Source organism: Lactuca serriola, chromosome 3 (assembly GCF_051521515.1).
Source record: "Lactuca serriola cultivar US96UC23 chromosome 3, Lser_US96UC23_V15, whole genome shotgun sequence".
Classification (NCBI taxonomy): Eukaryota; Viridiplantae; Streptophyta; class Magnoliopsida; order Asterales; family Asteraceae; genus Lactuca; species Lactuca serriola.
The window spans coordinates 55,280,369-55,341,316 of record NC_136410.1 but is presented as its reverse complement, the minus strand read 5'-3'; the positions used below and the strand labels follow the sequence as shown (position 1 = coordinate 55,341,316).

At 39.0% G+C, this 60,948-nt stretch overlaps 1 long non-coding RNA gene and 5 other non-coding genes across 8 annotated transcripts; all 6 read left to right on the top strand.

Moving 5' to 3' along the window:
• The first annotated feature begins 21,105 nt into the window (after positions 1-21,105).
• On the top strand, positions 21,106-22,756 carry LOC145092307 (uncharacterized). Of its 3 annotated transcripts, none has more exons than XR_013702482.1 (2): positions 21,106-21,199; positions 21,929-22,756. It is a non-coding gene; the product is annotated as an uncharacterized LOC145092307 (long non-coding RNA). The 3 variants fall into 3 exon arrangements; XR_013702480.1 differs by having other exon boundaries at positions 21,106-21,541; positions 21,941-22,756; XR_013702481.1 differs by having other exon boundaries at positions 21,106-21,541.
• LOC145096525 (small nucleolar RNA snoR134) lies at positions 21,245-21,404 on the top strand. Its single transcript, XR_013703928.1, has one exon. It is a non-coding gene; the product is annotated as a small nucleolar RNA snoR134 (small nucleolar RNA).
• Positions 21,632-21,719, top strand: LOC145096516 (small nucleolar RNA U36a). The gene has a single exon (XR_013703920.1). It is a non-coding gene; the product is annotated as a small nucleolar RNA U36a (small nucleolar RNA).
• Positions 21,794-21,882, top strand: LOC145096488 (small nucleolar RNA Z223). Its single transcript, XR_013703894.1, has one exon. It is a non-coding gene; the product is annotated as a small nucleolar RNA Z223 (small nucleolar RNA).
• On the top strand, positions 21,952-22,067 carry LOC145096496 (small nucleolar RNA Z278). Its single transcript, XR_013703901.1, has one exon. It is a non-coding gene; the product is annotated as a small nucleolar RNA Z278 (small nucleolar RNA).
• LOC145096508 (small nucleolar RNA snoR97) lies at positions 22,158-22,266 on the top strand. The gene has a single exon (XR_013703913.1). It is a non-coding gene; the product is annotated as a small nucleolar RNA snoR97 (small nucleolar RNA).
• Positions 22,757-60,948: the final 38,192 nt, after the last annotated feature.

Genomic DNA, 60,948 nt, shown 5'->3' with positions numbered 1-60,948 from the left:
AGAAAAGTTAATTCTTTTATTAGTTTAAAGTCTTCCATAACTTGTCCTCAAGTTATGGAACTTGAAGAGTTTTTGGATTAAAACTACTTTAAACACATAAGTTATGGAATTAATTAGTTTTGTATAGTTTCAAAACTTGCCCTCAAGTTTTGGAATTTGTAAAGTTTTCCCCATGAATACTTTAATTCCAAGTTAGCCCTTAGAATTTTAAAGAGTTAAAATTCAACCCTTATACTTTATAATATTATAAGTTAATAATATATATATATATATATATATATATATATATATATATGTATGTATGTATAAGAGTAAAGTCAGTCTTACCGCTAGTACGCCTCATTCACGAAGTCGGTCTATAAGGTGGGTATAAGGTTGTTGCCTATAAAATGGAAACTTAATGGGTGTCCACTCTCACCCACCGCTTGCTTGACTGGTGGAGGGTCGTTAGTCGAACGGGTTTGACAGGACTATAATTCTCCCTTCATTAAAAGTATTAATGATAAATACTAAGTAACTAAACTCTTAATAATACCCAATCTTAGTTACTTAGGAAAATGTGAATAAGGTGCTAATCCATGAAATTACACTTTGCACTTTGTTTAAGTCAGTTAGTGGAGCGTGTGTGGTTAACCGGCACACTAACTCGTATTTAACAAGGTAGGCAAAGGGTAACTTAATGTTTATCTTTGTATAGATGGAGCGTGTGTGGTTAACCGGCACATCGATTGAGGGGTAAACACTTAAGGGTACCAAGTAATTTGTATGGTTACTTCACACCTTGTTTTGTGATCCTCGGCATCCCAGTCACAAAACCTGAAGGGCACACTCGAGATTGAAACATGTCATTGAACAGTTCAATGAATCTCAAAGATCTAGGAGTTTCAAATCCAATTAAAACCTAATAATACATTTCGTTTATCTTGGTGGAAATTGGTGAATCGTCATTCACCTACCTTCAAATATTTTATAGCTTGGATTACGGCATACCTCTTCTAAGTTATAAAATAGTTTTTTGGGTCCTAGCCTTAATATTTTATATTGGGTGTCATATTAAGGACTTAAGATCAACTATCTTGAATATCTCCCAAAAGATGTCTGGTTTAGACATTTATGATCTTCCCAAATCTCTTGAAACATTCTTTCCTAAATGAAGATGATGTCCCATGGAAATCATACTTCATTCACCTCCTCCAATTATTCTCCCTAACCCACAAGTTCTTGAAAAGTTTAAGGTCACTCAAGCTCTATTGGCAAGGCAAGGTCTAGGTGTGGTCACATCTTGGAGATGTAGTCACATATTGACAAGCCGGGAGAGTTGGGTGTCAAAGTCTTGAGAAAGTTGGTGGTTCAATCACTTTCTAAGTCACATAGTGAGTTCCTTTGGGACACCTATGAAACAGACTATGACAAGACCCTTAATGATCTTATCTATATATCAACTTCCTTAAAACTTGTGGACATTGACAATAGTGACACAGGAAATCCAGAAAAGCAGTCTCTTCCCAATGGAAAAGGATCGGCCATAGTCAACTCGGTTGACCAAATGGTAAAGAGAAAAAGCTAAGTCTGTGATAGTCATGTGTACCATTATCAAAGGGTCCATATGTTTATATTGCCAAAGGAAGGGACATTGGTTGCGAAGCTGCCAAATTTACCTAAGGATGTTAAAATCAATAGGTTTGACTCTACTTCAGGTAAAGTCCACTATCTAACTCTGTTAAGTTTCTATTATGAGATTCTTGATACATGATGTGACTGGGTCACATGGTGATGTTTTAAGAATCAAAGAAAAGTGAAGAAACTTAAAGAAAGAATATGTTGAATCTGATCGCATATATGGATTTTTATCGCGTAGTTTGAAGATCAGATTCTTGAGCTACTTCTTAGGAGTTATGAGATATTGCTTAGGAATAGATAACAACAAGGTTTTCATATGGATTATAAGGATAATTTGTCCGCAAAGTTTTAAAATAAAAAAAAGGTTTTGATTTTATTTATTTTAAGTATCCTTACAATGGCATTTGTGAAAAGTTGTTGCTTATAAGATTCCACTGATAGAAATATTGGAAAGTGAATTTGATTCTTTCATTTGTGGTAGTGTCTAAATTTACCAAATAAGGAAAGATTCTCATCACCCAAGTTTCAGTTGGATAGAAACTTGGAATCATGCAAGTTGTATAGCATGATGAATGAGAACTTTCAAGTATTGGAAAATTAAGACTAATCACTTGTTCACATGGATGTGTGAGTCAAGTGAAGGACTAAGGGATCGAGTACACATTCTTGTGCACTGATTAAGTCCACCACAAAAGATTGATAAGACTATTCGTCATAGTTTACTAAAGCTCAGTAAATATGATTATACTTACAAGCTTAAGTGTAACTCTGAGACATTAGAAAAGGTTCCAATGTATGGCAGAGCGAATAAGAAGAATCAAATTAGGCAGAAGGATAAAAGTTTCTCAAATCTGAAAAGATGGGAGAGTACTATAGTATCAGTTTTGTGATCATCTTAATGATTAAGAAACCATAGCACAATTAGTTCTCTAAGGAAATCTTAGTGCATTCTTATGACTAAGAAGAGGGATCTTGAATTGTTGAAATGGTTAAATCAAGAAGATGAGTCATACTTCGTTCCAATATAAGTCTTAGAGTCATACTCCAAGATTGTAACTTGAGTGACATGACTTAAAGAAGGTTTAAAACACTTGTCAAATGTAAGAGTAAAAGTTTTCTACTCTTGTACATTTGAAATTGGTAAGTTGTGATGTTTTGGATAAAACAAAACCAACTAAGGCCAATTGTGTGAAGTATTTTTCTTGATTAGAATCCACACTATCCTTTGAATATTTGACAAGGAAGTCTTATATGTCAAGAGGACAGTGGGAGTCTTAAAGGTCTTGAAAGTCTCAAGAACTAATCAAGAATAGAACCTGAAGTTCTTCACTAGCACACGACTTGAGGTTTATAACCTATCGTGTTGACATATTATGTACCCATTCCAGTTAAAGTTGGCTTTGCATATGAGTTCTTAGAGTTCTCAATGTGTTGCACAACAACTTGGAAGCAATGGAAGGCCCTTGAGCTGCCAGGTGGCAAGAAGTTAAGATTGAGTTCAATCCATATGAGTTTGGATTTGTCATTATCCCTGTCTTGTAACTATGGTTTTGACAATTCACATGGATAAGAACACATACACCATAAAAATCTAAGTGTCATAAGGTTTTTCTCCGATTCGTGAAAATGATGGTGAGGAAACACTTTCACTAAGTAGATTTTAGCTAGATAGCAATTGTGATATTTGCATTCTCAAAGTCGTTAGTGGAGCGTGTGTGGTTTACCGGCACACTAACTTGGACTTGTGAGAAGTGGCAAAAAGGTCTAACTCTGATGATTACGGCATCCCTCTTCATAATTGTTTAGACACACAAGTGTGCTATCTAAGGGAAGGTGTATGATTTTGATAAAGTCTTATCAAAAAAAATCTAGTATCAGAAATCTGAACTTTGGTAAGAAAGTCAGCTGATTTCTGAGTACATGTCAAAGCTAGTGGGAGCATAAGTGTTATGCTAATAATCATCATGTTAGTGGGAGCATGATAATTATGATAAGTATTGCAAGTTAGCAATGTTAATTATAGAAAAACAAAAGGTTTCAATTAGGAAAAGTTGTTTTGCTATAATTAAGGGAGAGGAGATTATACTTCATATCAAATCTATAAGCTTAGATTGTGAGGTTTTAATCATTTAGTCAAGGATATATATGAATTTCATGTTGGAATGGCTCAACATAAGGAAATTTTGAAATTATACTTCATCTCAAATCTATAAGCTTAGATTGTGAGGTTTTAATCATTTAGTCAAGGATATATATGAATTTCATGTTGGAATGGCTCAACATAAGGAAATTTTGTATATAAGTTCATTATTTGCGTTCTAAAATTCGATTATGATTACGACATCCCTTTTCATAATCTGAATTATGAGAACTTGGCAAATTGAAATGGAAATATTATAACAAAGGACTGGTTTAGTCTTTATGTGAGACATCATGAATCGTGTCCCATATGCTTCGGATATAGGATCGATTACATGTGCTATATTCACCATTTCTAAAATTTTCCAAATGCCTGGGGCATTAAGAAGGGAAAAGGTTTAGAAATGGATATGACTAAAGGGATTAAACAATTGTCGAGGACAATCTAAGGTTTACTAAAGATTGGGTGCTCAAGGACAGTTGGAAGTATAGTGATAATTTTGGAAGGACCATATTGACATAGTCTGTAAGGAGGCAACTCTTGTTCAGAAGTGATAGTCAAAATGGAATCTGGAAATGTTTCAAAGTTAGAATTTTCAATCTGTTTAAGATTAGGAAACTTAATGCAAGAAGGATGTTTCCAAGGAGCTGATCTCATTTGGAATACTCTGTAATGATTGTTGTCAAGTCTTTCTGACTTTGTGCATAATCATTACAAGAGGATCAATGCATATAAGTTTAGAATCCAACATATTTCAGTAAATGACATGAATTTGGAATTCTTGCATTTGCAGTAAGGATTTGGGACTGTGAAAAGAGGATCATTGAAGTTATGTTCAATTGATCTAGTTCACAAAGTGAAGATCATAGACAAACATAGTATGCATACTTGGTGTGTGGCATGACTAGTGTTTAGAAAACATAGTGTACATGATTGGAGCATGGGACAACTATTGTTTTAAATTCAAGAATAAAGTTGATAGCTGAAACAGTATACAATGAATAATGTGTAATCATATGGTGATAAATAAAAGGTGTTTTATTTATGTTCATAGGTTCTGATACCATATTGGATTCAATTATTATTGTGTTTCATTTTGCATGTTTTGACTTTCAGAATAAACTAGGTTGTTCTTCCGGAATGACTAAGTTATTCAAACCATCCACAGTCGGTCATATGTTGGAAGTAGATATGAATTAAGACTGTCATGGGTTGGCTTGTAGAGGTCTAAGGTGTTGGACAAAGGGCTACAACACTCATGAGTGCTCATAAGTTCTGAGTATTGGATTCAACCCGCGCTCATTGGAATCACTTCATGGATTTTATCACGAGTGATCATGAGACGATAATATCTTATATTCTCCAAACCTAGAGATATGAGTTGTTACTATGAGTTGGTTGTACATTGATTGCACGAAAACGCATTTGGTAACTCGGTGCTATAAAACGTGCCTTTGTGTATGATTCAACAAGTAGTAAAACAAGCCATATGAGTCGAAGTTTATCCATTCCTTTTACCTTCGGGATAAAAGCGATATCTGTGGGCCCCTCGATGATTTGATGATGACAAATGGAAGTGCTCGGCCGGGCCAAGACTGATTTGATTTGTTCAATTGGTCAATCATCATAAATCAGAAATCGGGAAACAATAAATGGATAGAGAGAATGATTATAATCCATGTCTCAGTCCATATTATATCTAGAATGGAGGAATATATGATCCTTTATCTAATGGACAAATTCGTTGACAAGATCAGAGTTCGACAGCGGCTTTAAGAGCTACGATTGCCAGTTAGGTTCGAAGTCATACACAATAATAGTTTTAGACTTATCCAAGTGGGAGACTATTGGATTAATGTCTAAGTCCATAACTATAATTGGTAAGACTTGACCCGACTCGGCATGGTCCATTTGGGTTGCACTTCACCGACACAATTTATATGGATAATCTTTTGAGAATAGTATGTTTATGATTAATATTAATATATTATAAGTTCTAATATATTAATATGGAATCATATTATTTAATTAGTATTGATCAAGAATTAATTTATAATTAATTAAGTGATCAAAAGGAACTAATTAAATATGGACTCTTATATATATGGAATGGGCCAAGTTCATTTAGGTTGGGCTAAGCTTTCATGGATAGTCCATGGAGTGTTTAACCCATGGATCCTAGGAAATGAAAGGTCATGGGTATTAGGGTTTAACCCTAATCCTCCATACTATATAAAGATGTCCTTGGTTGGTGAAATTGGCACTAGTGTGGTACACTAAGAAGGGCTAGTCAGTTTCACTAGAGAGAACCAAGTATCCATATTCTCTAAAGTCTTCCAAGGTGTTTTGGTGATTTGTGATTCCATTTGAGGCTTCCACACTATTGGGGCTAAGCTCTTAAAGCTTGAAGACATCAAGCTACATCAAAAGGTATGTCATATAACTAGTACTTTGTAGTATAAGAACTTCATAATATGCTAGTTAGGATTAAAGCCTTGGAAAGTTCTTATTTGCATGTATTATAGAGAAAACATAGATCCAAGGTTTATAGGGTTGCATGTACACCATAGGAGTGTTAGAATGCTCAAAACCCAACATAAAGGACAATCCAACATTCTCGAAGACTCAGAAAACCTCTTACTAAGTGTAAGAGAGACAAATGATCGGGTAGCCCTCGAGTCAAATAACACCTGTACTGGAATGCCGTTCACATGGAACGATCCTAAACAAAACACATAAACATAGTACATAAATATCACAAACGACATGTAATAAGAGTTAGGGAGGAAAAAACATATTCGTCACCACATCCGGTGCGGCACGCGCCTCCTTGGTGGTCAACTGGAAGGCTCGGCTCCTCACCACAGGAGCGTCCATCTTGCTCTGTCGACCATCCGTGATCCGCAGGGTCGCTGGAGCTGGCGCCGCCACTGGCGCTCCTGATGTCAACCTCGGATAGTTAGCCTTTTTATGACCCTTCTGATTGCAATGGAAGCAAATCAGGTCTGATGTCTAAATAGTGGGGGTAGGGGCACTACAATCCCTACCAAAATGCCCAAGCTTGCCGCACTTATAGCAGCCCGATGACCCTAGTCTACAAACCCCCTCATGTGTCTTGCCGCACTTCCCACAACGGCTCCGGCCCTGCTGGCCCTTCGACCTTATGTTGGATCCCTTGGGTTTCTTCCCCGAAACCCCAATCACCTGCCCAGCCTCCGCCTTCCTCTTCCGAATGTGCTCTATATCAATCTCCCTCTCTTTCGCACTAGCTACAATGTCCTCCAAAGTCGGGCATGCTGAGTACCTGACATGTTTCTAGATGTCAGGTCTCAACATGTCATAGTACCGTGTCTTCCTCATCTCCTCATCTCTCGCATACTGAGGCGCCAGTAAGGCCCTCTCCCTGAACTAGGTGGAAATCTCCGCCACCGACTGAGTCATCTATCTCATATCAAGAAACTCTGTGGCCAGCTGCTGAATCTCCACAGCTGGCGCAACCTCAGCCCTAAACCTAGTCACAAAGTCCAACCAAGTCATAGCCTCAATGGTTGGGGCTCCCAATGAATCACTGACTACCTCCCACCAATCCCTAGCTTTGTCCCTCAAACACCCTGCAACATATCGGACCTTTGACCCCTCAAGGCAGAAGCTCGTCAATTGTACACACTTGATTTCTGCAATCTACCTCCTGGCCACAATGGGGTCCTTCACCCCGTGGAAGTCTGGTGCACCACATCCCCTGAAACCCTTGAAGGAGAGTGTGCATGTCCCTGACTAGCCAGATGCCATGTCGCTCCTAAACGCCTCGAGACGCTCCTCCATCAACTCAATGATCCCTTCCTTGATCGACCTGAAAATCACCGAGGTCGCCTCAAGGATGCCTCTCGTAATCTCATACGTGATGAACTCGCGTAGTCCATCATCAACCGGCTCGGAACCTGCACCCGAACCTGAACCTGATCCTAACCTAGACCTGAACCTCCTACTCCGTGACATGTCACCACCATTCTGATACAAAACACATAATCGTCAGGGTCATATATAACCTCAAGAGGTCTCACACACCCTACAAGTTCCCTGGTTCTATCTTAGCCCTCCTTGACTTCAGTAGTACGGGCTCATACTTCTGGATTAGTGTCTAAGTCCATAACTGTATTTGGTATGTACTTGGCCCGGTTGAGCATGGTCCTTTTGGGTTGCCTTCACTATAACATACACGTTTTGAAATTATGTATTGTAAATGTTAAAAGTTAATAATATTATGAAATATTATGTGAATTGAATATTGAGTTCTAACAAATAGTTTTTTTATTAGAAATGAAGTAAAACTATGTTTAGAATCACTCGAAAAATATTGGAAGTCTTATGAGATTCCAATCAAAAAGGGAAAACAATAAAATTTAACGAAAATATAAAACTTGAAATGAGTATAATTTTATTATTGAAAGTTGTAAATAATTTCGCTAGAAACATTTAGGCGAAAACCTCATCGAAATTCGAGTTATAACGAAGAAGTTATGACCAATCGAAGATCCGCGACAAAACCGGCACGACGCCGAATGACGTAAAAAGTGATTTTTTGATAAACTATTTTTTAGCCTTGGTGATCTAAATGAAAGTCTTAGTGTTGGTTAAACCAAGAATTTTCATAAAAAGAACGTCCAAATCTTACTTTGTATGAGGAAGTTATGATTTTTCTAAGTTTCGGAATAGCAGTAGACAACTAAAAACTCGAAATAAAGATCGAACGATATTTAGCCGAAACAACCTAAAAGAGACTCAAAGGTCTTGCCAATAGTAGTACAACGGTAAAAAGACAGACAAAAACAGACGTCGGGTGAAGAAGTTATGAATTTTAAACGAATTTTGCTGTCCTGGTCTGTTAAAAATAATAATATTAAAAATAAAGTCAAAATTAGCCGACGAAGTCTAAACGAAAGTTGTAGAGTATATTCTCGCCTACGCGTGCATAAAAAGAACGTCAAAAACGGATCTCGTATGCAAAAGTTATGGATTTTAGAAGTTTGGGGCATAATTTTTGAGAAACCTCGCATGGATAAGGTCAAATCTCGGTGAGTCACCTGCCACGTTTCCGATCAGATGACGAGTCCGAAGTGTGGTCCGGTAGGAATTCGACGCGTTCCATCTCCGTGTCAAGTCCGAAGCACGCCAGCTGCCCCTCGTGTCCGAGCCTCGCTACTGTTGTCGCGTGTCCGAGCTTCGCTGCCACTTGCTCCCTTTCCTCTCGCTTCGGATCCGAGGCTCGCACCTATATAAAAGGTGCAAGACCTCCCGGCTAGATTTACAAAATTGCCACTTTTTCACCCCTAATTTCATATTTTAGCTATTTCCACTTCCCCCGAAGCCCCGGGATCATTTCCAACACCCGAAACACGCCCCGAAGTGCCCGAGAAACCCGAGAAATTTATCTTTTCGGTTTGAAGCCCAACCCTCGCAGGGCTCGTTTTCAATAAATCTACTGGTTTTCAACGAAGAAAGCTATTTATTATAACGAAGTGCTGCAAAAATTACTATTTTAACCCCCGATTAATTCACAGTGAGTTCAATATATAGGAACAATTGTATGTTATGTGTTATATGTGATATGTGCTTTTGAGTGTCATTTTTCCAGGTTATTTTCCCGTGTTGTTTTTGTTCGCTATTTTAATAGCAAAGTAATAACTTTGACGATGTGATCAGTGAAATGACTTAGATTCATATTGGTATTGGTATGTAGCCTCTGGCCATGTAGAGCATGTCTCCGTATGAGAATGACTTCTATTCTATGGCATTGGCAGAATGTTAGACAGGGCTATAAGCCTGAAATCTACCAAAATGTTAATCAGAAGTTGTATGTCTTCTGTGCCATTTGGGCCAAAGCTTTATTGATGTATATCAAGTATGGGAATTGTTATGTCTCATTGATTGTATATCTTTGAATCAAATCATTGATTGATATGGAAAGTTGTCACATGATTCACATATGCCTTTGTTGTTATTATTCTTCTTTGCTTTTTCCATATTGAAGTATATATATATGGTATAACGTTATACTGTATCTATTATTGAACTCATTAAGCGTCACCGCTTACCCCTCTCAATGTTTATCAAATTACAGGAGATAAGTAACCAGTATAGTTGTATACTGTTTGAAGGTTTAGAATAGTTATGAAACTATTGTATTTTGTACCTATGTATGTATAAATTATAGTATCCTGGAAAGTTATGTAATATATAACACTTTGTAATAGTCGGTTTGTATCCAGTAGTTTGTAATCACTTTATCAATATAAAATATTGTTTTTATGAATATGCATGTAGCATGTTTTGGAGTAACTATATTGTCAAGTATGAAAGTTTGGGTCTTTCAGAAATACGAAAGTAAGGGTCTTTCATTCACCAAAGCAACTTGACTGGAGGAGTAATATAGAAAGAGGTGATCATGGTTTATTAATATATTATAAGACTAATATATTAAAAGAGAAATCATATTTGTTTAATTAACATTGGTCAATAATTAATTAAGAATTAATTTTGTGATCAAAAGGAAGTTAATTGGACTAAGGGGACTTAACTGTAATTATGTGATAGTTGCAAAGTTGGACAAGGAAACCCTAATAGATAGGGTGGACGAATTCTAGGGCTAAAGCCTTAAGAATTCATCCATGATAGGGATTCTAGAATTATCTTATGGGCTGCTTGGTGGCTAAGTAACCAAATAAGGATAATGATTGAAACCCTAATTCCTACACCTATATAAAGGACCCTTGGGCATGAGAAATTTGGCCACTTAAACCCTAGAAGTCCTAGAGCTGAATTTCACCTCTCCCCTCTTTCTCTCTTGTTTCCTCCAATTGCTCTTGGTGTTTATGATTAATTAGAGACACAACATTTGTGGTGCTAAAGTTCTCAAGGCTTCAAGATCTTCAACCAACAACAAGGTAATCATCTAGATATGTTTATTATGTTAATTTCGAATATCATATGCTAGATCTAGGGTCTGGAAGTCTTGGATGAATTGCATGTACAATAGAGAAACCTAGATCCAAGCATTAGGGCTTGCATGAGCACATAGGATGTTCTTTTGGCTCAAACCCATCAACGGTATCAGAGCTTTGTTTGGTTTCTATTGTATTGATGCCTTGTATGTTCATTCATGCTTTAAAATCATTTTTTAGGCTTTCTGCCTGATGAACTCGACGAGTTCCATTGAGAACTCGATGAGTTCCAATGTGAACTCAACGATTTTAGTTGTCAGACGGAGAGATTTTCGGGATTTCTTGCTATTTTGCTTAAGGACAATTACCTAAATCATTTTTGACTAATAAAATCCGAATTTTATTACTGTTTTATGATTATCCTTACCAAATCAAAAGATAATTACCAATTGTTTGAATAATAAATTCCTTATTTGATAATGTTTGATTATTTAAATTAAATGTTGAATTATCTTGCAAATAAAATTGATTTGGTCAAATTTAGATAATCATCAAATTAATTGTTTAATTTAAATTATTTGCTATTTGATCATTTGTGTTTTGAAAAGTTCAAAACTTGTCCTCAAGTTTTGAAATTTAAATTTTTAATTTGAACTATTTAAATTTCAAACCCTAGAATTTTACTAGTTTAAAATTCAACCATATACTTTATAATATTATAAGATTAATATATATATATATATATATATATATATATATATATAACTTAAATGCTAGTCTTACCGTTAGTAGGCCTCATTCACGAAGCCGATCTATAGGGGGTATAAGGTTATGGCCTATAAAATGACCGTTTAATGGGTGTCCATTCTCACCCACCGCTTCCTTGATTGATGGAGGGTCGTTAGCCGAACGGGTAGGATAGGGCAAACCTTTCCTCATTAAAAGTATAACGAATCTATATAAAGTAACTAAATGTTTTTACAAAATTCTCAATCTTAGTTACTTTAGGCAAAAGTGAATTGATGCAATTCCATGAAATTACACTTTGTACCCTTGCTAAGACGTTAGTGGAGCGTATGTGGTTAACCGGCACTCTAATTGGGTTCTCAGCAAAGGTGGCAAGGGGTGACTCATTGTTTTTCATAGTTCGATGGAGCGTGTGTGGTTAACCGGCACATCGAATAGGTGACTGTAACAATAAGGACACCATGTATATTTGCATGGTTATTCACACCCGCTTTGTGATACTCGACATCCTAGTCATAAAATAGAGGGGCAGATCGAGATTTAAACATGCCATTGAAAAGCTCAATGAATCTCAAAAGATCTAGGAGTTTTCAATACATTTAAAACTTAATCACTTTTTCATTTTTCATGGTGGAGAATTAGTGAATCGTCATTCACTTACCTTCAAATTATTTGTTTGTTAGATTACGACATCCCTCTTCTAATTTGTAAATAATGTTGTTGGATACTAACCCTAATTTCTTATTTGGGTGTTTAATTGGGGATTCATTTCTAATCAAACTTTGTTCTTTTTCCTTTTCAGATGTCAAACGTCAACAACAATGCTTCCGGCTCGAATTCCTCCAGCTCGTTCTCACTCTTGAACTTGCATGGGAGAGTGATCTTTGACGGGTCCAATTTTAATGACTAGATCCGCAACATCCGAATGGTCACTCGTTACGAGGACAAAGAATATGTCCTCGATGAGAAACTAAAGGAAATCAACCTCAACATTGCCTCTGCTGAAGAGATCGCCACCTTTGAAGCCCATGAGCGTGATGCTACGAAAGTCCAATGCATCATGCTAGCGACCATGACTGCAGAACTCCAGAATTCCTATGAGGACATGTATCCCTATGAAATGCATCAAGACTTGCTGGACCAGTACCACCAAAGTGCGAGGCAAGAAAGGTATGAGATCATCACTTCGATGATCACTAATAGAATGGGTAATCGAGAGTCTCTTACTGCTCATCTGCAAAAGATGCAGAGATATGTTGATCACCTGCTAAAGTTAAATGTTAACTTCGATGAAGAGCTGGCAATTGACATCATCCTTCACTCCCTGCCTCCCTTCTACAACCAGTTCCGCTTGACCTACCACATGAATAAGGAAGAGGTCACTTTAAGCAAGCTTCAAGGCTTTTTAAGGACTGCTGAGAGCAATCTCAAAGATAAGTCTGTTGCATCAACTCCAACTCTCGTTGCTTCCCCAGTCTTGGCAATTGGGCAAGGGAAGGGTAAGAAGAGGAAGGCTCCCTCAAAGAGCCACCACAAGGGAAAGTCCCAAGATGGTACTTCTTCTAGTGGAACCAAAGTTGGTTCTGCTAAGCCCAATTCTAACCCCAAGGAGGCAGAGTACCACCACTGCCACAAGATAGGGCATTGGAAAAGAAGCTTCCCAGAATATTTGCAAGCTATCAAGGATGGGAAGAACAAGTCGTCCTTCGCAGATATTTACACTATTAAATCTAATGATTCATTGCATTCTATTTCTTTGGTTCTTGATACATGATGTGGTTTTCACATATGTTCTTATTTGCAGGGACTAAGAAGAAATAGGGATGTAGAGCGTGGGAAGATAAATCTAATCATGGGAAACAGAAGATCGTCTCCTGTAACCAAGATTGGAGTTTATTCCCTAGTGCTTAGTAATGGATTAGGTTTAGATTTAGATAATTGTTGCTATTTACCAGATATGGCAAGAAACATCATTTCCTTTCATGGTTTATATAGACAAGGATTTAGATATTCATTTGATAATGAAAAGAGTTCTATTTATGCTTATCTTAATAGTGTTTTATATTTTGAAGCATTTCCTTGTAATGGAACATATGAGACTGTGATGGTTGTAGATAACTTAGGAAATGATGTGTTGTATGTTGATTCTTCCAATAGTATGGATAAAACATGCTTGTGGCATTGCCGTCTTGGACATGTCAACAAGAAACGCATAGCCCAACTCCAAAAGGATGGAGTGTTGGAGTCATTCGACCTTAGGGACGATGACGTGTGCGAGTCTTGTTTACTTGGAAAGATGACCAAGTCACCCTTTACTGGAACTTGTGAAAGGGGTGAGTGTTTATTGGATCTCATACACACACATTGATCCGATCGAGGTGTGTGTGGACCCTTTAGATCCACCACAAGGGATGCGAGCCGCTTCTATGTGACTTTTACCAATGATTATAGCAGATATGGGTATATATACTTAATCAGGAACAAGTCATAAACCTTTGAAAACTTCAAAGAGTTTAAACAAGAAGTGGAGAATCAGTTGGGCAAGAAAATCAAGATGCTTTGATCCGATCAAGGTGGAGAGTTACTAAGTCTTGAATTCCACGACTACCTCAGGGAATACGGAATCATTTCGCAATTGACACCACCTAGGACTCCACAGTTGAACGGCGTGGCTAAGAGGCATAATCGAACCTTGCTAGACATGGTTCGTTCCATGATGAGTCGTGCTTCACTACATATCTCATTCCGGGGGTATGCCTTAGAGACTACTGCCCATATCCTTAACTTAGTCCCTATGAAAAAGGGTACCAAAACACCTCACGAGATGTGGACAGGGAAGGCTCCCTTGTTAGCACATATCAAGGTTTGGGGTTGCAAGACTTTCCTAAGACGAGAGACTCACGACAAGCTCGAGCCTCGTAGTGATCGGTGTATTTTCATCGGCTACCTGCAGAAGTCCTTTGGATATCTCTTCTATAGACCGAGCGACAATGTTGTCTTCTTTGCGAGGAAAGGGGTTTTCCGAGAGCGAGAACTCATAAGCCAAGGAGAAAGTGGTAGGCAAATCGATCTTGAAGAGATTCAAGAGTCGAGCGATGAAGGAACCTCTAACGCTGGCGCTCAACCCGAGGAGGAAACTCCGGTTGAACCGATTGACAAGTCCTTACCTTTTAGACGTTCCGAAAGAGTTAGGGTTCAACCACAGTTTTATGGTTTTTATATTACTATCGAAGGGGATACGTTCATTAGCTATAGTACACTAGTGAATTTGGATGAACCTAACAGCTATAAGGAAGCCATGGCAGGCTCGGAGTCTGCAAAGTGGAAAGAGGCGATGGACAGTGAGATTCAGTCTATGTATGACAACCAAGTTTGGAATTTGGTAAACAATGTACCAGGTCGTAAGACAGTCGAGTGCAAATGGATCTTCAAGAAGAAGACCGACATGGATGGGAATGTGCACACCTATAAGGCGCAATTGGTTGCAAAGGGTTTCACTCAAACTCCCGGAGTTGACTATGATGAAACCTTCTCACCGGTTGCGAAGATAAAATCTATTAGGGTAATGTTGGCCATTGTTGCATTTCATGACTATGAAATATGACAGATGGATGTCAAAACTGCTTTCCTTAATGGAAAGTTGGTTGAGGATGTTTACATGGCTCAGCCAAAGGGTTTCGTCAATGCGAAGCATCCCGATAGAGTGTGCAAGCTTGAGAAGTCCATTTATGGAATGAAACAAGTGTCTCGCAGATGGAATCTTTGTTTCGATGAGAAAGTCAAAGAGTTTGGTTTTCTACGAAGCAAGGATGAATCATGTGTATATGTCAAAGCCAGTGGGAGTATAGTAAGCTTCCTCATATTGTATGTCGATGACATACTACTCATAGGAAACGACATCCCGACACTGCAGGAGGTTAAGTCCTGGATCGGGAAGTGCTTCGCTATGAAAGACCTCAGAGAGGCTGCCTATATTCTGGGAATAAGGATGGTGAGAAATAGAAGTAAGTGACTAATAGGACTTAGTCAGAATACTTACTTGGACAAGGTACTAAAGTGTTTTAGTATGGAGAATTCAAAGAAGGGAGAGTTACCAATCCATGTCTTACCGATGACCCAAGTCTACAAACCCCCTCATGTGTCTTGCCGCACTTCCCAAAACGGCTCCGGCCCTGCTGGCCCTTCGACCTAGTGTTGGATCCCTTGGGTTTCTTCCCCGAAACCCCAGTCACCTGCCTAGCCTCCGCCTTCCTCTTCCGAATGTGCTCTATATCAATCCCCTTCTCTTTCGCACTAGATATAATGTCCTCCAAAGTCAGGCATGCTGAGTAGTCAGCTCTCAACATGTCATAGTACCGTGTCTTCCTCATCTCCTCATCTCTCGCATACTGAGGCGCCAGTAAGGCCCTCTCCCTGAACTTGGCGGTAATCTCCGCCACCGATTGAGTCGTCTGTCTCATATCAAGAAACTCAATGGCCAGCCGTTGAATCTCCATAGCTAGTGTAAACTCATCCCTAAACCTAGTCATAAAGTCTGACCAAGTCATAGCCTCAATGGCTGGGGCTCCCAATGAATCATTGACTGCCTCCCACCAATCTCTAGCTCTGTCCCTTAAACACCCTGCAACATACTGGACCTTCGACCCCACTAGGCAGAAGCTCGTCAACTGTACAGAATCGATGTCTGCAATCTACCTCCTGGCCACAATGGGGTCCTTCACCCCGTGGAAGTCTGGCGCACCACATCCCCTGAAACCCTTGAAGGAGAGTGTGTGTGTCCCTGACTGGCCAGATGTCATGTCGCTCCTGAATGCCTCGACACGCTCCTACATCAGCTCAATGATCCCTTCCTTGATTGACCCGAAAATCACCGAGGTCATCTCAAGGATACCTCTCGTAATCTCAGACGCGATAAACTCGTGTAGTCCGTCATCAATCGGCTCGGAACCTGCACCCGAACCTGAACCTGATCCTAACCCAGACCTGAACCTCCTGCTCCATGACATGTCACCACCATTCTGATACAAAACATATAATCGTCAGGGTCATATATAACCTCGAGAGGTCTCATACACTCTACAAGTTCCCTAGTTCTATCTTAGCCCTCCTTGACTTGAGTACGAATCCTCTGCTTTCAGTAGTACGAGCTCATACTGTTGGATTAGTGTCTAAGTCCATAACTGTATTTGGTATGTACTTGGCCCGGTTGTGCATGGTCCTTTTGGGTTGCCTTCACCAAAGCAACTTGACTGGAGGAATAATATAGAAAGAGGTGATCATGGTTTATTAATATATTATAAGACTAATATATTAAAAGAGAAATCATATTTGTTTAATTAACATTGGTCAAGAATTAATTAAGAATTAATTTTGTGATCAACATGAAGTTAATTGAACTGAGGGGACTAAACTGTAGTTATGTGATAGTTGCAAAGTTGGGCAAGGAAACCTTAATACATAGGGTGGACGAATTCTAGGGATAAAGCCTTAAGAATCCACCCGTGATAGGGATTCTAGAATTATCTTATGGGTTGTTTGGTGGCTAAGTAACTAGATAAGGATAATGACTGAAATCCTAATTCCTACACCTATATAAAGGACCCTTGGGCATGAGAAATTCGGCCACTTAAACAGAAGTCTTAGAGCCGAATTTCACCTCTTCTCTCTTTCTCTCTTATTTCCTCCAATTGTTCTTGGTGTTTGTGATTCATTATAGGCACAACATTTGAGGTGCTAAAGTTCTCAAGGCTTCAAGATATTCAATCAACAACAAGGTAATCATCTAGATCTGTTTATTATGTTAATTTTGAATATCATATGCTAGATCTAGGGTTTGAAAGTCTTGGATGAATTGCATGTACAATAGAGAAATCTAGATCCAAGTATTAGTGTTTTCATGAGCACATAGGATGTTCTTTTGGCTCAAACCCATTAGATACTATCTTCCATATCTATCCATACTTTCCTCAAGGATTGCCTTGACTTCACCAAGTCCCTTTCACCACTTATGCTCGTTGCACTAATCTCATCCTAGGCTTACCCTAGGGTAACTCTCCGGCCTACTCTCCGCTATCAGTTGCATAAGGAATCCCTGCTACCTTTACCTAACTCGCTCGCGAATACCATTACATATCACTAAGACCAGATAATTCTTCTAATGAGAGGTCCTACCCTACAATGGTTGGACTTAGACAAGAGCTGCGAAAATAGGGCTAGACCTAACCTTCTGAAATTATTTAGTCCTCGTAATATGTAACTTAACGTATTCGTTTACTACTTAGTTAAAGATAACTAGAACTCCTAAAAGCACACAACAATCATCATTCGGGCATTGAGTAACCTAAACCAAGCATATCCGATTCGGGCCATCATATCACTGACTAATCAGTTCTAGCATGAAATTCAATAAGCACATATAGCAGGCACATAAGGCATCTTCCTAGATCCTTAGTCCTAATCTAGTATGCAGTTCTCATACATATAGCAGGCATATCAGACATCCTTCCTAGATTCTCAGCCCTAATCTAGCATGTAGTTCTCATAATCATATCATATATCATAGCAAACATGTATGGATATCTTGGGGAAAACTTACTTGAGCTCGGCTGATTGCAAGCATCACACACCTTGTTCTTTCTCGAAGCTCTTTATTTTAATTTTTAGAAAAATTATTTTATTGTAAAAATCTTTCAAACCCTCGATTTGAGTCCAGTCCCGAAGGAGTGTCCGAATCCCTCAAACCAAGGCTCTGATACCAACTTGTAACATCCCGAAATTCTAGACCAAAATTTTCATTTTTTTATATAACGATTCATAAAACAATTTATAGAAAACATCATCAAGTTATTTAATTTCATAAAAACCATAGATCATATGTCTCAAAAGCATGTCATACGGTAGTAACAATGTCAAAGTACAAATCCCAAGAATCTCATATGCAGAAAATCATGTGTGTGATGCGCTGTTATCGTGCCAGCTCCTTTCCCTTCGAAGAAGAAGGACCTGAAACAAAAACTGAAAACCGTAAGCACAAAGCTTAGTGAGTTCCCCCATCATACCACATACCAAACAACATACATATTGTCTAACATATCCGGGTACTGGACTACCCTTCGGTCTCTTTCAACCGGTAACTGCCTAGCATATCAGGGTTCTGGCCTACCACTTCGGTCTTGTCGACTGGTACCCAGCCTAGCATATCAGGGTGATGGCCTACCCCTTCGGTCCTTTCAATTGGTACCTTGCCTAGCATATCAGGATGCTGACCTACCCCTTCGGTCCTTTTCGACCAGTACCGGGGACCATTTTACCCCTTACTTCTATCACATAACATCTTAGTGCATAAACATATAAGTCATATACTTCCTAGCTTATCCGGGTGCTGGCATACCCCTTCGTCCCTATCGACCGGTACTGAGGTCTATCATACTCCTCCTACCACTATCATATAACATCATAGCATACTAGCACATAAAGCATACCAGATAGTGACATACCAGATAACCAGATAGTGACATACCGGATAACTATTAAAAATACAATCATCTCTACCATATCTTTTACTAGTGGGCCGACATTGGTGCCTTCGACCCACTTCTACTGGAAGGTAACTCACCACAATGTCGTGGAGTAGCTGAACTGTCCTTGGTTCTGGGATCAACTCCTCTCAAACTCCTACACATAACAATTTCCTTTAATTACTCTTTCATACTCATAACCCCTTTAAGGGTCAACTCTGGTCAATAGTCAAAGTCAAAGTCAACATCCTGGTCAAAGTCAACATCCTGGTTGACTAAACTTGTCGAGCGTGTCCATCAACTCGTCGAGCTCCATAATCCATAAAACCCGGAAATCTCGATCCTACTCGTCGGGTTCTCTCATGAAATCGTCGAGTTCCATGATCCATACAACCCTGGAATCTTGATCCTACTCATCGAGTCATTTCATGAACTTGTCGAGTTTTTCCTCATAACATAGTCGGGACCTTTCACTCACAACTCGCCGAGTCCCTCCTTGAACTCGTTGAGTTCCTCAATCTTCATAACCCAAAACCATTGCCAACTCGCCGAGTCATCTCCTAGACCCAAAACCATTTCCAGTCGGATTCAAAGCTTCCAAAACATAGATCTGGTCCCCTAGGACTAAGTTACCACGTAAAGTTGCTAACTTTACGTTCATGCATGGTGCCATGAAGCTAATAACACCAAAACTCAACTTCTAAAGAGATCTAAGGCGTGGAGAAGGTCCAAGACTCAATAAAGCTGGCAACTTTGAGTCTCATAAGGCCATGGACATCTAGATCTGAAGTCATAACTCTAGAACATGCTTACATCCATGAATGGTTCCAAAATAGGCTCCTTAAGGCCCTAAACTACTCCATGAAGAGATCTAGTAAATGAATTGTCGAGGTATAGACTTTATACCTCAATAAGGCTGCTTTGACAAAAAAAAATCTCTGGATCCAAGGCTTCTTTTTTCAGCCAAGCACTTCTAGCTTCCACTCCTTCAAGGAAATACCAAAGAATCACTCTCTTTTCACTCACACACACTCAAAAGGCTCAAGATCATGAATTAGGGTTTTGCTGGACCGAGGGAGGCGATGAAGGAGGCCACAATAAAGTGGTAAGGTGCTTAAATATGGTGCAAACCCTGAAATAAGGTTAATATCTAATGATGTCTTTGACTTCATTTTCTTACATGGAGTAAATAAGGTTAATGTCTAATTTAATGTAATGCCACGTTAGGAATATAACCGGTTGTTACGTTTACTCAGTGTGTAATGGTTCAATTAGAAAGTCAATCTTAACATTAAAGACTAATTGCGCAAAAAAAATTGAATGACTAAAAGTGTAAATTCGCCAAACCTTTTTTAGGCTACAATATCAATTAAGGAACAAATAAAGTGCATATGTATATCATGACATTTTATGGCATTAACGAAAAAGTATGTTAATTTTAAATATTATTTACTTGCAAACCATGTCACTATAACTTATGTAGATATCTCATATATAAGGAAATATGATATGTATTAGGTAACATGACATATGGGTTTTTGACGGGTATGCTTACCCCAAAAGAACTATCTCAAATACGCATAATGTTAAAAGTAAATATCAAATGTTTTGGTCATTTTTCATCCCAAAACATCACCAATCACATAGTTAATCATTTATGTGATTATATATATTAAGATTCACTTAAAACACTATAATTTGTGTTCTAACATTCTTAGATCTAAATTCCATTAAACATTAAAACCAATTTTTCTCACATTTTTTTTGTCAAAAGCCTTGAAACCAAATAGAGACCCTTTAACCTTTTGTGGTTTTAACAAAGTCTTAAACAACATCTATTGATCTTATCCTCTTGACTTCACACACTCTTTTGATTTTAATTTTTCTTTCATTGAAAATAAAAAGGAGCTTAAAGTCTTAAATCCTAACAAAAATTTATTCTCCTGACAAACTTTCATTTTAACTTGGCCACTTAACCTTGTAGAATTTAAAAGTGAGCCCAACTCCTGATTGACAATCAAGCCGTTTTGTAAACCTGAAGGCGATAAATCGTCATTGTAATGGCCCGGCCCAAGACAGCAACCAGCCCATTAAAAAAACGAACGTTATACTTCCAGCCAGTTCCAGGGTTTCAGTGTTCAAAATACATCAGTTTTATCTATATATAATCAAATCATATGCTCGACTTTTGGAATCACAGCCTCACAGAATACAGATACATCTTCTACACTTGGATCGTAAGTTTTTCATATTAGAGTTTTTGTTTGATTTTAGAGATTAATCTGCATGTAGCACCCCGGGCTTCTCTGAAAATACAAATTGGATGAAGAAGAAAGCCCCAATGCTCGTGCTAAATCAGATATACAGCCGTCAAGTGTTGCAGTTCAGCCTGTTTGTACCTTTTTCCATGGCCGTTTCTGTGTCAAATCGACCGCTACAGATAATCAAATCAAGCTTATAGCTCTATCAATTTCATATGTTCTGCCTCACCACACCTTAAGCCTTTTTCCTTAATTTCTATTGGAAAGAGGTCTAGTCATGGAGGCATATAGTGAACCCTAGGCGGCGTTAACGTGGAGGTTTAAATTATATTACTGTTTTTTCCTCTAAAAATTTCCGCTATATTTATTCATTCGTTTCTTGCGCTTTATGTTGATTAATCTGTTTCTCGGCAATGACTTGATGATTTATCCGCGCTTCTGAGAGTGATCAATGAAGTAAAGGATATAAAATGGTTGAATTTCTTAATATGAGCCGATTCTGTATAAATCTAAATTTAATTTGATTTTTTGATGGTTGATTTTGTGATTCTTCAAGCTTTTTGTAATCTCTCGCAGTGATGATTAAATATACAGCTTTAAGCCAGTTCTGCTTCTGAGAATTCATGATAGATAGAGCTGTTTTTTACTCTGAGCTCTGATTCATAATCTTTTAGTTTCCGAATGTAAAATAACTTATTTTTATAGATTTTTTTGTAGATTTTAAGTAAGCCGATGATGATATAATCCAAATGTTGGAGGTATAGGGGATCCAAGACCTTGTTTTACAGGGAGAACCACTTGGTGAAGCTGTATTTCAGATGATATTACCGGATTTAACTGAGGTGCTATGTATTTTTTATGACTAATCTTATTGATATTTGATTCATTTAATTCGATATGATTTATTGAGTTTTAACTGTACTCTTTGCCTTGAAATACACAAACGGTTTGGAGTCTGAAAAAACTCAGAGAGCAATGTGTTGTCATCAGCTTCTTCTTTCGTAACATTAACGAGATTGGAGTTAAATAACAGCACTAGATTTTTAGAAAAAAATGTCTACTACGATGCTACCTACATCGTGGGTTTTGTTTTTATTCTTTAAATGGAATTTGTGTGCTTTTTTGTTATTTTGTTGAATCAGCAGTCTCTTTATTTTTAAATATGACTCTTGTTGATCATTAATGGAATTTGTTTTTATAACAAAAAAATGTAGCAAAATTTGATAAGTAGAGAACGTGAATCAAAATCAGTTGGCATGACAGTGGTCTGGGAACATTTGATGTAGGATACTGGAACTGGATTGCCATTTGTTGATAAATGTTCTGCCGACAAGCTTCTGTGGCCTAGTTTTTGTTACGCTACGTGGTATAATGGAGGATATAAGGTCATGTGAGATGCAAAAGTTCCAACAAATTAACATGTATATTGTGATGTAGGTTGATACAAACAGATATTGTGTAAATGTGTAATGAAAGAACAAATGACTAAACTTGTGTTTGTTAAAACCTTATTGAAAAGATGGTTGTGGTGAAGATTGTGGAATGCCAAGAACTTGTGTTTGTTAAAAACTTTTGACTTATATGGGTAATTATGTTTCAAGATCGTTCAAAAAATTCCATTTAAGTTTGATGTGTTCAAAAAATTCCATTTAAGTTTGGTGTGTTCAAAAAACACCATACAAGTAAAGAATTTGTACAAAAAACACCAACGAAGTACAATGTTTCAAAATCGGTCAAAAAATATCATCCTAAGTTTGGTATGTTCAAAAAACACCATCTAAGTAAACTTTTTGTACAAAACACACTAACAAAATATATGTTTTGTTCAAATATTACCCAACGGTAATTGACTCTTATATGTTAAATGATGACTTGGCTTAACTATTATGACATGACATAATAATTATTAACAAAACAATAACTGATATATTCCTCCTTTAAAACTCGATTTAGGGTTTCTTCTTCTTATCCTATGATTGCTCTTCTTCTAAAGTGATGATCTCAAACTCAAGTCCAAAACCTAATTCTTAATTAACTAAAGGCAAAAAGGGCTCCTTTACCCCTCCCTTAATGGGCCTCCCTCCCCTTAAGGCTCAAATCTATAAAAAGCCCCAAAGGTCATCCAAGCCCAACTATAAGGCCTCTAAGGCCCAATATGGCCCAAGAACCCCATCATGGCCTTAAGCCCAAAAAATGATCTGCTACAATCAGGTGGACCTAAGGACCAACTTAAACAAGTCCATGCATACGCCCAACATATGTTGAAGCCTCTGAGATACGGATTTCAAGCCAGTATGCCTGACGTACTCCTAGCGTACCCCCAACATACTCTGCTAGGGTCAAGAACCACCAATCTTCCGAAGGCCATAACTTCTTCATTCCAAGTCCGATTTCGTCATTCTTTAGACCCTCGGTATGGTTATCTGATGCCTAAATTAGCTCTCATGGATAAGTTATGGCCTTTGGAAGATTAGCGGTTCTTGACCCTAGTCGAGTACGCTAGGAGTACAACGGGCGTACTAGCTTGACATCCAAATCGTAGAGGCTTCAACATATGTTAGGCGTATGCATGGACTTGTTTAAGTTAGGCCTCAGGCCCACCTAATTGTAGCAAGTCATTTTTTGGGCTTAAGGCCATGTTGGGGGTTCTTAGGCCATATTGGGCCTTAGAGGCCTTATAGTTGGGTTTGGATGCCTTTTGGGGCTTTTTATGAGTTTGGGCCTTAGGGGTAGAGAGGCCCATTAAGGCAGGGGGAAAAGAGCCCTTTTTGTCTTAAGTCAAGAATTAGGGTTTTGGACTTGAGTTCGAGATCATCACTTTAGAAGAAGAAGAACAATCATAGGAGAAGAAGAAGTCATTCGTTAATGAAGAAACCCTAAATCTAGTTTTAAAGGAGAAATATATCATTTATAATAATTATTATGTCATGTCATAATAGTTAAGCCAAGTCATCATTTAACATGTAAGAGCCAGTTACCAGTAGGTAATATTTGAACAAAAAATATAGTTTGTGGTTTTTTTTTGTACAAAAAGTTTACTTGGATGGTGTTTTTTGAACATACAAAACTTGGATGGTGTTTTTTGAACGATTTTGAAACATAGTTACCTCTTTGAGTCATTTCCTCTTGTTTTTTTTCTTTTACTTATTTTTTACCGGTAGTTGTCGGTTACCACATGGCTAAATTTGAACAAAGAATATACTTCGTTGGTGTTTTTTGTACAAATGCTTTACTTGGATGGTGTTTTTTTGAACACATCGAACTTGAATGGTATTTTTTGAACAATTTTGAAACATAGTTACTTATATAAGTCATTTTCCCTTTAAACAAACCTAATTCGAGATACATGCTCAAACCATAAAAATAACCAACTTTTGAATTTAAACAAACCTAATTCGAGATACATGCTCAAACCTTAACAATAACCAGACAAAAAGCAAATGAAAATGGAACACAACCTATTAAACGTAAATCAATTTAAACAATCAATTTATCTCCCCCAATTTAAACAATGACACTCAACTTTTGTTGTTGACAATGACACGGTTGGCTGCAATTTACTTAGCCATGAAATTGGGCTTGATCCGTACTTTAACATGTATCCTGTGGTTGATCGTGTTACGTCTAAATCACTGGCGTAATAAGCTTCACAAAAACCCATTAGTTGTGAGTTTGACTCCCTCTTAAAAAGAACTCCTTTCCCCACGCTTCCCACATAACAGAGCACTCTACAAATGGCATTAAGGCAAGGTTGTTTGGGATTTTGCATGTAACGACTCAAGACTCCAACAACAAAGGAGATATCAAGGCGAGTGAGAGTCAAGTAAATTAGGCTTCCCACCATTTTCCTGTATGTGGTTGGGTCTTCAACATCCTTACCCAAATGAGCATACAACTTTGTACCAGAATCCATAGGTGTTGGCGCTGGTTTGATGTTCAGCATACCAAACTTGTGTACGACATCAGTAGCATATTTCTTTTGATGCAACAATATTCCATTGCTAGAATATTCCAGTTCTAGACTGAGGAACCGGGACAACCTACCCAGATCTTTCATCCAAAAATGAATACATAGGTTACTCTTTAGTTGAGTAATTTCCTCCGGCACATCACCTGTAATAATTAGATCGTCCACATACACTAGAACCACCACAACTTTATCATGATATGTTTCATAAACAAACTTGCATCTGCATTCATTATCTTGAACCCATTTAGCTCTAAAAATTCAGTTATTTTCCCGAACCAAGCCCTCGGGGACTGTTTTAGACCATATATTACTTTCTTTAACTTGCACACATAATCCGAGTACACCTTACTTTCGAACCCCTTAGGTTGCTCCATATGGATGACGTGATCCAAGTCCCCGTACAGAAATGCATTGTTAACATCCATTTGCCAAAGATCCACTGTTTACTTGATGCAATCACAAGCAAAACCCGAATTGTAGTCAACTATTGTCATACCCCCGAACCAGACGGCGGAAACATCTGAGGGCTCTTGTGACTTAATTGAATACCATCACAGTGATTATACATGAATCATAACATCATTCATCACCATGCATTGAAATATTACAACTGATATTGTTTACATTCAATACATTGTTTTAAACATTACAATTCCATAACATAAACCGTTTGATCATTAATCTAAGCAAAACACCATGATATAACTTGATACATATTCGTCTGTTTACCTGTTACCTGAGAATACAAGTTATTTTGAAAACGGTCAACATATGAAATGTTGGTGAGTTCATAAGTAATGTTATGGAAAAATGATTTTGTGTGAAGATTGCAAACCCAGAAAATCCGATATTTTCTGAAAAGAGTATTTGTAAAAAAAAGTGTGAAGATCCGTAAATATGCTTGTCGATTTTGAAAACATGAATAATTGTTGAACTTTGTATACATCACATAGGTTAAAATGTTGAACTCCCCGGGAAAACCCGATGTTTTCCCAATGCGTAAATTACATGACTTGTTTATTGTTATACCGATACGACGATTGTTTTTTGATTACCCAGGTGACATTGGATTAATTAAGGGTTGTAAGTTGTTACAATCACGCACTATTGAAAATGACTAGTTTATAACTACAAATTATGAACGATCCTTGAGGCGTCGTCCATACTACTCACATAATCCAACCACCCTGACTTCTTTTGTTTAACGTCACGAATCTGCTTACTCGGTTTCTCATAGCCCCACAACCGAGGAGAAAGGAGGGTAAGAAGCCTCCTTTATTTCCATAAGTCATTCAAGGCTATCGGGAATGCGAAAGGCACTTGGCCCGACTCGCATTTGACTTCTCGACTTCGCTAGCAGTACTAATGGGCCCTTGGGGCCCAACAGCACGATAGAGCTATTGAAAGTCCTTTTACATGGAATTAGGTTATAGAAGGCCCATTAACATGTAAGCGCGTCCCCTTCGGGCCCAAATATCATGCTATTGGGCTAGCAAGGACCAACAAGCACGATTTGAAACTTTCAAGCCCAAAGATTGAATATTGACTCCTCGTAGTTATCGCGTGTTTATTGAAGTACTATGGTTTATTGATTTTTGTTTTGTTTTTGATTCAAGACCGAATCAATTCGTTTGGTAACGATATTGGTTGTTGAATGTGTATTCGTTATTACGTTTCGCCGGTAGTCGTGGATCTCGTATTTTGTCTTAGGGGATTTGTTTGTTTGAAAGTAAGATTTTTATCTTTTTACAACCCTTCTTTTATAAAGTTAACACTTTTAGTCCTTTATATAAAAGAATTTCCATTTTAGTCCTTAAACCATTTTTCTTGACACTTTAGTATCATAACATGTTGGGAAGACATTTTTAGCCCAAATTTGTTTTGTAAACAGCTTAAGTCCTTCCAAAATGAAGTTTCTCGGTTAGAACCCTCAATTTCGCAACTTTGTCAATTTTGGCCCAAAAGAGAAAAATTTTACATTTTTGATCCTTTTTGAATTTGAAAAACATTTTTGACGTTTGAAATGGTTTTAATACACTTTAACCCCCCTGTTTTACAGAAAACTTCCTTTTCAGACCCTCCATCTTAGAAATCTCGCAATTTGGGCTCATTGGGCCGAAAAGCCCAAATTTAGCCCATTAAATTCAAAATTTACATTTTAAGCCCCTCAAAAATGTTGATGTTCAGTAAATTGTTATAGAAACTGTTTGGACCCTTTTGAACCTCCAGAAATTATAATTTGTCGGTTTGGGCCCTTAGTTTTGTATTTTTGACAATTTAAGCCCAAAAATGGGTTTTATGTCCAAATATGTTCATCCTAACCAAATGAACTATTTTTCTTGACTTGAGTAGTGTAAAATGATTTAGGTTAGGTTTATTTGCTTTCCTATGTTTTAGATCTCGGTTTTACACACTTGTTGAATAACATATTCATCACAAACACAAGATATCACACACATACATGCATCAAATCACACATAGCATACATTTACACATAGATCTACACATTTACTTGTATTCTCCCCTGTAAAAACTCATAAAAACCGAAAAGAAGGGGTATGAAACTCACCTTGTGGTTTGTATTTGGTTTTGATGAAGATTTGAGAGAAGATTTCGGCCCTAGCACCCTTTTGAGGAAGTTTTCGAACTTAGATGATTCCAGGGAGTTAGATCATGAATTTGCTTGAGTTAAGATGAGATGTTTGATAAACTAAGAGTCTAGATTATAAATCTAAATATAAACTTACCTTAGATCATGATTTTTGTGGAAAGTCTCTTTGAAAAGCTCTTTATTCTCGAAAATTTGATGAAGAAAGGTGAGGATGTTCTTTGAGAGAGGTGTTTAATAAAAATTGGATGAAGTGTGTATGTTTGGGAGCTCTCGGTCGAGAATCAAGAAGAAGAAGAGAGAGAGAGTTGAGATGACTAACTTAGATGCATGTTGGTCCATGGATGGAGGTATGTGATGTATAAATGAGGTGGCAATCTCACAAGTCAACTATTCATTATTTGGGTTAGGCTTGGGCCGAGATTTGGAGAGGGAAAAAGAAAAGGATTGGGCCTTGTATGCTTAAGCCTTTTTCATGGTTATGTTAAGTGGTGTTTGGTCCAAATAAATATAAATGTGATTTTTATGACCTATTAGGGCTAAATTAGATTAATTATGGCCCAATATGGTTCATTTAAATAATTTATTTCATTCTAAGCCCAATATGGCCCAAAATATTGAAATAAATGGAAGTGGGTCCAATTAGAGCCCATTTAAGAGTTCTAAGCCCAAGATAGTCAAATTGGAAGCTTATTGGTCCATTGGGCCCAATAAGGAAGTTCCTAGTCCAAAATGGACTTAAACAAGAACTTCTAGGGTTTCCAATTGCTTGTTGACTACTTGCAATGCTTGTATGAGGTGTTTGATTGAAATTATGTTGTCATAGAGTAAGCATCATGCATGCTTTCATGTTTTTGATTCATAGTTGACATAAGTGTTGTAGTTACAAGGCACAAAAATTTCTAGTTGTGACATCATCCCCCGTTAGAGGGAATTTCGTCCCGAAATTCTTTTGAAAGCTAGATCTGAGAATGCTAGAATAGATGAGGGTACTTTTGCTTCATTCGGTCTTCGCGTTCCCACGTGAATTCTGGCCCATGCTTCTCGTTCCACCGTACTTTCACGATCGGGATACGACTTTGCTTAGTACGCTTCACCTCCTTGTCCATGATTTCGACTGGTTCTTCCACGAACAGGAGATTCTCATTGATTTCAATTTCGTCAAGGGGAATGACGAGAGTTTCATCTGATAGGCACTTCTTTAGATTGGAAACATGGAACACGGGGTGTACACTGCTTAGCTCAGCGGGTAGCTGCAGTTTGTACGCCACTGGACCTATTCGGGCAACGATCTCGAAAGGTCCAATGTATCGTGGGTTCAGTTTTCCCCGTTTTCCGAAACGAATGAACCCTTTCCAAGGTGAAACTTTTAACAGTACTCGATCCCCGACCTGAAACTCTAAGGGCTTTCGCCATTTATCAGCGTAGCTCTTTTGTCGGTCGCGCGAGGCTTGTAGTCGAGCTCTGATTTGAACTATCTTTTCTGTTGTTTCACGTATGATCTCCGGTCCCGTTAACTCCTTGTCCGATGCTAGTTCCTTTGCTAGCTGGGTGTCGCCCACCTCAGCCCAACACAACGGTGATCTACACTTACGTCCATATAACGCTTCGAAATGGGCGACCTTGATGCTTGAATGATAACTGTTGTTATATGAGAACTCAACCAAGGGTAAGTGGGTATCCCAAGACTTCCCAAAGTCTATCACACATGCGCGAAGCATGTCTTCGAGCGTCTGGATGGTTCGTTCGCTTTGACCGTCCGTTTGTGGGTGATAAGCGGTGCTCATGTCGAGATGGGTTCCAAGTGCTTTCTGAAGTGATTGCCAAAAACGTGAAGTGAATCTACTGTCTCTATCTCAGATGATAGACACTGGTACCCCGTGAAGCCTCACAATTTCTCGGATGTATATTCGTGTCAGTCTCTCCATCTTGTAGGATTCTTTTATTGGCAGGAAATGGGCAGATTTTGTCAGTCGGTCAACTATTACCCATATAGTGTCTAATCCATCTGACGTCTTGGGTAGCTTGGTCACAAAGTCCATAGAAATCCCTTCCCATTTCCACTCGGGGATTACTGGTTACTGTAATAACCCTAAGGGCTTCTGGTATTCCACCTTTACTTTGGCGCAAGTAAGGCACTTGCTGACATATGTGGCAATTTCTGCGTTCATGTTAGGCCACCAATAATGTTGTTTAATATCCAAGTACATTTTGTCCGAACTTGGATGGATGGAGTATCGCGTCTTGTGAGCTTCATTCATGACTACCTCCCTAAATCCTCCAAGTTTAGGGACCCAAATACGGTTCATGAAATAGTATACTCCGTCATCTTTTACCTCTAGATTCTTTTCCATTCCGCGTAATGCTTCGTTTGCTCTGTTTTCCGCCTTCATGGCATCTGACTGGGCTACCCTGATCTGAGTGGTTAGGTGAGATTGGATGGTTATTGAGAGAGTTTTCACACGACGATTAGAGTACTCTTTCCGGCTCAAGGCATCGGCTACCACATTAGCCTTGCCTGGGTGGTACTTGATTTCGCACTCATAATCGTTTAATAGTTCAACCCATCTTCTTTGTCTCATATTCAACTCTTTTTGATTCAGGATGTGTTGGAGACCCTTGTGGTCCGTGAAGATGGTGCACTTCGTACCATAGAGGTAATGCCTCCAAATCTTCAGAGCGAAGACCACTGCTCCCAATTCCAGATCGTGGGTTGCATAGTTCACTTCGTGTGTCTTTAGTTGGCGGGAGGCGTAAGCTAAACCCTAATTTGACGTGTCACAGTAGACCACGAAATCTTCCGTTCCCTCTGGTAGAGATAGTACCGGGGCACTGCAGAGTGCTTGCTTCAGAGTTCGGAATGCAACTTCTTGTTTGTCCGTCCATTTGAATGGTACGCCCTTTTGTGTAAGCGAGGTAAGTGGCTTGGCGATCTTAGAGAAGTTCTGAATGAACCTCCTATAGTAGCCTGCTAGGCCTAAGAATTGGCGAATTTCTGTGGGTGTCGTCGGAACTGCCCATCCTTCAACGGCTTTGACCTTAGAAGGATCCACATGTATTCCTTCCCGACTAACAACATGACCTAAGAAGTTCACGCTACGGAGCCAGAACTCACACTTGGAGAGTTTTGTGTATAGTTTCTCCGTCCGCAGGGTTTCCAGGATTTGTCAGAGATGTTGGCCATGCTCTTCTTCGTTTCGGGAATAGACTAGAATGTCGTCAATGAAAATGATAACAAAGTTGTCGAGGAATGGTCGACAGATTCGGTTCATTAGGTCCATAAATGCGGCAGGGGCATTCGTTAGACCGAAGAGCAATACGACAAATTCATAATGTCCGTAACGAGTTCGGAAAGCGGTTTTGGGTATATCCTCTTCCCGGACCTAGAGTTGATGGTATCCAGATCGTAGATCTATCTTAGAGAAGTAACTAGCTCCCTGGAGCTGGTCGAATAGATCGTCGATTCGTGGGAGTGGATAGCGATTTTTGACAGTGAGTTTGTTTAGCTCCCTGTAATCGATGCACATCCTAAAAGATCCGTCCTTCTTTTTGACAAAGATGACTGGAGCTCCTCATGGCGAGTAGCTGGGTCGGATGAATCCTTTGCCCAGGAGTTCGCTGAGTTGGCTGGACAATTCCTGCATCTTAGCAGGAGCTAGTCAGTAAGGCGATTTAGCGAGGGGAGTTGCTCCTGGACAATTCCTGCATCTCAGTAGGAGCTAGTAAGTAACTTTTGGCTCTATGGTTGGCTGCTCTAAGACTTCACTTTCTTTATCCATTGGTTCTTGAATTTCAAATTCAAGATTTACTTGAGATGCTTCGAGGCTAGACATGAGTTGCTGAGTGTCAGGTAGAATTTCATTGTTTGAGGACCACCAAGATGAATTCTCATCAAATATCACATTTCTAGACACACACACCTTCCCAGTATCAGGATTGCAACAACGCCACCCTTTCCTTTGTGTGTCATAACCTACGAAAACACAACGAATAGCCTTCTTTTCCATTTTATGGCGAAGATGACTTGGTACAAACACGTAACAGACGTAGCCAAACACATGAAAGTAACTTACATTTGGTTTAGTTCTGGTCATCTGCTTATATGGTGACATATACTTGAGACTTTGAGATGGTACCCGGTTAACAATGTAAGCAGTTGTATACATAGCTTCTGCCCATAACCGACCAAGCATATTCTTATCATGCATTAAACTTCCGGCCACCTCGGCGAGGTGCCTGTTTTTGCGTTCTGAAACGCCATTTTTTTGGGGCGTATTCGGACACGTAAACTGTCTTTCAACTCGCTTTTACTTGAGATATTCTCCAAAATCAGCCGACGTGTACTCACCACCATTGTCAGATCTCAAGCACTTGACATGATTTCTGGAAGCTATTTCTGCTTCAGTCTCGAATTCTTGTATTTTGAGAATACCTCGGACTTCTCCTTCATAAAGTAAAGCCATACAAATCGTGAAAAATCATCGATAAACGTCACCATGTATTTCATACCTGACATTGATGATTGCTTGATTGGGCCAAACACATCTGAGTGTATAAGTTCCAATGGGGCCTTGGAACGATAATTTGACTTTTCAAAAGGTAATTGTTTACCTTTTCCAAATTTACATCCAGAACATACAAAGACATTATTCACGTCAATTTTTGGTAGCCCAATAACCCAATTCTTATCCACCATAAGGACCAATTTGTCAAACCTTATGTGACCCATCCTTTGGTGCCAAAGGTCAACCCTCCGCTTTCCTTTAGTTCTTTCAACATAGGCACATTCTGCATTGAGCACACAAACAGTTTCAGTCTTGTGACCTTGAAGAATTGGTACCGATGAAGTTTCAAATTCTTTCAAGACTTTCACGTCTTTAGGTCCAAATAACACATAAAGACCATCAGACGTCATTTGAGGAACAAAAATCAGGTTCTTTTTCATTCCTGGAACATGATAGACGTCTTTTAATACCAACTCGCATTTGCTGCTATCCGAAGGAAATACAACATCACCCATATTTGCTATCGAATGCTTCGAGTTATCAGCAATGGTGACCACCCGACGTCCACCATACTTTCACAGGATTTTGAAGTCGAATCTTGTCATCGGTGAGATGGTTGGAGCACCCGGAATCAACGATCTAATCATCTAACTTATTTTTATGGTGTTCGGTTGTTACTGAACACGCCATCACCTCTTCCGTTTGAGCTACTAGGGCTTTAAAGTCCCACCCTTCTTCTTGCTCTACAGTGGCAGTGTTTCCTTCATCGACTTGTTTCATCGGGCAGTTCTTGGCCATGTGACCCTTACCTCCACATATGTGACATTTATAAGGAAAGTACTCTCCATTAGTATGCGGTTTTCGGCCACCATATACCGTAACGCCTATAGATCAGGGCTAGTCAATTTAGAGACGATAAGCGTCAAAAATGACTTTTTGATAGAATATTATTTAGGATGAATAATCCTAACTAAGTTGTAGTATATTTTACAAGGATTCTGTACATATAAAGAACGCCAAAATCCGAGTTATAACGAAGAAGTTATGACTTGTTGAAGTTTCGCGACAGAACGGGCACAACGCTGAATGCCGTAAAAAGTGAATATACGTTAGAGTGATATTTAGCCTTAGCGATCTAAACAAGAATCGAATATCTCGTTGTTAGTAGCGAAACGACGAAAAGTTAGGCAAGAACGAACGTCAAACGAAGAAATTATGAATTTATAACGAAATTTTCTGTCCCGGCCTATTAAAAATAAATAATAAAAATAAAAGTCAAATTTAGCCGACGGAGTCTAAACGAAAGTCGTAGAGCGTAGTCTCACCTACGCATGGATATAAAGAACGTCGAAAACAGAGTTCGTATGAAGAAGATATGAATTTTCGAAGTTTATTAAATAATTAATAATTAAATTTAATTATTAAATCCCGGTATTATCCGAAGACGAGTCATCGGACTCATCCGAAGTACGCCCCGCGTACAGCGAAGCATGACGACCTTCGCACTCGAGTTCTTCGGATGACGCATGCAGTGACGTTTCGGACGCGTACGCCCCGCGTACTCCGAGGCTCCAGCCTCCTATAAATAGGATGCGAGGGCAACCGGCTCAATTGCTATTTTTCTCTCTTCTCTCTCCCGTTTTGCATCGTTTTGCATGCCCGAAGTGTCCCGAAGCCCCGGTATCAATCCTGATTCCCGAAGCAAGATCCGAAGCCCCGAGAATCCCGAAGAGCGTGATTCCCAATCCGAAGCTCTGCCCGCGAGAAGTTCAATTTTTGTGAAGATCTTCCAGATCTACGGAGATATACTACTTCTGCAAGCCGTAGTGCTGTCTGGTCATCTTCTGATCAAGTGAATGTATACTACATTTTATAAACACGATAATAATACAAGTATGGTTTGAGTGTATTAAGTATATTGTAGTTTATATGCGTGAGTGTGTAGTTACTTTCTTCTAACACATAAATATGAAGTATTTGCTATGAAATACGTGTTATGTGTGTATATATTATTTTTCTATTTGAGATGGGCGTGGAATTGATGTTTTATACAAGTGTTAAATGATTTAAACTGTGTAAGTATTTATATCTACGAAAATGTTGGGTAGAACTTGGGTAGATGGGATAGTTGGTGACTATGGAGTTAGCGCCTATTGTATAAACCTTGGCGACGATGTGACTTCGTGCCTATTTGATGAACCTTGGCGACTATGGAGTTAGCGCTTGTTGAGTAAACCTTGGCGACTATGGAGTTAGCGCTTGTTGAGTACACCTTGGCGACTATGGAGTTAGCGCTTGTTAAGTGAACCTTGGTGACTATGGAGTTAGCGCCTGATAGCTATGGATTTAGTACTTGATAAGTAAACTTTGGCAGCAATGGGTTTCGTGCCAAATTCCTTAGGAATAAAGGAATGAAGGATAGTTGGTTCTTAGGGTAAAACCTTAAGAAGATAATGGGGATGGGTAATTGGGTTGATTGTTTGCTGATTAAATATAATAATTATATTATTGTGGGTTGAAAACCCTATATGCTCACCAGGCTCCCAAACCTGACCCACTCAGTTTTCTTTTCATTACAGGTAATGGCACAAGGGTATAAGTTGGTGGACTCGACGAGAGATTTTGGATTATAGATCAGTAGTTAAATAACTATTGTAAGGTCTATTTTATATTGTTTATGCTTTTGGTTTGTATCGAACATGACATCCCAAGGTTTTATTATTTAATGAAAATACATTCTCTTTGAGAAACGTTTGGATAAATGGTTATCATATTTTTGTTTTTGGGAACAAATTCCGCAACCGTTTTCTTTAAACGATCACTCTGATTTATAAAACAAAGCATAAACAAATCGGTCTTTTCTGGCCGTGAAATTGGGGATGTCACATATACTTCCTCGTGTCCCTGGTTACTTGGCTTCTTGTCACCACGATCATGATGCTTGTCTTTGTCACCGTTCTTATTCCAACCTTTCTGCTTATTACCTGGCTTATGTTTTCCTTTGCTTCTTTCTAGATAGAGTGCTCTATATTTTGTCTTAGATGTCACACCCATGGACATGCTTCCAATTTGTTTGGCCAGGGCCTCTTGACTGTTCAAAAGATTCTCAAATTCACTCAAGGACGGTTGTGTAGGCCACCCTTGTACCACAAACACAAAGCTCTTGTATTTCGGCTTCAAACCATGGATGATGATACGTTTCATCCTAGGTTCTCCAGTCTTTCCATGTGGATCAAGTTCATCAATTTCCCTACACAACGTTTTGACTTTGTGGAAATACTGAGAGATTGTTAAATCTCGATGTGATACTGAAAGCAATTCATTTTCAAGAAATTGCAATTTCGTGTCGTTCTTCTTTGAAAACAAAGTCTTCAACACATCCCATGCCTCTTTTGGTGTAGTAAGGTCCTGAATATGTCCGAGCAGCTCCTCTTCGATGGTTGTTTAATGATAAACAACGCCTTCCCGGACTTGACTCTCCATTTGTGGATTGCTCCATTGGTGTCAATCCTTGGTTCTATGGTGTTGGCTCCGTCAACTTCTTCCCATAAGTCTTGGCCAAGAAGATACGCACTTATGCACGTAGACCACGTGTTGTAATTTGAACTACTTAACCTCTTAACACCACTGATTGCTTGGAATTCCGACATATTTCTGCTGCAATAATCAAGCAGGCTCTAATACCAGTTATAAAAACAAGATGACCAGAATTCAAGAGCAGACTAATGAAACTACACACAGAAAATTTGTGGCAAGTGTCGTTTTCTGATATTCAAGGGAAACAAAAAAAACAAAGTGCTTACAACTTGACTGCATACTAAAACACAGGGAAAGCAAGTGACTAAATAACCCAAAGAAAACTTAACTAACAGACCACTACTTTACTGCCACTAAATAAGGAGACCACTACTCACTAAAAGACCAAGTAAATAAACATGTGGAATAAACAACAAAATAAGAAAATGGATTTGCACACTCATGTGACATGATGGACTTTAATATTGTGTGGGGGTGGGGGTGGCGCTTGAAGCCTTTGAATAACGAGTTTTCACAAGCAGTTTGTCTTTACAATAACGTTTAAGCTTTCCATTGCTAGGATAAAAAGGTTGGGGGAGAGGGGGTCCCTTATCGAACCCCTTTCGATATGGAGAACTCATTCGTGGGAGCACTGTTGACTCATACCGAAGCTTTTGAAGAATTGAGACACCCCCGAATCTATCTTCTCCATGTTGAACCGAAACCAGTTTTGTAACATCCCAAAAATACGAGCCAAAAATTTCATTTTTAAAACATATTCTTAGCGAACCTTAAGAATAAAATGCTCACTGATCATATCATTTCATAAAAGTTATTGCATGTCTTGAAAAACATTTCATAAAAACATAATAAAGTCAGAGTATAAATTCCCAGGAGGGTCTCATAGTGCGGAATACAAGGCGTGTGTGTGATGGGCCGCTACCGTGCCAGCTCCTTCCCCTTGGAAGAAGAGGTACCTGAAATCAAAACTGAAAACTGTAAGCACGAAGCTTAGTGAGTTCCCCCAACATACCACATACCATACAATCACATAACATACAAATATTTTCAGGCATATCTGGGTGCCCGACCTACCCCTTCGGTCCTCTCGACCGGATACTGACCAGTATATCTAGGAGCTTGCCTCCCCTTCGGTCCTCTCGACCGGAAACTGACTAGCATATCTGGGTGCTGCTCTCCCCTTCGGTCCTCTCGACCGGATACTGACCAGTATGTCTGGGAGCTTGCCTCCCCTTTGGTCCTCTCGACCGGATACTAGGAACTATTTCGCCCCTACCACTACCACCTAACACATATATCTCAAACTATCTAGCATGGTTGGGCATAACCGCCCCTTCGGCCCTATCGACTGGTGCTCTGGGGGACTATCTCCCCCTACTGTCACTAGCACATAGCATCATATCATACTAGCACAATAACATATCACATGTAGTAGCAACCTAGATGAATATCATAGAGACAAACATCTATCATACAACAGTACTGGTGGGCCGACATTGTGGTCGTAGACCCACCGCTACTGGAAGGTAACTCACCTCAAAGTAGCTGCTGATTTGCGTGGGAACTGACTCTCTTCTGCTGCTGTTGCTCCGGAAATCCTCCGACTATAATTCCCACAAAACCCTTAGTCAAATACTGCTAACCGACCTTAGGGTAAAATGGCCATTTACCCCCAACCAAACCAAGAGTCAAATTCAAAGTCACTGCCAGTTGACCTGACTCGCCGAGTTGGCTTGCCAACTCGCCAAGTCCCTATTCCTTAGTCTGACCATAAACCCGTCTCTACTCGTCGAGTTAAGCATTGACTCGACGAGTTTTCCTTCTAAACCAAAGGCCAATAGTCCTTCATCCTACTCGCCGAGTTGTATGAACAACTCGCCGAGTTCATCTTCATCCGAAGAACACTCAATGCTGAGACTCGCCGAGCTGTATGAACAACTCGTCGAGTCTGTTCTTGAGGCAAGAAGATTGCCTTGAACTCGACGAGTCATGGCATTGACTCGCCGAGTTACTTCATGAGTGAGTCTGGCTTCCGACCCACTGAGTCACACCCCATGACTCACTACTCCAACCCGCAACACAAAAAGGGGGAAAACTCGGGGACTCGTGACTCGACTCGTCGACTCGCCGAGTCTGCCACATGCAAATACTATATACGCGATTCTGCTTGAATCCAGCTCATACCATACATAGATCTGGGTTTCTAGGGCCTGGTTAACACGTAAAGTTTCCAACTTTACGTGTAAATAAACACCAATGAAGGTTTTAGGGCTCAAAATGCACTAAAAGAGTAGATCTAGGGCTTTCATGCAATATGGCTCCATAAAGGTAGTAGATCCAAGCTCCTGGAGCTCAATCATGCCTAGATCTAGAGGCTAAACAACTTATTACAAACCCTAATACACAAACAAGATTGGGGAAAGGCTCAAGAAGGACTTTCATGGAGCTACAAGGGACAATAAGCATGAAAACAGAGGGAAACTGAGTTATACCTCAAGGAAATCGCTGAGATAACACAAGGATGCCTGGTCTCCTTCTTCTCTTCTTGATCTACTCTCCTTCCCTCTCCAAATCTTCAAGAAAACACACCAAAATGCTTCATGGGCCAAACTTTCTACGGTTGTGATGAGGTGGGTCACTACAAGAGGAACTGCCTTAAAGTAGGAATGGCTGGAGGGGTAGGAAGAGTTATGGCCTTAGGCCATGAGGAAGCGGTAGCTGATCCTACGATAGTTACTGGTACGTTTCTCCTCGATAACTCATATGCTTGCATACTTTTCGATAGTGGAGCCGAGAAAAGTTTTGTAAGTCACAAATTTGCACACCTGCTTAAACAAAAACAATGTGCATTAGATAATTCATTCACGGTAGAAATGGCTAACGGGAAAACAGAGAGTACAAACTGCATATACGTAGGTTGTACCTTAACTTTAGATGGCCATACTTTCAAGATAGATCTCATGCCAGTCCCAATTAAATGTTTCGACGTTATCATCGGTGTGGATTGGTTGAGTCTTCTTCGCGCCGACATTATGTGCTTCGAAAAAGCAGTTCGTCTTAACCTTCCTAACAACGAAACTTTAATTATCTACGGCGACAAACCTAGTACGAGCCTTCGCATCATTTCGTGCATTCAAGCCCAGAAGTGCTTGCGGAAGGAGTACCATGCATTTCTCGCACACGTCGTCGATACCAGTCAAGAACTGAAAGACATCCAGAAAATCCCAGAAGTACGCGACTTTCCCGACGTATTCCCAGAAGAACTTCCCGGTTTACCACCACAACGCCAAGTCGAGTTCAGAATCGACTTAGTGCCAGGGGCTACCCCCGTAGCCAAATCTCCTTATTGTCTGGCACCAGCTGAAATGCAGGAACTTTCCAGTCAACTTAACGAACTTCTCAAGAAGGGATTCATTCGACCAAGCTTCTCACCCTGGGGAGCACCGTTCTTGTTCGTCAAGAAGAAAGATGGATCGTTTCGCATGTGCATCGACTATAGAGAACTCAACAAACTTACCATTAAAAATCGTTATCCCTACCCCGCATTGACGATTTATTTGATCAACTTAAAGGAGCCAACTACTTCTCGAAGATAGATCTGCAATCCGGATATCACCAACTACGAGTGTTAGAGGAGGATGTTCCCAAGACAGCCTTCTGAACTCGTTATGGGCACTACGAGTTTGTAGTGATGCCGTTCGGATTAACTAACGCACCCGCAATATTCATGGATCTGATGAATAGGGTGTGTCGTCCTTACTTGGATCAGTTCGTCATCGTCTTCATTGATGACATACTCATCTACTCTTGAAGTAAGGAGGAGCATAGTCAACATCTCCGTAAAATCTTAGAAACATTGCGATCGGAGAAGCTCTACGCGAAGTTCTCAAAGTGCGAATTTTGGATTCGGCGAGTCGAATTCTTGGGCCATGTTGTTAGCGAAGAGGGAATACACGTGGACCCTTCCAAAATTAAGGCCATCGAGAACTGGTCAGCACCAAAGACACCTACTAAAATTAGTCAATTTCTAGGTCTAGCTGGCTACTATCGCAGGTTCATTCAGAACTTCTCCAGCATAGCGAAACCTCTTACAACCCTGACCCAGAAAGGCGTGGCCTTTGACTGGGAAGAGAAACAAGAAAGAGCGTTCCAAACGCTCAAACGAGCCTTGTGCACCGCCCCGATACTCTCCCTTCCCAAAGGGATAGAAGACTTCATTGTCTATTGCGATGCATCCAATCAAGGACTCGGATGTGTTCTGATGCAGCGAGGTAAAGTCATCGCCTATGCCTCGAGACAACTGAAGACACATGAGGTTAACTACACAACCCACGATCTTGAACTAGGAGCAGTTGTGTTTGCTCTGAAGATCTGGCGACATTACTTGTACGGTACAAAAAGCACGATCTTTACAGACCATAAGAGTCTACAACATATTTTCGACCAGAAAGAGCTCAACATGAGACAACGACGGTGGGTCGATCTACTCAGTGATTACGAGTGCAAAATTCGTTATCATCTGGGTAAAGCCAATGTAGTAGCCGACGCCCTAAGTCGGAAAGAATATACTGGTCGTAGAGTCAGATCTTTGACTCTAACTATCCATTCACACTTGTCCACGCAAATAAAGGAGGCCTAGCTCGACGCCTTGAACCCTGAAAACGTGGCTGGTGAATCCCTTAGAGGGATGGATAAGAACTTAGAAGCCAAGGGTGGCGGAGCCTTATACCTCATGGATCGGATCTGGACACCGAAACACGGTGGCTTCAGAGACTTGGTCATGACCGAAGCTCACAACACTCGTTATTCCGTCCATCCGGGTTCAGATAAGATGTATCTGGATCTTAAAAAGTTATACTGGTGGCCTAACATGAAAGCAGATATTGCTACCTTCGTGAGTAAATGCCTTACTTGCGCAAAGGTTAAGGTCGAATACCAGAAACCCTCCGGTCTTCTACAACAACCGGAGATACCAGAATGGAAGTGGGAGCGGATCACTATGGACTTCATAACCAAGTTGCCCAAGACGACGGGTGGACTTGATTCCATATGGGTCATCGTCGATAGACTGACCAAGTCTGCACACTTCCTACCGATCAAAGAAACAGACAAGATGGAGAAACTTACCAGAACTTACATTAGGGAGATTGTAAGGCTGCACGGTGTTCCTTTATCTATCATCTCGGACCGAGATAGTAGATTCACTTCGAGGTTCTGGCAGTCATTACAAAGTTCCCTAGGAACTAGGCTGGACATGAGTACAGCCTACCATCCATAGACCGACGGGCAAAGTGAGAGAACTATCCAAACCTTAGAAGATATGTTGCGTGCCTGTGTGATTGACTTTGGAAAAGCTTGGGATACTCATTTACCCCTTGTTGAATTTTCCTACAACAACAGTTATCATACGAGCATTAAGGCAGCTCCATTCGAGGCCCTCTATGGCCGAAAGTGCAGATCCCCTCTATGTTGGGATGAAGTGGGTGATACCCAGTTAGCTAAGGGACGAGTTCCCGAAAGCACTCTCACGGGTCCGGAGATCATTCGGGAAACGACAGAGAAGATCGTTCAAATTCGTGAACGACTGAAAGCCTCTAGAGACCGACAGAAAAACTACGATGACAAGCGTAGGAAACCATTGGAGTTCCAGGTGGGCGACCGAGTCCTACTGAATGTCTCACCCTGGAAGGGCTTGATACGCTTTGGAAAGCATGGGAAGCTCAATCCAAGATACATAGGGCCTTTTGAGATTCTTGCGAGAATCGACCCTGTGGCTTACAAACTCAATCTACCGCTCGAACTCAGTAACGTACATCCTACCTTCCACGTGTCAAACTTGAAAAAGTGTCTATCCGACGAGACTCTTGTTATTCCACTCGACGAGATCGAGATCAACGAGAGCCTCAACTTCATGGAGGAACCAGTAGAGATCATGGACCGAGAGGTCAAGCAAACAAAGCAGAGCCGTATCCTGATAGTGAAGGTGCGCTGGAACACAAAGCGTGGACCGAAATTCACTTGGGAACGTGAGGATCAGATGAAACTGAAATACCCTCACCTCTTCGCTTAGTTATTTGTAATTTCTTATTTTCTTAAATTCTAATTTCGGGACGAAATTCCTTCTAACGGGGGGATGATGTGACAACCCGAAATTTCCATTCTGTATAAACTATATCACTTCAATAGAAGTTATAGCAGTCACAGTTAATTTTCAGACTTTTCGCGTAAGTTTGAGTAATTCAGGGTTTACACTTCAGGAAATATCAGGAGAGTGGGTGCACTAGGGTTTTGTGCAACACTGTTATTCCAACACTGTGTTATATTAGAGATCATTTTAGGAATAAAAATATTTTCTGCCAAAAATATCTCAGGACTATAAATAGAATTATGAACCAAATTCATTCATTATTCACATTTCCAACTAGAGAAAAGCCATTTTCTCTCTCACGGATCTTCGGGTTTTTATCCCAAATTGTGAGTAACTCTTTCTAGTAGTGTTAGAAAGCTTATTATGTGCTTATAACATGATTTAGATGGCTAAATCATTAGATCTAGGAGTTTACTCCCCAAGGTGTTCTTGGGCGGTAAACTCCCGAAACCGAGCCTAGATTGTTCCTTGTGTTATGCTACTACCCTAGACTCAATTGTAGGTGTATTAAGGACAAGAAAACAATCAAAGAACACAAACAAATGAGAGTTTACGGCCCAAGTGTATCTTAGGCCATAAACTCCATAGAAATGGACCAAAGGGTGTTTTTAAGACACCTAAAGCCCTAGACCTTTATATGGAACTGTTTCCCACTTAATTGAAGGACCAAAGCACATCAAAATCACTTATCAAAGTGAGTTTACGACCAAGACTTTGTTCTTGGGCCGTAAACATGAAAGAATGGCACCAAAGTGTGCCTAATGTCTTCATATGCTTGGAATAAAAGCCTAGAACTTATACCACCTATGCTTGAGGCTTGAAAACAAAAAGAACACCATTCCAATGGATTTTACGGCAGTAAACTCCAAAGGAAATGGCCTTAGGGCCATAAACTCCTAATTGGAGTGTTTCTAGACCTTAAACCCTTTCAAGAATTGAACCACCAAGTTGGAATAATTCTAGGAATCATATGGGACTTCAAAACAAACAATACCCCCATGGTTGGGAGTTTACAGCCGTAAACTCAAGAGTTTACAACCGTAAACTCCATGTGTGATGGTATATGGGGAGTAAACTCATATATGGGGTCCTTTGGAACCCTAAACACAAGTACCTTGTCCCACAATAGCTTAGATGCAATCCTTAGGGCTTAAAACACTTATATAAAGTGTTTATTATGTCTAGGATGTCTTAACATTATCAATTAGTGATTTGAGACTAATTGAGTGCATATATGTGTGATTATATGCTCATTAGGATCGTAGTGTGTGTACAAGTCCTCGCTTAACACCTAGCAATCCTATACCGTTCAGTTCATCCCAATCACCAACTTCAGGTGAGTTCATACCCCTAATCAATGTTTTAAATGTTTTTAAATGCTTAAATAGGGAGGATACAAGTAGAAACAAACATGTTATTAAATCATTGATATGTATTTTAAAACTGTGTTTGTCATTTAACAGATTTCACATACTACAAAATATGATGCATGAAATGGTTTTCTGTCTTAAAATACCTTGATAACAAAAGTATTAGTTTTGAAATGTTTATTAAAATGACATCAAGTCATTCTTAATTATTGTTCAAAACTCCTAGATATCTTGCAAAACCATTATTTTACATTCTTGAACTAAACTATGCATATACACTTATATTCTTATATATGTATTGATGTTTTAGTTTACACCTTTCATTCAGTTTCCCACACCCTTGAGTAGTAAGAGTGTATAAACCTACATGATCAACCAATTACCTCTCAGTTAATTATCATAGGGATAATTTGAAGATATCAAACATAATTCCTATTACAAGGAATCACACAAGAGTCAGTTCATTCATGAGTCTATACCAGTACATTACCTGATACATGAGTACATTTACATTTGATTACATGATACATGAGTACGTTTACATATACTTACATGATACATGAACACACTTACATGAACGCGTTACATGAGTACCTTTACGTAGATACACTTACCTGTGTATATTAACATGAATACTTGTATCTCGAATTGCGAGGATGATTTATTAGTACCTTCTGTGTAAATCTTCCTGCATATCCCTAGTACCTCGGGATATCTAGACATGACCCTATCCCTAGTACCTCGGGATACCTATATGGGCCCCTATCCCTAGTACCTCGGGATATATGGACGGGACTAACCATTTCGGAACCCATCTGTTAGCAACAGTGGGTGATGAACATCTACGGATGCCTACGGTTATTACTTATACTAGGAGTACCTTTATAGGGACTAACCCTTCCTCCGCCCTGCTGCTGCTACAGAGGACAATTGGAAAATCTTCGGATGTTCATTAGGTTATATAGGTCGTGTTAACCCTAGTACCTCGGGATAACAGTTACATATGCTGTGTTAGTCCTAGTACCCAGTGACAACACTTACAGTAGTACATTTTCCTGTTTACTTTATTTTGTGATACTTTCACATAAACGATGAGTTAGACTAAGTACTTTAGTACTAAACAATTAAGGGAAAACTATCATTTTACTTACAAAACATTCGGGTCTTGGTAGAAGACTACAATTCATACTTATAGGAAATAAGGGATTTTCTAGGGTTTCCATACTTACATCAACACTTTCATTTAAAGGTATACATGGCCTTCATAATAGATTTTCATAAGCAAGACAATGACACTTAAATACTTATGAATTCACCAGCTTTAAAGCTGATACTCTCTTTCAAAATAACTTGTATTCTCAGGTCAACAGTAGACAGGTACGATGGCCAGGTTTTGAGAAGACGGAGCAGACAAGTCTCGTCTTTTATTTTGATTGTATATTTTTGGTGTCTTATTACAATGAAAGAACACACATGTATTAAAACTTTACTTATAATGCAATGGATGATGTTGTTGCTTGTTTATTATATTACACTGTTGTGATACTGTACATGACGTCCTCCACCCCTGAACGTTTCCGCCGTTCGTGGTTTTGGGGTGTGACACCGCCGCACCAAATTGCATTCTTTATTTCATCCATGGTGATTATAGATTCAAGGTTGGCTTGCTGGGAAGGCGAGAGTTTCTTGAACCGAGGGTTGATCAATAAGGGCCTATTTTTCCAATTTTCTTGAAACTTCAATGAATAGAACTTGTGAATTTCCTGCTTAATCTCTGTTGGATTAGTAGACCATGCTCCATTTATCAAGAGCCCATGGATTCTATTATTCCGTGACTTTTTCTTTATTGAACCATGGAAGAAATGAGTATTTTCGTCCCCATCTATTATTCGTTTTACTTTTGCCTTCTGCTGGAGGTCCATCTTCTCAATCCGCTTCAGCTCTATTAATTTAATTTTACAGTCTTTCCATGAATCCCTTTCCATATCTGTTAACATTTGAGTTTCAACGGTCCTTTCCAACTCAGCTAGCTTGTTTTTTGTTTCATCCAATAGCCCTCCAACCTTCTTTAAGTGTTCTGCTTTCCATTTTCGAAATGCATTACAAAATCTTTTAAATATAAAAAATAAATGGGAGAGGTATTATAGTCTTTTTTTTTAAACTTTTATATGGACTAACACCACAACCAAACTAGTTAAAAAGTATCATATCTGTTAATTTTTAAACGTTTGGACCTTAGCCACATAAAATATTATCATATTAATTTTAAACTTTTTGAATTATCAATATAATATATTTAATTTGCTAAAATAAATATGCTGTTAAATTCAAAACCTAAATCAAAATATCAAATAAAAACAAAAAAAGCAGAAGATTAATTTTTTAAAATAGCTAAAAAAGGTTTAAATATTTATATATAAATCTGAATCCGGAACTCTACAACTTTACAAACAATTGTTAATATTTCAAATAATCACCATGATCAAAATTAATTTTTTTTATCAAATAAGTAATTTTTGAATTTATTTCTCTTAAGAATAGTTTAAAATAACACAAAATCTAGAAAGTTTTTTCATATTGAATCCTTTATATTTGATTATACCCCTTGACAACAAGCACCTTGTACCTTATCTTATTATTTAACTTGGTAACAAAACTCAAACACCTAAAATTCTAAGATAATTATATTTTAGTTAAAACTTGTATTATCACTTGAGAAGAGAGAAACCATTCAACACTTTATTAATAATAAAAATAGTAGTCTATATTTGTGCATACCCTTTTGCAAGAAGATTTTATATAAAGGTGTTCAAAACCGGATATCCGAAAATTTGAATCCAAAATTTTGGATACTGATTCGGATAATAAAATCAAATATCCGAAAATCTTAGTTTTAGTTTAAAACAACAATCCAATTAATTAAACAATCACTATTAAGCTTTATTAGCATACTATTATGTTGAAACTCTACATGATAAAATTAAATCTAACAAATTAAAAACGTTTGATTATCGGTTTAAAACACCTAAACTATTGCACCATTAAGTATTAACGGAAAATATATTAATAATAAAGCTCAATTCTTTAATAGCTCAAAGACTCGCAATTAAATAGTTGCACATGAGGATACATAGCATTGTCTCAGTCATTTGAATATGACATCATTGTTTTTTAACAATTTGTCATGATATCACCACATGATACTATAAACAAGTTAACTGTAATCTGAAAAATCTTTCTAATTTGCATTTTCAAACAATAACATAAAATGTAATGAAAAATTAAAACTCATATTTTTCGTATTTTAGATATCCAAAATATCCGAAAATTTGTAAAACTAATATCTAAATCTGAATCTGAAAGATCGAAATCCAAATATCCGAAACTTCGGATCAGATTTTTGATTTTTTAGATCGGGTTTTTGGTTATAAATATTATTGAACACTTCTAGTTTTATAGTTATCCGCTTTTTCTTTTTTGTGCATATAAGTTTTTTAGACTCATTTTACTCCAATAATTTTTGTTCTAGAACATGAAGTGACATATTCTTACACCTCGTTTCATTTTATGGCTTCTATTTTTATTATCATTTCTCCATTTTTTTCCTTTTACTTATTCATAATAACTCGTATGATCATTATCAGAGGTAAGTAGTGCCACTGTTCATAAAGTCCTTCCCAACTAATGTAATCCTATAAGTAACTAGGTTATCATATATTTCTTTATCCCTAATTCAGTTGTTTTATGTTAGGATTTGAAGAATCATCTTTAATCAGGTTAAATTCGATTTATTTTAAGAACTTGTGTTTCCATTCCTGATGACCATTGTTAGTAAGAGTCATGCATGAGTATTCTTCATTTTAGTATTAAATAGGACACCTTTCTTCTTATATACTTTTTCTCTATTCATAACATTTATCTTCACCGAAAATGATGTCCATACTGATGATACTTTCTTAGATATTAGATCATACAACTTGAATACCTTAGATATTTCACTAACTAAAAAAATAGACACTTGTGGCATTTGTTATCCAACTTTACTATCTTCTTTGATGAAATATGGACATGACATATGCAGAAAAAGACTTTTAAGTGTTTAATGTTTGGCTTACCTCAACTCTAACACCCATAGGTTTTCCAAGACTTTGAGTAGGAATTTTTGTGTGTATTGATGAGTAGGAAACCTCACCCCATACACCTTTTACAATCCCTTCTCATTAAGTGCACATCTCACCATATTCATTATTGTTTCAATTGTGTAGTCACCTACCATATTTTGTTTAGGTGTATAGGAAATCATCAAATGACTCTTTATATTATTTACAACACAATAATAATTTAACTCCTTATTATTAACTCGACCCATCAATCATTTCTTAGAAATACTATTGAACTCGATCCCTCTATCACTTCTTAGAAATTGTATGCTACTATTTTTCCTTTTTATTAAGGTTTTGAAGTCATTAAACACTTAAACAATCTTTATTTCTTTGACTATAAAGAGATATATGTTTTCCTAATAAAATTGTCAATAAATGTTAGTATATGTTGGGGAAATTGCCTCAAATATCCCCTAACAACCCTCCCAATGACAACAACAACATAAGAATATTTATGGAAAACATCAATACCAAATAAAACCCATAATATTCTACAAAGAAAGATCCATTATATAAAAAATTGTTACAATAAGATAAACTAATATCCATATCCTCTCCCCAAATTACACCTACGCTCTCCAAAGTTTTAACCCTAAAAGTCATCACATTTCTACACTCTAAAACAAGAGAAGAAAAAAATCGAACACTTCAAGTGTATTGATTGGGGATCCAAGGGGAAGAGCTCGGGGTGATCACATCGCACACACCATATCGTTCCGCTTTTTAGTCGACTCTGATGCATTTGGATGTTTTGATCATACTATGATTTTATCATGGTTTATGAACATGTTTTGAATGGTGGTTTTATTAGAATTAAAAAGAAATTTTTGGTCTTAATTTTTGGAACATTACATTTACTTAATGAATCATCGAGGAGAAGGCTTTATACTTACTAGAGTTGGCAAATGGAATGAAGACTCTAGATCTACAAACTTGAGCTTCACCAAGCTTCAAAGATGGGCTTCTCCTTCTTCAAAATGCACCACAAACACATAAGAGGCTCAAATATTAGCTCAATAGAATTAAGGTTTCGTGTTGGCTGTCAAAGGGGGTGGAGGCTGATGGTAAGAAGGGTATCAAGGGGTTAGAGTCATTAAATAGGGCTTAAAACCCCGAAATTACGATTTCCTCATTACGTGTCTACATAAGGTGTACCAAGCCTTACGACCCGCGTAGGGCACTAAGTCCCCGTTATGACTTTGTTGACCTACGCCATGCGTAAGTGATTACCATTTTTCCAAAATAAAATAAAATAAAATTTTTAAGAGATGTAGCTGGAAAAATGGGTGTTACATGATAAAGCAAGAGATGGTTGAGACGTGAAAGATAAATAATAGATCATAGTATGAGAAAAGAGGACAAAATGTAGAGTATGTGAAGATAGAGAAATAATAGTAGTATATGCTATGAAAAATAAGAGAAAAGAAAGTTAGAATGTGGAAATATAAATAGAGTTAGAATAAGAGTAGACTAACATGAAAACATATTAGAATATAACTTACCAGAGATGTGGCTTGATGTACTAGATATGTTTCATGTTTTGCAGGTTCAAGAAGCAGTTGTGGTACGTGAGAAAATTATAGCACAAGGACTTAGTATAGAAGGATAATTTTAGAAAATTGTATTTTTCCCTTGTTGCTTATTTAATAGATAGATGTTATTGTAAACTTGTGATTAAACTTGGGATGTAAAGTGTTTTAATTGTACTAGAATTCCATATTTGTTAGAAAACTCTGATATATCCCTATAGATGTATGTGTAGAAAACCTGGGTCGATACAATGTGTCACGTCATCAGGGGCGGAACACGACTATAAAAAATGGGGTGGCCATAACCAAAATCTATATAAATTAAAGCTTAATAGTTGATTTTTTTTCCATTTTACTATACACTACATACCACCATTTTAACTAATACTAGTATTTAACAGATTATAAAATAAAAATAATAATTTATAAGTACACTTTGAAGGATTATTATAGCATTCTAAATAAGAACTCATAAATTAGAAACAGTAAATAAAAGTTGTAGTCCTAGTATAGATATCCTAATAATATGTCTTTCTAATCTAGACTCTATCATATCATTTTTATCTGGTGAGAGAAAGAAACAAAGAAAAAGAAATAGAAAGACTTCAAAGAAATAAGAGAGACACTTACAATTTCAAAAAAGGGAAAACCAGAAATAAGAGATAAAGATCACAAAGGTTTGAAGGAGAGAAGATGCCGGAAGGAAGCACCGCCAACAAAGGTTTCTGTCGGAGTAGCAGTCAAAGAACCATAGAGAGGACTAATCAGACAATAGTTAAGAGACAGTGACCAAAGAGGAGTAATTGGTGAACAAAGAAGAAGGCTAAGAAGTAGCAGTCGGCCAACGATAATATATTTCTGGTTAGAAATCTGGCGGAGGTAAGCACTATGGTGCATGCGATATCTCCGATGGGCAGTTCTTTTTTCCGGCAACAACGATGCTTCCTTTTTTTTAGGGTTTTGTATTTTTTAAAAGATTGGGTCAAGAACTTGTACTTTAAAATAGTTTTTTGATTTTTTATAGCTCTTTAAGTTTTCCTCGGTTGGCATCCGAGATTTACGAGGATTGGTTTTGATTATTTTTCATTGATTTGGATTATAATTTATTTAGTTTACTAATTTAGTGTAACATGATTATTTTTCATTGATCCTTTGGATTATAACTTTATTTAGTTTACTAATTTAGTAGTTACACGATGAATCAAATAATTAATAAAAATAAGATTTTGTGATGAATCAAATAATTTATAAAAATAAGATTTTGTGTTTTTTTGGAGTTAATCGGTCTATATTTTTTTTTTTCATGACCTTGCATCATAAACGTGGGGGCCAAAAGATAGTTTAAAGAAATAAGATCAAATCCATATGTATACAGTACAAATAGCAAGTAAAAAAATCAGGGGGGCCATGGCCCCCCTGGCCCTAGAGACGTTCCGCCCCTGCACGTCATAACTCGAGATGTGAATAAGTGTAGGTCGCACTGCGAAGTTGCAAAATCCCAAACCCTAATCTTAAGATTTGAGTCCTATATGTCACATCCCCAAACCAAGGATGACGGAAACGTACGGGGGTGGCGGACTTCGTGTATAGTATCATAACAACGAATATAGTAATGACCAAAGCAAATACAACCATCATAAATATAATTGAAAAAGTTCCACCGTAGTATGATTTTACATGTTTCAAGATCAATTACACTATGATGACAAAATGAAATGTTTGACGTCTTAACGTCCCATCCTCAAAAGCCGTTGATTTCCTATTTCACTGATTTCCTGAGAATACAAGTAGTTTCGAAAAAGTGCCAACTATTAAGTTGGTGAGTTCATAAGATTTTGGATGTAGAGTTTGAAAACCTTTGTTTGTAATTGTAATGTATACTTCAAGAAAAATCCAATGTTTTCCTTATAAAATGTTATGTAGTCTTAAATCCCAAGACTGAATGTATGTGTGTGTTTTGTACTTGTAACGTATTTGTAATTGTAATGCATACCCAAGAAAAATCCAATATTTTCCTTATAAAATTTATGTAGTCTTAAATCCCAAGACCGAATGTATGTGTGTGTTTTGTATTTGTAACATGCTTGTATGCAGTTTCAAAATAGATAAAACCTTTTTTTAAAGTAGAAATTCCCGTAAACTATATGTGTCGTTATCTCCCTATGTGAGTCGCTATAACCATACTATGACAGAGAAGACCTGTTGCGACGTTCTTTAGGCGTCAAAACTAATATGACATTTGTCACCCCCGACCGGCCAGTTGGGCTGTTGCAAGCAGCATTGAGTGTGGGTTGTCAATCCCAATATAGATCTGTATACAACTATCACGCTCTCCCTACAAGAGACTCTGGTTATAATATACATGAATTTTAACCCGTACTCTAAGAGTACAATGAAGACATGTCACACAATTTACGTTGACGAGTTTACGTGTGACTTGACTGTAAAACCTTTTATGTGGTGGAAGTAAATCCCCTTTTATGTAGTATATTTGTAAAGTAAAATCCATAAACTATACCTATTATAGTTTATTGTACATGTTCGAAGTGAATAAAAACCCTTATTATAATGTCTAAATTATGTTTATGATGTTACATGACAAGCATTACATTCAACATTTAGAAATTTATGATTAAACACTTTGCTCTACATGTTACAAAGTGTTGTTAATATTGTAAGCTATGTAACTTGTTTTTAACTTTTCTGCACTGTTTTAGAAAGTTCACAGATAAATCATACGAAGTCAAAAACTGAATCCGTAAACTCTGAGAGTTTATGAAATGTGTATAGTTTGTTCATAATTTTTACTATGATTTTTAGTGATCTCTAACTTGTGTGAAAATGCTCATATTCACAGACTGGTCCGAATCCGTTTCTGAAATGATATGCAGTTTTATAAAAATCACCATAAATTGTAGAAAAATCGTATGGAGATGTTCAAGTAGTCATTAGAAAGGTATAAACTTGAACTACTTGCATATTAAACAGTTTTAAAAAATATTAAGTCTAAGGTGGTCAAAACACTCCATGAATAGAGATCAACTTTTCTGAGAAAAGTTGAAATATGAGTATGAGTTATGTTATGGTGTTTTAACTTGTATTCCCCCCCCCCCCTAAAACTTGAATAAAACATGAAAATGTAGGGGTATGAACTCACATTTAGTGATTCCCTGATATGAATGTCGAAGAAAAGGAGTTTGCAAGTCAAGAACACTTGGAAGATGCTTGAAGATTTGAAGATCCTAAAAACAAATATGACGATATTTGTATGAGAGATCCATGATTTGTGTGAAGGAGAGTAGAATATTCAAGAGTGGGATGAAGATACTTACCAAAAGTGGATGAGAAGCTCAAGATCAGCCCTTGAGTTTCGAGTTTTTAGAGAGAGAAAGGGAAAGAGAGATAAATTTGCTTTTGGTGAAAGAGTGAATATATTGGAGGAGAGATAAGGATTTCCAAGACTTGAATTATTGTAACTTGTTAGAGAAGGGTGTGAAAGTACAAATAGTTTACTAGCTATAGGTGAATAATGACAAGAAGATGTCATGGAGTGGGTATGGAAGTGGTTGGTGTCATATCTTTATAGGAAAAGTCAACACTCTTAAACAATATCTTGCACAAAAGATATCCTCCATAGTTAGAGATTTCCCCTAAAATATGATTAAGATATGAATATATGGGGTCTTATATGTCAAAATATGAGTTTGGGAGAAAATCCCACGTTAAAATCATGAAAAACGAGCTTAAAACGCGAAAGTGGTCGAAAACCGGGACCAAGAGGGGAACCTACGAAGTTCAGAGGGTCAAAACCGAAGTTTCGGTCCAAGGAGGTTGAGAACCGAAAGTAGGTTGATCCGAGAAGTCTTGCAGGAGAAGGTGCTATGTGGGAAGCGAAGGCGAAAGCAGGCGGAGCTTCGGTCCGAAGAGGCTTGATCCGAACTGAAGGGTGAGTTCGGTCCTTAAGCAAGTTCGGTTCTTAAGAGCTATTTCGGTCTTTAGGGTTTCAGTTCCTTAGGGTTCGGTTCCTTATGGCTAGCTTCAGGTCCTAAGAGGCTTCGCCCCTTTTAAGTTGTGTTTCCATTAATCTTCCCGTTTTGAGTGGTTTTCGACTAAATTAAGGGTCGGGATGCCCCAAGTGATTATAAAAAGTTGAGAGAGGTTGTGAGAGAGATTTGGGGAGAGAGATAGAGCAAGAGAGATTTAGAGAGACTTTTTTTGTGACCTGTGCGAGTGTTTAGCTTCGAAATGCAAGGTTTGTAAACCCCATTAAGCCTCGTTATGAGTGTTATACGTACCCGAAGGGTATGTAATTTTATTGAGTAGTCCCATCACTTACCCTGATTAGGGTTTAGTGTAACATCCCAGAATGGCAAGAGTAGAGTTGAAGGGCTAAAAGTGTTATTTGGGAAGGAGTGACTCGGCGAGTCCATGGATGGACTCGGCGAGTAGAGTCGCGACTGGGTCGCGTGTTAAGTAGCCGACTCGGCGAGTTAATGAGATGGACTCGGCGAGTAGGCGCTGAGTGGAGAAAACCCTAATCCTCGGGGTTGAGCCATATTTAAAGAACATTATACCCTTCCCCCAGCTTCTTTATTCCCCTTTGAAGTCCAGAAACCCTAGAAAGTGCGATTGAAGAAGATTGGAGTGTATTTGGAGCATTTGAGGAGTTTGTTGAAGGAATTTTGTGAGATTGAAGGCTTGGGGCAAGGGGATTTGCTTGGAATCGAATTTTATAGCATTTGGGGCGTCCATTGGAGGTAATATCTCGTTCTTGGACTGATTGTATGTTGTTTCTTCATTTTGGGGTTTGTGGGATCTTGTCTATGGATGTAATTGGAAGTCTAGAGGTTAGATCTGAGGTTGCTACCTCAGATCTGGAATTGAGAAGAATTAGAGAGCATGAAAGTCCTTATGTTGGAGTGTTTAGTGAAGCTTGCATGTCCCAAACCCTAGTTATAAGTGAATAAGGCCTAGATCTCTTTGGATTCACGTAAAGTTTGCCACTTTACGTGATGGATGAGTTGTATGAGGCTAGATCTATGTTGTGGATCAATTGCATGGCCTGGAATGCTTCTGAATGGATTCAGATCTATGTTGTGGATGAGTTGTATGAGGCTAGATCTAGGTGAACTCGACGAGTTGCTTGAAGATGAGCTGGGACTCGACGAGTTGGAAGAACAACTCGGCGAGTCGGATGAAGATAGCCTGGAACTCGGCGAGTTGTATGAACAACTCGGCGAGTAGGTTGATGATAGCCTTAGACTCGGCGAGTCTGTTCTTGGACTCGGCGAGTCTTGTCGAAGAGTCCCAATATTTTCTGGTCGAGTCGAGAATCGGCGAGTCAAGGGATGACTCGGTGAGTTGTATGCGAGTGGACTCAGAGTTGTTGAACTCGACGAGTCTCGGGGTGACTCGGCGAGTTAGGTCGCGGATTGAGTGAAGTTATGATTATGGGAACTCGGTGAGTCATAGGGTTGACTCGGCGAGTAGGGTCAGTCAGGAGTTGACTTTGACCTTGTCTTTGACCAAGGGTTGACCAGTGGTTTCCAGGGGCATTTTGGTAATTGTTGATTGTTGTTTTGAGTTTAGTGCATTGGCGGTTGTCCAGTGGTGGAGATCGAATCAGTGATCGGGGCAGTTCGGGTTGTCTGTTCAGTCGACAGTTTCGAGGTGAGTTATCCTCACTATATCAACAGGGTCTAAGGCACCAAGGCCGGCCCTTATCGGATTGAGATCCGGGTAGTTGTTGTTATGTTGTTGCTACGTTATGTTTGCATCCTGAGAGCTAGGATGGTATATAGAGACCTGTTTGAGATCAGTATCCTGAGAGATAGGGAGATGCTATGCTAGTGACCTGTTAGGTCGGTATCCTGGTTAAGAGGATGATATGCTATGCGATCTGTTTGATCTGCCTGTTGCCTGTGAATTGCTATATGATTGTATGTATATGTGCACATGGTTGTTTGGACTGGAGTTGGGTTGAGGCAGGTCCTGCTGTGTGCTGTAGGCCAAGATACCCAGGGCAGACTGGTTGTCTCGAAGGCCCAGCGAGCGGTCCGGATAGGCTGAAGGCCCCGAAAGGGCGGACCAGACGTGCCGAAGGCTCGGAGAGTGGACCAGATAGACTGAAGGCCCGGTGCGGGTGGACCAGTCATACTGTAGACTCGTAGAGTGGACCAGATAGACTGAAGGCCCGGTGCGGGCGGACCAGTCATACTGTAGACTCAAAGAGTGGACCAGGTGGATTGAAGGCCCGGGATCGGGCGGACCAATCACACTGTAGACTCGATGGATGTGGATAGACTCAGAGGGTGGACCAGGTGGACTGTAGGCCGGTGCGGCGGACCAGTCACACAGTAGACCCAAAGTGCATGGTTGTTCTGTGATCGGATATGTTATGGCATGTTATGCGTGTATGGTATTTGTGGTTGGTATTTTGGGGATGTCTCACTAAGCTTTCGGGCTTACAGTTGTGGTTTCATGTTTTTCAGGTTCTTCAGGAGATCGTGGCAAGGCGAAGGCGTGATCGTACCGCTCCTCATGACTTTGTAGTGTGTGATTCTGGGAACACGTTAAATGTTTTGCATTGAAAACCCTTTTTGTAATGAATTAATGGAATCGAGATGTTTTTGAAAAATTTAAAATTGGTTGTATTTTCGGTTGTTACAAGTTGGTATCAGAGCCTTGGTTTGAGTGAATTGGAGAAACATTCGTGTGACTCCAGTCTCAAATCGAGGAGAGTTTTCAAAAGAGTATTTAAAAATGGTTTTCAAAATGAGTAAAGGAGGACGCGGAGGTACGATCAGCCGGAGCCAGTAAGTAACCCCAAAATACCATGCATGTTATTTGTTTTCGAGCTTTGATAGAACAGCATGCTAGTGTTAGGCTAGGGATCTTCAGGATTTCATGATATGTTGCCTGATTTGCGATGCCTGTAGCCTAGGGTCCCCTATGGGAGATTCTCAGTGTTTCTCTAGTGGTGAGGGTTGATCGTTGTTATGCATGTTCTCTAGGGTTTTGTGGTAGTACTTCATACAAATGTGGGTAGGTGTGGAAGGTAGTATGGGCCCGTACTACTGAAAGCACAGGACCCATACGCGTATCAGGGAAACCATGATCTCTAGGGTGGGTTGAGAGGGAGAGTTGGATCCCAGGGTGTGGGAAGAGTCTGAGATTTTGTGTGGTGTTTCTTTTCAGTATGGAGATTCCGAGGCATGATGAGAGTGGATCCGGGTCAGGATCGGGAGCTGGAGAGAGAGTTCCGGGCAAATCGATGTCGCCCGAGATTATCGGTCAGATGAGCACGAGCGAGTTGGACGCGAGGATTCGTGAGATCCTGCGTGAAGAGATTGCTGAGTTGTTCCGGGCTGAGTTTCCAGAGCTGTTTGGGTCGATTAAGACCGCCATGGTTGAGTATTTTGATGAGCGTTATGCGGCTCTCACTGAGACGGCTGCCGCGGCGGCTACAACACCTGTAGCCGCGACAGGGGGAGGAGCTAGTCGGGGTTTTCAGTATCGGGAATTCGATAAGACGAAGCCTCCCACATTCGACGGAGTTCAGGACCCGATTGTTGCTATGAGGTGGTTGTCAGACGTGGAGGGGTGTTTCTTCACATGTTCATGCCCTGCTGATCATAGGGTGAGGTGTGCTCTGAACCTGTTGAGGCTCGGGGCAAAGGATTGGTGGAGATTGACCACGGGGTCACTTTCGGATGCGCAGAGGGCTGCGGTTTCGTGGGATCAGTTCAGAGAAATGTTCAGTACTCGTTATGTTCCGCAAGTTGAGAGGGAAAGATTGGCTCAGGAGTTCCTTGAGCTGAAGCAGGATTCGGAGTCGGTGACTGAGATCACCAGGATGTTCACTGAGAGGGCGATGTTTTGCCCAGAGTTCGCTTCGGAGCAGGCCCAGATGTCCCGATATCTGAGCATGCTCAAGAGGGATATCAGACAGTTTGTGTCTGCACAGAGGTGCGAGACCTTGTTGGAGTTGCAGGAGGCCGCTAGGCGGCGTGAGTTAGAGATTGAGTTGCAGGTGCGTGAGTTGAGGCAGGCTCCGGTGCAGTCGCAACCGGCGCCAAAGCGGTCCAAGACCGTTGATGTTAGAGTGGGGGATTTGAGCAGCCACACTTGTGGGAAGTGTGGGAAGGGTCACACCGGGGTTTGTAGGACCGGTGGTGCATGCCGCAAGTGCGGAAGGGATGGGCACTATGCGAGGGATTGTCGGCAGTCAGTGCCAGTTCGGGATTTGAGGATCTGCTATCATTGTCATAGGTTGGACATTTGAGGGCCAACTGTCCACAGTTTGCTGCAGGATCGGTGCAGGCTCCAGCACCGGCCACTTTGAGGATCACAGGTGGAGGTCAGGGTGGAGCAGAGCCCCCGAGGGCTCAGGGTCGTGCTTATCAGCTTGTTGCAGAGGAGGTCAGGGCAGTGCCAGAGACAGCTGCGGGTATGTTCCTTTCTTGATGTCTTGTTATCTTGAGATTTTGTGGTGTATTGGTTTGTGCTGGTATCTTTGTGTGGATTTCGATGTGGTATTTATTGTTTTGCAGGTTGTGGTTTGAGTTATGAATTTGTGTTTCAGGTTTTCGTCTTGGTATCCGTTGTTCCCTGAGGGTTTGGTATGATTATAGTTTGGTGTTTTGGTGCTTTCGTTGGTTAGCGTTCGTAAGCATGGCGCGAGCCTTGATCCTGATCCACGATTATTTTGTTGCCTAGTGGTAGCAACGCAAGCAAGGGCTTATCATAGCGTGTTGACCTGTATGACCATTGACTTTGACTTGACCACTAACTATTTACTTTTGGTCAAACTATGAAAGATATGAGTTTTAGATTAAGGATTAGTACATGTGTAACGACATAAATTTCAAAACAATTTTTCACATTTTAAAAACACACTTTCATTCATAATTATTATAAAATGTCATTGTATCACATAAAAATCTATAATATCACATCCCAATATCATAACATATAAAACTCCTCATGTGTGTGTATTGATCAAGCCGACGCCTTCCCACGATCCTCATTGGTACCTGAAACACATCACACAACACTGTAAGCATAAATGCTTAGTGAGTTCCCCAAAATACCACATACAACACATACGCCTTTCTAGGCCATAAATCTGTGGAACCTTCCGGTCTAAGTGTCTCAGGGGACTTCCGTCCCGAATCCCGGTAGACTTTCCGGTCCTACCCGTACCGACCTTCCGGTCCATGTCCTCTTGACCTTCCGGTCCTTATCATACATAGCATACATAACACATACATATCACATATCAGCATATAGCACATATATCTCATAGCATATAAGACCTTCCGGTCACACTTAGGTACCCTTCCAGGTACAGTATAGTGAGAAGACTCACCTCGGTATCTCGGATAGTCTCGCACTCGTTCACACTGGTCTAGCCCCCGCCTAAACACATAACAATACTCTCAAATAAATAATGGCTCTCAAAGGCTAGATCAAATCCACTCTACAATTTCCACAGAAAGGGTAAAAGACCATTTTACCCCTCCCTAACCCAAAAGTCCAAAGGTTGACCAAAACCCTAAAAGTCAACGAAAGTCAACAGGAGGCAGTACGCGGCGCGTACCTTCTGTGTACGCGGGGCGTACACCAGCGAACCACAATCGGAGCTTCAACCCCTTACGTTGCGCGTATTGAGAGTTACGCCCAACGTAAGTCCCAGTTCAGCCATTTCATAGATTTTGGTCTTAAACGGTTAAGACACTCCTTCAACTTCCAGATCTGACTCTCTCATAACCTCTTATTCCATAAAGTCGGAACCTTTAAGCCTTTGCATGGCTGTAAAGGTCCTTACACCCTCAAACCTCTTTCCTTTTTCCCTCCAAAGGTCTAGATCTCATGCATGGCTCCATATTTATGTTCAAGATTGCATTTTTATGAACATACAACACTTATAGTCCTGAAATATGATAGATCTAGGCCAATGGAGACCATTTGCTCATAAAGTCTCCATCTTGGGACCGAAAACCCTAGAAATTGGTCCAAGAAGCACACAACACAAATAACAAGGCAAGATTTGAGCTTTTTACCTCAGGAAGAAGCTCCAACCTCTGAAAAGCTCAGATCTATTCTTTCACACAAGCTTCTAGCCTCCAAAATAGCCTCTTCTTCTCTTCCACCACCTTGAAATGACACTTAGAAGCTTAGAATACCAAAACTCTAGCTAGAAACGAAGGAGGGCACTCTTTTAGGGTTTCACTCTCTGGAATGGAGGCTGAGGTCAAGGCCATAGCATTCCTTTTATAGTGCACAAGCCCCAAATTAGGGTTTTCATCTGGCCTCGCTACGCCCAGCGTACCCAGGCGAGTCCGCGTCCAAAATAAGCGCGCGAGTACGCGCAACGTACTCCTCAGTACGCCCAACGTACTCACAAGCCTAACATTTACTTAAAGGACTTAACTTGACAACTTGGGAAAAGGAGAAGGATTAAATAGCTTTACCTGAATTTCGGGATGTTACAACGTGACTGTTATTAGGTGATCCATAATATCTTATTTGTTAGTAGACTCACGTTTGAACTTTCTTGTGTATTTGTTAGGTAATGTCAAATTTTTTGTTGAACAAGCTTAGGTTTAGATTTTTGAATTGAACATAGCAAGTTGTTGCTTACATCAAACAGAGAGGGGATTTTGACTTTGAATTTTGATGTAGAATTTTACTAAGGTTAAATAAATGATTTTTTTCTTGTATCTGATTTTGAGTTTTGTATGTTGTTTTCTTGTATCTGAATTTGAGTGTGAGTTTATCATTATAATTGATGGTAGATGTTGCTTACTGATTTCGTTTACTATTGCTTACTGATGTTGTTTTTGGTAGATGGATGCTAATGTCATAGCAGACATTATTCATAATAAAGATTTCTACACAATCTCTCAAGTTGTTGTTATGAGCAATGGAATGAAAGAGTGACAATGAAGTTGATACAAAAAGACTTGGACCGGAAAACAGAAGGCAATTGAACAGGTGTTTGGCAATTAGGAAGAATCTTATTCCGGGGTAAATTACACGAATGGTCCCTATGGTTTAGGGTAACTTGCGCATTTGGTCCCTAACTTATTTTTCTAACTCGGAAGGTCCCTACTGTTTGTTTTTGTTACACACATGATCCTTGTCTTACATAAAAAGTCTATTTTTCCTTTGATTTTTAATTTATTTAAATAAACACACCCCCAACCCCAACCCCTCACCTTACCTTACCTACCATACCATTTTTTCATATTTAAATAATTGTATTTTTATATAAGATAGAGACCAAACACGTAACAAAAACAAACAATAGGGACCAAACGTGTAACAATAACAAACAATAAGGACCTTCCGAGTTAAAAAAATAAGTTAGAGACTTAGTGTGCAAATTACCCAAAACCACAGGGACCATTCGTGTAATTTACTCCTTATTCCGCTTTACCAAAATTTCTATGTGCACTTCAAAAGTTCAATCTGGGAACTATAGTCAAGTGGTGTGTTTCGGGATCTAACCGATATGGAACCCATGGAATTTAGACGTGTTTTTGGGTTTTTTTCTTCTTATATCAAGGAGCTTGCACATTGTCAACCGGTGATTAGAATTAATGGCACACAAATTGGTTTTGTACCTAAAACATTGTTGGCTTTGTACCTACGAATTGGGTTTAATTTAAAATATTGTTTGTTGGTTTTAATTTAAGATGTTTGATGGTTTAGATTAAAAAAATCGTTGGTTTTTATGAGAAGTTGGTTTAGATTCAAATAAATTGTTTGTTATAATCATGTTTGTTAAAAAAATTGATAAACGTTACTAGCAAAAAGTTACAAAAAAAAAAGTTAAAAAAGATTGTAGTAAATAATAATAATAATAATAATAATAATAATAATAATAAT